The 60,948-nt window shown below is 41.4% G+C and overlaps 1 protein-coding gene across 1 annotated transcript; it reads right to left on the reverse strand.

Annotated features, from left to right (window-relative positions):
* Positions 1 to 42,975: 42,975 nt before the first annotated feature.
* Mrpl39 (mitochondrial ribosomal protein L39) lies at positions 42,976 to 59,915 on the reverse strand. The gene is made up of 10 exons (XM_051191785.1): positions 59,819 to 59,915; positions 59,127 to 59,333; positions 57,408 to 57,547; positions 56,075 to 56,174; positions 55,064 to 55,131; positions 53,644 to 53,756; positions 50,768 to 50,833; positions 49,289 to 49,442; positions 44,064 to 44,111; positions 42,976 to 43,078 (listed from the first exon to the last, which is right to left on the reverse strand). The coding sequence occupies exons 1-10, from the start codon at positions 59,880 to 59,882 to the stop codon at positions 43,013 to 43,015; spliced, it is 1,026 nt and encodes a 341-aa protein (XP_051047742.1). The 5' UTR covers positions 59,883 to 59,915; the 3' UTR covers positions 42,976 to 43,012.
* Between the last annotated feature and the right edge of the window lie 1,033 nt (positions 59,916 to 60,948).

The following is a 60,948-nucleotide window of genomic DNA, read 5'->3' on the forward strand; positions in this document are numbered from 1 at the left end:
TATAGGAGCCAGAGGCATCAAGGACACCAGGAGATCACCGCCCATAGACATCAACTTAAGCAGGGCTCTGACACAACAACCACAGTGCAGGTCTGCACTAAGTCCTCTACATATGTGCTATGGTTACTAACTTGGTGGCTTTGCGGGACTCCTAACAGTGGGAGTGAGAGGTTCTCCAACTCTTTCACCTGCTCTTAGGACCCTTTTCATCTAATTGGGCTGCCTTGCCCAGCCTTAATATAAGGGTTTGTGGCTAGTCTTGTTGTATCTTATTATACCTTGTTCAGTGGATATCCCGGGGAGGGGGGGTGGCAATAGAGGAGGAATGGATCTGGGGAAGAGGGGATGGGGGGCTGGGGAAAATGAAGGAAGTGGAAACTGAGGTCAGGGTGTATTGAAAACAAAGTTTAATTTAGAAATGTAATTTCCCCTATAAACATTATCTCACTTCCAACTGATCAAAATGATACCCATACCACTAATTATGCAGGTGAGCTGCAGACATGAAAGGAATTTCATTTCCAGTTTTCTTTAATGCCACCACACTCAGAGTCAGGGTCCCTGCATCATATCCACAACCTTCATGTTGGCGTGACAAAATAGCAGTGGTAACTAAATCTTGTGGGAGTCAGTTCTCTTCTTCTACCATGTGGGTTCCCAGAACCAAATGCTGGCAGTCAGGTTGGGCAGCAGGCACGCTTACCACCTGAGTCATCCCGCCAGCTCAATCCACAGTGTTTTCAAGTGCTCTTGAGCCATTACTAAAATAAACTGTAGCCTAGAACATAAAGCAAGCCTCAGTTTATATGTAAAATAATATAAACATATGAGCATGATGTTCAATAACAAAAAGCTATCTGGGACTCTCTCCCTCCAAACCTGGAGCTCTCTTTCTATTATTTATAAATAATCCATGGAAAGGATAAAATATGTCATGGGGCGTTTTTAAAGTACTGCAAAACTAAACAAAAATTATACAACTAATGCAGTCCTCAGAAGGACATTTCAACCACTAAATGCTTGCATTTGAAAATAAGAATGGGGGAGGGACCAAATCAGTGCCATTCAAAACTATTGACAAAATACTGGTAAATTGGATACAGAAATATATGAAAATCATTTTCTCATTACCACGTGGACTTCATTCTAGGAAGGCAAGGCTTGTCCAACATGTTAAATCAACCAGTGTAATATACTATTTTAATGGGGATTTTCTCTTTCATGTGTATGTGTGTTTTGCCTGCTTGTATGTCTGTACATCACACGCATGCAGTACCTGAGGAGGCCTTTAATATTCCATGCCTTTAATCCCAGATCCCAAGAAGAAGAGACAGGCAAATCTCAAGTTCCAGGCCAGCCTGGTCTATATAGTGAGTTCCAGGTCAGTTGGGACACACATTAAGGCTGTGTGTGAGAGGGGCCGAGCGGAGGGAGGGTGTTGTTTCGGGGGGTGGGGAGAATCGTTGGTCGCAGGATGGAGAGATGGCTTAGGGGTTAAAAGCATGACTGCTCTTGCAAAGGGCAGTTCATTTGTCAGCACCTACATCTGATGGCCCACAACTGCTTGTAGCTCCAGCTTCAGCTCCTGAGCGAATATGATACCTCTGGTGTCCTCAGACACCTGCACTCATGTGTAGACACACACTACACACACTACACACACACACACACACACACACACACACACACGATCAATTTCTAAGATCTTAAAACCTCAGCAGTTCATTTTCATCATGGGCTATAAAATATTAACATGTGACTTAAAAAGTCAGAGCAATTAAATGATAATATATCTTTAATCTGTTTTGATCAGGAGTCTACACAGGTCTCAGCCAATAGTAGGTAGCTATCACCGCCATGAAAGAGCAGTGAAACCTGTATTGAAATCATTGTAAAATGCTTGTTTCTCCAACCCCAACCTCCATCTATGCACCCTAATGAATTTGCTGCTGATTTTTAAGCCGTGGCATGTACAAATACAGAGGACAGGGAGAGAAGCATGCATTGCTTTCCAGTCCTCAGAGACAACTCACAGTGATGACCAGGTAAGGTTTACGGCATTAGGGTTCATCCTTGCATGGCTGCACTCTGGTTCTCAACCAGATGAGTGAGGGGCGCATGCCACCAGCCTGTGTGGAAGCTAAGGGACACAAGGTCATGCTCAGTAAGGACGTGAACTTAGGCCACAGTTCTGGCATTACCGCTTGATAGCTCTGGCACCTAAGCCTATGACTTGGTGTCATCTCTGCAGTTTGTTCTATGCAAGACAGGTAAAACCCGCTCCTTGGCAGCCATGCTAGGGAGATGCTTAAGTAGGGGTTTCTGTTAGGTGAAATGATGGGAGAACTTAACCTCAGCTCAGCAGGGAAGCTGTCAAGACATGTTTGTTCTCGTGGTTTAATTTTTATTATTACACAAGCTCCTTGAATATTTCCCTTGCATTCTTGTGTCTTATTGCAGGGATGAGCAGAGTGTGGGGGACTACTGAAGCCTGGGCTTGTGGCTGTTCTTAGTAGGATGCTGGGCCCAAGGAAAATCCCTTTGTGTTCTGAGTCACTTTAGGGGAAGAAGTTGCTGTCAGCTGGTGATAAAGGGATTAAGAACGAAATTTGAAAAAGAAAAAAGAAAGAAAAAAACAAACAAAAAGGAAATTCTATTTCTAGTCTTGATGCTAAAGAGATGCTCTAGATATCGTACAAATATCTAAAGTTCATTGCCTGTCACACATGTTCCTTTTGAACTTCAAACCCACTTTCTTCACATTCTACAGCTGCTCTCACACCTCTCTTGTGTGCATTTACCTGAAGCATGGTGGGAGGATCAAACGCTTTTCCTACTTCCCTTCAAAGTTATTGTCCTTTCTCATATTCATCCTTGTATTTTTAATCCAACATTTCAACATTCAAAAGGAATCTTCTGCTAAGGCAGCTCCCAGGAAGACTACAGACAGGACCTTGATAGGCCAGGGAAAGCAGACTTCTTACAGGTAGAGAGAATGAATTCTCTGCTGTTACATTTTGTTCCAGAACTTGAACTGAACATCCAGATTCAAGCAATGCTAAAGGGCTCAATATCTACAACAACTACATTGCATAATATGCACATGTGTAGAACCAAAATTCTAAAGCAAAAAAAAAAAAATTGTACTTAATGTGTGTTTCCCCCCCCCCAGAATCTCTAGCACCTATTACTTCCTGAAAATGACAAGCACGTGAAAATAAGACCTGAGATGCTGCTGTTTGACGTGGGTCCCAAACATGGACCTGAGTATGGTTACAGTGAACTAAGACTTCTAAATTCAGACAGTGGAAAGTAGAAACTGGCAGGAGAAGCTGGCAGCTGCATAAGGGATGAGGATTTATGAGCCCCCAATGACGCTTAGGCAGATACATGGGTGACTGCACAATGTTTCCTTCACAGGTGTGTTACTAAATGGAATTCACATTGGGGAAATGGGGGCTTGAAAGTAGAAGGTAGGCAGCCAGGAAAAAGAAAGATGTCTGTAGGAGTAGGAAGCCAATAAGGTGGGGTAATGGGTGTATTGTATACATTAATAATATTAGGTGAAGGTGTGATGTTGAGTAAAAATATCTTGATATTCCCATTATAAGATTTTGTCATGAAAATGCCTTCCTGTGGGACTCAGGGGATGGCTCAGTAGGTAAAATGCTGGCAGTGCAAGCATAAGGACCTGAGTTTGAATCCCCAGCACCAAAAAAAAAAAAAAAAAAAAAAAAAAAGCCAGGCACTATGGAGACACATCTGTTACCCCATCACTGAGGAGCAAAGGCAAGTTGATTACCCCATGGATTTCTCATCAACCAGTCCAGCTGAAATGGTGAGCTCCAGGTTCAGTTAGAGACCTTGTCTCATAAAAACATGTTGAAGAACTGGTAGAAGACAGACAACATCAATCTTTACACACATATGCACCCACAGGCAAGTACACCTGTGCACACACATGTGCACAAAACAAATGTCTTAGTGTAATAATGAAAGATTGCTTTATGTTGGGCAGAAGAGCCTATCAAATAGGCATTCAACCAAAATTAATTAATTTTTATTTAAATTTAAAGCAATCTTATTCCACATACCAATCCCAGTTCCCTCTCACTTCCATCATCCCATTCCCAACAACCATCTCCCCATCCCAAGCCCCACTCACTCCTCAGGGAGGGTGAGTCCTCCCTCCCATGGGGTATCATCAAAGTCTGTCACATCATTTGAGGCAGGACTGAGATCCTCCCCCCACCCCATATCTAGGCTGAGAGAGTATCCATCCATAGGCAATGAGCTCCAAAAAGAAAGTTCATACACCAAGAATAAATACTAGTTCCACTGCCAGCAACCCCATAGTCTGCCCAAGCCCCCCAAATGCAGCCCACATTCAAGAGGCCTGGTTCTGTCTTATGCACATTCCCCAGTTGTCACTCTGGAGTCTGTGAGCTCCCATTTGCTCAGGTCAGCTGTTGCTGTGGGTTTCCCCAGCATGGTCTTGACCCCTTTGCTCATCACTCCTCCCTCTCTGCAACTGGATTCCAGGAATTCAGCTCAGTGTTTAGCTGTGAATCTCTGCTTCTGCTTCCATCAGCTACAGGTATAGGTTCCATGGTGGCATTTAAGGTAGTCATCAAATCTCATTATAGGGAAAGGACATTTAAGGTAGCCTCTCCACTACTGCTTAGATTCTTAGTTGGGGCAATCCTTGTGGATTCCTGGGAATTTCCCTAGTGCTAGGTTTCTTGTTAATGTAGTACTCCTCAGAAGTTTAAAAAAAAAAAAAAAAAAAGTCATCTTGAAATTCAAAGGCAAATGGATGGAACTAGAAGAAACCAACCTGAATGAAGTAACCCAGACGCAGAAAGACAATCATGGTATGTACTCACTCATAAGTGGATATTAGACATAAAGCAAAGGATAACCAGCCTACAATTCACAACCCCAGAGAAGCTAGGAAACAAGGATGACCCCAGAGAGACATACATAGACCCCCTGAGAAGGGGAAAGGAACAAAATCTCCTGAGTAATTTGGGAGCGGGAAGGGGGGAGGAGGAGGGGAGAAAAAGGAGGGGAGAAAGGGAGGGAGAAGGGAAACATGAGGGATCAGGAAGGTCAAGTTGGGGGAAGAACAGAGAGGGAGAGCAAGGAAAGAGATACCTTGATAGGTATTTTACATTTTTAATTGTACGTCATAAACTTGAACACAACCTTTGGATCCAAGCCCTAAAGGTGTTATTAACTTATTTACCATGATATTACCATTTGGTGATTATTAATACTATTATATTTGAGAGCTTATAAAGAGAAAAGCAGTCATGCAGAACACTCCAAACGCATGCCTCTGTTACTGGTGTGTGTCGGGAGTGGGTGTGTTCACTCATGCGCATACACATGTGTCACTGGGCTTGTGCCACTGCTTTCAGGACTTAGTTCTCTCCTTCTGCCGTGGGCTCTGGGGATGGAACTCGGATTATCAGGCTTGTGCGGCAAGCACTTTTACCTACTGAGCCATCTCTCTGCTTCCCCTAATTCCTGTTTTGATACCTACACTCTTCAACTGCAACTGAAAACCAGGTGCTCTCTGTTCATCCTACCACACCATTCCTCCTGAAATCAACTGCAGCTTTTTAATTAACCAAAGGTCAGGTAATTCACCATATCAGTAAATACTATGAATCATGGACAATGTGATGGGCTGCTGTGAGATTTAAAGATCAGGCTCTATTTAAAAGGCCTGTGTCCTAAATCTTGTATTAGTAACAGACAGCAAAATTACAAAGATAGCTTCTCTCACTCAAAAGTCACATTGTAATGGAGGAACTTGGATGAGGTGGGTAAATCTTTCCGGGCTACCACCATGGCTCATTACTTTGCAAACTCATGCTACTTCAGAGACCCAAGTCCGTTAAACTAAAGGTTCATAAATGTGAAGGCCTAAATATATCTTAAATAATCAGGGGGCAGCCTCTCTTAGAACAAAGCTACTTTCAGTATTTTGTATCGTTAATGGTTTCTAGAATCAGGAAAAGAATCACAAAGAAAAAGAGAGAGCACTTTCCCTCCATTTCTATAGCTAGGAAGGCATTCAAGCTTCAAGTTCAATGCCTTGCTGTTCAGTCTGTATAATGTTACTTGTATGTATATTTTCAGGGCTAGTCATTTTGTGTGCAGACAGCAATTCTCTGATACACTGAGACCAATTATTAGTACATTGGCGAGGATATGATGCTTACTTAGTTTTAGCTGTCAACTTGACACAGTCTACAATCATCTGGGAAGAGTCTTCAAAAGAGATTGTCTAGATCCAGTTGGCCTGTGGGCTTATCTGTGCATTTGCCTGTGGACATATCTTGGTTATATTAATTGATGTGGGAAGACCCAGACTAAAAGTTGTTGGCACCATTTTCCTTGGGAGTGAGTCCTAGAGTATATACAGGATAGATAGATAGATAGATAGATAGATAGATAGATAGATAGATAGATAGAGATAATATGTGGATATATAGTTGGGCACAGTCTGCTATATTTCTTCCTTCCTCCCTGCTCTGGACTGTGGGTGTAATGAGCTGCTTCAAGTTCCTGCCTCCCTGACTTTCCCAAAATGATGGGCTGTGCCCTAAATCATGGACGTACAGGCATGAAGTGTGGCCTCTAAGGATGTGGGACCCACTGGATGTAAATCAATTACATCATTTCTAGAACGGGGCAGGGGAGACTCCTTGATAGAAGTATGAGGACTGAGTTGTTTCCTCTCTGTCTTCCTGTTTCCTGGCTTCCTTGAGGCAATAGGCTCTCTCTGCCAGGAGCTTCCCACCATGATGAATTGCAGAAACGGGGTGGAGCACCAGGGCCTGAGTCCCATGAAACTATATGTCAAAATACTACTTTTCTCTTTTAAGTCGCTTATCTTATTGTTGTCATGGTGATGGAAAGATGCTGAGCCTGTGTGTCAAAATCAGAATATGAACTAGTCCCGGCCTCTTAGGAAAATATATTTGAAACCTTCAGCACCCACTGGAGAGCAAGCAAGCACTACCGAGCCACGGTGATGTCAACTTCTGCCAGTACACCCAAGCCAAGGCAATGTCACCTGTGAGATCAGGGATGGCAGACAGGTAACACGGCTAGCACCTCCTTTTTGTTGTTATTATTTATTATTGTTTCTTTTTAATACACTTTTATTTTTTGAGATTATAGTACAATTAAATCATTTCCCCCTTCCCTTTCCTCCCTTCAAACTCCCTCTTTACTCTTTCAAATTACTGGTCTCTTTTTTCATAATTGTTGTTACATGCCTACATGTATACACACACACACACACACACACACACATATATATATATTCCTAAATATTTAAATATAAGCTGTTCAGTCTGTATAATGTCACCTGTATGTATATTTTCAGGGCTAGTCATTTTGTGTTGCATAGCAAGCTGGTGTGCCCTTCTGTAGGAAATCTATTTCTCCCGCTCTTAGCATTCCTCCGCTGCCTAGAGTTCGTTATGTAGGGCTGTGTCCTCATGAGCCCCCCCCCCCGCAAACCCCCTCCCATCCATATTAGCTTGTCTACTTTTTTTTTTTTTCTTGCTCAGCTCATGTTTAGGCAGTCATGTTGGTGAGACTCTACGACATTCCTAGAAACACATCTCACAGCAAGCTCCCTATTTCTCTGGCTCCCCCATCTTCCCACCCCCATCTTCTGCAATGATCCCTGAGCCTTATGTGGAGGAGTTATACCGTGGATGTATCTATCAGTGGGATCAAGTCTCCGTAACTTTGTATTTTCATTGGTTGTGGGTTTCTGTAATGATCTCTGTCTACTGCAAAGAGTTTTCTTGCTGAGAGTAGAGAACTACACGTATCTGTGAGTGTAAGGACAAATATTTAGAATATAGTCAGGGGTTGCACTGGTTTAATAAAGTGGTGGTTGTAGGACTCCTCCAAGATCCATGACTTTACTAGCCCTGGGTAGTGACGTTGACTAGGTTTCCAGTAACAGGCATTGTTTCCCTCTTGTAGAATAGATCTAAAGTCCAATTAGAGGGCTGTTGGTTACCACCATACACCATGTGTGCCACTACAGCATCCTTACGGCTATTGTGACATCACAGGCTGCCCTTGAAATGGTGGCATTCCCTTCTTAGCTTCCAATCTGCAAGGATTAGAGGTTAGTACCACATATGGCTCCTAGAACTTTCTTTGAGGCAAGTGTTTGTACCTGCCATAACCTTGTCAGATAAGGAATATCATTGCCCCTGTTTTCTAGAAAATAAAACCCAGTTAAATGGAAATTAAATATTTTTTTTTCTCAGAGCACAGCTAGCTAGAAACTAATGTCCCCTGATCCTGCCTTTAATGACTACTTAAGGGCAGATATTCTACTATCAAGAAACTTACAATTCTACTTTATTTTAGGTTGGGGGGGGTGAAAAGAATAAAGAACCTCATTAAGAAAAAAAGGTCGGACTGAAGGAAACGTGAGGGGCTATGTTAATAGGGAAGCTTTTGAAATGGAAAGCATTGAGTGCTGATGGCATCAGACACAAAGCTTTGCCTGTCTTTTAAACTTGATACCAGTCTTGTAATGTGAAGAATGTTCTGGACATTTTGATGGAAGAGTTCTTAAGTTATTTATGCTGAAGGTCAGAACAGACTTGTGGATGGCCAGCTCAAACCCCTGAGAGGAGAGAGGCCAGCATAACTCTCCAGACAAAGTCACCTCCCTGGTAAGAACAAAGGCGTCGCCGATGCAGATGCTGGAGCTGGAGCGGAGGCGTCTAAAGAGCCACACACGGGCAAAGTGATCGACTAGTGTGGGTTTGCCCAGGACTGCTTCAGGTTAGCGTGGCAAGCTCTGTGTTCCAGGAATTCCCTCTCCTGTAGAAACTGACACAGCCACCCTGAAGCTAGAGCTACCTTAACCATGCACACGCAGCCAGTGCTGACATAGAACCCGGCCTCAGAAAAAGTCAGCTCTGTCATTTCCAATATGCTTCTGCCACTCTCGATATGATAAGTGACACTTCATTTTTCTCTGCCTAGAATGTGAGGGTAATGGTCCTTCCTTCCTTCCTCCTTCCTTCCTTCTTTTTCTCTTTCTTTCTTTCTTGCTTGCTTTCTTTTGAGATGCAAATGAAAAATTAAAGGAAGTTCCTGGAAGTTTGTCTGGCTTAAAGCAGTTGTCCAACAAATATAGTAGATGTGTGACTGTATTCCAGGAATTAAAACATCAAATAGTAACTACGTCTAGACAGGGTTGTTGTTTTGTTTTCTGAGGTTTTAAGTGGGGAATGGGGTATATCTATCTATAATTATGTGTATTTCAGTTTGGAAAAAAAAGACAGTTTGTTAAAACCCATGTTGACTCATGCTTGCTAATAAGATAGTACATTTTAAAATTCCACTTATGAGTAAATTCAAATGACCTTTTATAAAGTGAAGAAAAATTCCTATTATGTACAGGAGCATTTTTCTGTCTGGTGTTTTAAGAAAAAGTTAGCATGCACAAAGTGATTGCTTAATCTATCTGATTATCTCAGTTAAAATGACATGGCTCTTAAACTCACAAATTTTTATCTAACAAAACTTATTTATACCAAATGCATCTCAAAGGGTTATTTAGAAGAGGATCAAGATTTAAACCTGTTTGTCAAATGAACAGGCTTTGAAAGGGACACAAAAATACAACCCATTAAATTCTATGATTGGGTGGTTGTGCCTGATTTCTGTGCTGATATGAACTGAGGCATTATTCCTTTCCAATTATTCCTTTCATGACTTCTGTCTTCTACACTGCTTTCTAAATGCAGTGTAGAAGTAAACCCTAGAGTGAATGTGGTTTTCTATATTTCAATTTTAAATTACCTAAGGAAAAGCCATTTCAATTAATTAATGTCCTGTTTTCTTTTTTATTAATTCATTATGTATAAAAGGGTGCATGATGAACGGGGGGGGGGGGGGCAGGCAATGCCACAGCACACATGTGGCAGTCAGAGGACAACCTAATCTCTAATTACTCATCTTCTAGCATAGAAGGCTTTGATACACATGCCTAAAAGTTCACGATTCACAAAAATGGGTACTCTACTGGGGGTCTAGTTTATTTCCTTGGGAAATGTTTTCCTTCCATGAGTACTACAGGGAATATACATCTTCAAACCTTTTAAAGAGACTTTTCTCCTCTATTTTTTAAGAGTTGTTTTTGCATTTGTGCCCATAAATGCTTCAGATTATGGCATAATACAGTTCAGGCTAAAGCAGTAAAGATACTGAGTAGAAACTTTGAATGGATCAGAGAAAGTGTGAAATCCCATGTGTTATTGAAATCAAGGGACTGCCTTGGCTTTTAAAGAAAAGTTCTGAGCACATTGTAAGTGGATAACTCTTTGTAGAAAAAAACTCCCCACCCACATTGTTCTCTGAAGCATGTCTCAAAGTCCAAACCAGCCCTCCCATTCCTTAGCACAGAAAACATGTTGGTTTCTTATTCTCAGTTTACACTGTCTCTAAAGTCAAATATGGCACATTCAATCTTGGGACATTACAGGAAATGTGATCAAGCTTCTTCTCGTTATTGTGACACAGTGTGAAACAAAAATCCCCCTCAGTTCCCTGCTTGTATTCCTGTCTAAATACCAGCAATTTGAGTAGATCTTGCCCCTGTGTTAGTATACAGGGGACACTGGTATTTCTTATATTTCAGTTCAAATTTTAAAGAAATAAAACTAGGTCTGTTTTTTTTTTTTTGAATTAATGCTAAATAAGACATGCACATTGTTTCTACAGATAATATGCAAGGCAAAAGATAGAAACATTGGGGGGGGGGCTGGTGACATAGCTTATTGGGGGCAAGTGCTTGCTATGAAAACCTGATGACCCAACTTTAATCCCTGGCTCACACATCAGAAGAAAGAAATTATTTCTGAAAGTTCTCTGACACACACACTAACATACACATGACACATTCACACTCATACAACAATAAAACAATTTTTCTAAAAATAGAGACTTTTTTCCCCAAAACCGAGAACACATTTAATTTTATTACTTTTATCACTCCCTACTTTTCACTGAAGTTTTTCACATTTTGAAGAACCCTGAAAGTGGATTATTTAGTAAGAGAAAATAAACATTTTGAACACATCTAGCTATTTAATTTTACTCTGCAAGAATTTGAATTTTAACTTAACATAGGAATGAACACCAATAACTTATTACTGAGAAAAGTGCTAAGGAAATGAGTAATAGCTCTCATTAAACAGGATAAACCTAAATTGCTCATATTGCCATCTTAGAAAGCCAGTCTTATCATGGTGCCGTTGGGCCACTTTTTCTTGTTTACTGCACATCCAACACTTCTAATAGAGTTAAATAAAACATTTTACTTATGTTAACAAAATATCTTTTATGCATTTGAGACTCTCTTAGCAGTGATCTTAGCATAAGATTGGTGATTTTTTTGCATAAGATATTTGTGCATTTTTCATGAATGCAAATATAATCTGAAAGGCTGTTCCCTGTTTCTATATGGTTGATGGCCTTCCTTAAGATTATTTTTCTACACTAACTTTCCTGTAGAGGAAAATAGATGTAGCATCTTTGATTCCAAGCCCTTTTTCTCACTTAAAATATGAATAATAATGATCATCTTCTAAATCTCTAACTGCCTATGTTGAAACTCATGGAAAAATAAGATGAAAAACAGTTGGAAAACCAGTGGCTAATATAGTACATAGCATCATGCAGAAGGTGATGTCTTCCCTCACCGCTGAAACATAAAGGGGTCTGTAACAATCATTCACGGACACAAATTCTACATTTTACCCATGTAACCTTCAACATCAGGAAGAAGTCACTGGGTTAGAGACAAAGTGAGCTATGCCTAGAATTGAAAATTACAGTTAATGACAGACTACAGAGAATTGCATATATATAGCAGAAAATGTCACTTGGGGCTCAGCCTCGCTGGTGGGGAGAGGCATCCATGGAAGCAAGGATGAGCAGGATGTCACAGACAAGACATCCATCAGCTCTATATCAGCTCCAAAACAAGAAATCAAAGTCTTACATCACCCAGTAACGAAAAACAAGAAGCAGGTTCCTATGGATCGTGCATGCAGTGTGCAGATGGCCCTTGATGATGGCCTTGTTCCTATTCCTTGGAACTAGCAATGTTCTAGTCCACATCATATCACATGCCAATAGGAATTAGGGTAATAAGGATGAGGGATTGCTGTTTAGCTGAATATCAACTGGAAATGTCACCCACAGTGACACACCTCTTCCAACACTTCCTAATCTCTCACAAACAGTTGGACCAACTGGAGACCAAAAGTTCAAATATGTGAGCCTATTGGGCCAATATCATTCAAATCATTATTCTACCTCAATGCTAAACATTTATGAGTCACACTCTTTATCTCCCGGGTCATTTCTGGCCCCTCTAATCCCTTGGATAGCTCCTGCTCGCTCTTTATCTCAGTGTTCCTTACAGAACCCTTCTTGCCTATTGACTGACTTGAGTTTCCCACAATATTCCCACTCATCTACTTTACAACAACTGTTTGGCGGGTGCCAATTGGAAGGATAGAATCACCCAGCATGACAAAAAGCACCTGGTCCAGCTTTATTCCCAACAATACAAATCCATCCTCAATGGTCTAATTCAACCCAACTTGCTGTACTAGACTGCTGTCACAATTCCATTAAAAGGTCAGGGAAAATGCATTCCTTGCTCATTTGTTTAACTTCTCTGCCTCTAGTAATGTTTATGACATAAAGTACATGTTCCAAGAAAACCTTTGTGACATACATTTAAAAAAAATGGAAAGACAAATATAAACTCTTGAAAGTTTCAGGCAATTCATCCTTGCATTCTAATTTTTTAACTCTGTGTAACAAAAAAAAAAAATGTTTGTAGCTACTCTTTTGCAGTCTCTTCAAAAGCTAATGAAAATTTCTTTCTGACAGAACACTTAAAACAGTTTTCTTTTCCTCATTTGCAGTACTTGAGACATAACTCAGTGCCTTGTACAGCCAGTGCTCTGCTACTGAGCTACATCTTTTAACTGTTTTCAGTATAAGCTACAAACAAATTGAAACATACTCATACTGTACGTGTATGTAAATGCAAGCATGCTGAATTAGGTAGGAAGTGGAGGAGACATGGAGACAGACAAAGAAAGAAACGGAGATATCAGAAATTGATTCACATGATTGGGTAGGGTAGGACAGGTAAGGTGAGGTAGGATAGGATGGGTAAGAGAAGTTAGGATAGGGTAGGATAGGACAGGTAGGGTGGGTAGAGTGGGATGGGATGGGATGGGATGGGATGGGATGGGATGGGATGGGATGGGACGGGACGGGACAGGACAGGACAGGACAGGACAGGACAGGTAGGGTGGGTATGGTAGCACAGGGTAAGGTAGGGTAGGGTAAGGTAGGGTAGGGTAGCACAGGGTAAGGTAGGGTAGGGTAAGGTAGGGTAGGGTAGGGTAGGGTAGTATAGGGTAGGATAGGATAGGTAGGGGGAGGGGAGGGTAGCACAGGGTAAGGTAGGGTAGGGTAGCACAGGGTAAGGTAGGGTAGGGTAAGGTAGGGTAGGGTAGGGTAGGGTAGTATAGGGTAGGATAGGATAGGTAGGGGAGGGGAGGGTAGCACAGGGTAAGGTAGGGTAGGGTAGCACAGGGTAAGGTAGGGTAGGGTAAGGTAGGGTAGGGTAAGGTAGGGTAAGGTAGGGTAGGGTAAGGTAGGGTAGGGTAAGGTAGGGTAGGGTAGGGTAGGGTAAGGTAGGGTAAGGTAGGGTAGTATAGGGTAGGATAGGATAGGTAGGGGAGGGTAGCACAGGGTAAGGTAGGGTAGGGTAAGGTAGGGTAGGGTAAGGTAGGGTAGGGTAGGGTAGGGTAAGGTAGGGTAAGGTAGGGTAAGGTAGGGTAGGGTAGTATAGGGTAGGATAGGATAGGTAGGGGAGGGTAGGGTAGGGTAGGGTAAGGTAGGGTAGGGTAAGGTAGGGTAGGGTAAAGTAGGGTAAGGTAGGGTAGGGTAGGGTAGGGTAGGGTAAGGTAGGGTAGGGTAAGGTAGGGTAGGGTAAAGTAGGGTAAGGTAGGGTAGGGTAGGGTAAGGTAGGGTAGGGTAGGGTAGGGTAAGGTAGGGTAGGGTAGGATAGAATAGGGTAGTATAGGTTAGGCTAGAGTTGTTTCTGTGCTCCCATCCTCTATCTTTTGGTGCTATAAAAATACAGCACCAACAAGGTAAATGGGTTATAAAATACCTTGTACCTAAATCATAGAATAGAGCAGAAGTTAAATATGTCAAAGGTGGACACTGAAGCAAGAATCTGACCACAATCAATCAGAAAAGATCAACTCCCTAAGCAGAACCAGAAAGCCTGGAGCCACAGAGAAAGGAACAATGTAAGAGAGGAAGAGAGAGGGAAAGGGGAAGAAACACCATACCAAACAGGAAAATGTGTCTCAGAGAATAAAAATTCCCCACCTGGGCATCCAGTTATGTAGCAAGCATATTAGTAAAATAAAAAAATAAATAAATAAAAAACTATCGATTCAAAAAAAAAAAACCCAGAGTGAACAAATGACCACAAGAGATTGCAGGTTTAATGAAACCATCTGAAGACCTAAACAGTATTAGGCAAGACCTAATGGGTAGATATTTTAAGGTACAGGAAATATGACAAGTATGACAGCAGAGTAAATTACTGGCATGGAACAAAGACTACGGTGGCCACAAGAAACACATCTCTATTCTTTGACACTAAGAAATTCCTTTACATTCTTCTTTTACTATAGAAATACTGATTTATACCACTTGTGTAACTCCATATTTATTTATTTTAGTTGTGGAATGACCTGACAAAGCTAAATTTTGAGCAACTATCTCAAAATAATCTTTTAGTGAAGTATCAATGTAATAGAAATGAAAATAATAAAATTTGTAGATAACCAGGTAAGAGTGATTCACTACTCTAAATTATTTTTGCTGTGTTGCTTATAATTAATATACATCAATTTCTGGACTTTCTTCTGTTTCTGTATTTTTATTTTCATTTTTACCTTACTAATAAGAAAAAAGTTCTTTTTCAAAAATGTTTATCTGTGTATGTATTCATTTATGCGATAGTTGCGAGCATGCAGTACAAGCAACAGTAACTGTGTGAGGCCAGAGGAATACTTGCAGGAGTCAGCTCTCCTTCAACCACGTGGGGCCCAGAGATTGAACTCAAACAATAAATCTTGGTGGTAATCACCTTTACCTGCTGAGCCATCTTACCAGCTCAAGACACCAACTCAGTTCCTAAATATGTCCCTAACCACTCCCTACAAACACACATGATTCTTCTATGTAAACTTTGGGCTACCCATTCTCACTCACTGCTTTTTCATAAGGGACCTGGGCACATTCAATGGGACTCTTTTTAATTCTTGGTCAGTCATAATTACTGGAACAGGTATATAATGCAGTGTATGCCTCCTTGGCATGTGTTAATTATTTAACAACAGAATACAAGAATGAGTACACAGACACTAGCTTCACATCTTTCTCCATCCCAAGGATAACTTTTTTTATCATTTCCAAACTCTTTAAAATACATTTCTATATCAGCATGCTTAATAAAAATGCTATTTTAATTATTTTAACCTTATAAAGTATTAGCTTTATAGAATCACCTTGTCAAAACTTCCTGGCCCTCAAGTGTTTACAATTTCAATTGAGGCATAGCATAGGATAATTATTGCAAGGAATTATTACAACAACAAATCTTCATACATTTGTTGTCATGATAATCTTCATGTTCAGTGTATGAAGACTGATTTTTGTGAAAGCAGTAATTCCTTGCCAAATAATTTATCCAATACTGGTGAGGTCATCAGTAGGTACTGAAGGCAATGGTTCCCTCTCCCTGATTCTATCAGTAGTGAATAGTCCAGCGGTATGGAACAGGGATTCCCAAGTCCCTTTTCCATCCATGCCTGGGTTTTGACGGGTCCTATACAGGCATCCATAGATGCTACGAGTTGTGTCTACAATGGCTGTGTTTTGCCCAGTAGAAAACATTCCCTAGCCCTTCTCCCTATCTTCTGGTTCTTACGTTCTTCCTGGCCCCTTTTCTCAGTGTTCCCCCAGTCTTAGAAAGGAGAGAATAACTGTCTTATTTAGAGCTAAGTACTCATTCACCACTTATGCTCAACACCTTGGGCAGCCATTGGGTCTGCATCTAGAGACTTCTCTGATCAAGACTGAGAGTGGTATGTCTATGGTATGTCTATGTGTATAAATATAAATATCTAGAAGGCAGTTTGATGCTGTCAATTTTATAAAACAACAGTATTCAGTTCCTCACTAGAGCCTATGGTCTCCCTGGAATGTGGTTTTTTTATTTGTTTGTTTTTGGCTTTTGTTATTGTTTTCCACATTTATAGTTCCAGGCATAGATTCCCTCTCTATAAGTGTGTCTCAAATTTTGCCAAATACCTTCTTTTTAACATTATTTAGTTTTAAAATACTTCATGAATTGTTCTTTTAGCAGAAATTTTAATTCTGATATAAATTGTGTGATTTCATATTGATTGTAACCATTCGTTGCAGTTTTAAATAATTTCTTACTTATTTTTATGATGTTTTAACTATCTTTGTTATAGTCTTAATCAGAAAATTTGTCAGTTTTAAAAGTTCTATTCACAGTTGCTTTGATATTTTATAATAGTTTGGGAAAGAATATGTATCCAATCAACAATATACTCATCAACAAATATTCTTATCACTTAACTTCTATCATGAAGCAGAAATATTAGGAGGAAAAAAGGTATCTATTTCAGTCTCTACATGACTTAAAATATAGTTAAAATATAAACAATTAAACAACATATTATTAAAGGGGAAGTTACTGGAAACATGTGTTAGTTTCTTGTCACTATGACAAATAGTCAGATAATCAACTTAAAAACATAAAAGCTCTGTTTTGCATACCATTTTTGGAAGTTCCAGCCCATGATCAATTGTTTCCTTGGGCTGGGAACAAGGTAGTGCAATATGATAAAAGTATATGGCAGACCATAATAGTTCACTTAATGGTCAGAGATTGGGAGAGAAAAGGTAGAAATACTGTGTCCCACAACTGCCTGCCAGAGCATCCCCCTCCCCATAACCTCATCAGTAAGACACACCTGCCCCACTCCAACTAGCACCAAGCTGAACGTCATGACTTACCCCAGGGATCTTTAGGCAACATCCAAACCTGCTGAAAACAAAAGACATAGTTGTTAGTATTGGGGTTCCGACAGGATACACCCTCAGCTGCAGCTACTAAGAACACCACCTTTGCAAATTCCCTAGTTTCCCTTTTAAAAGGGCCCTGCCTACCTCCCATCCTTCTCTCCTTTTTCTCTCCCTCTCTCTGTCTGTTCCTCTCTCTGTCTCTCTCTGTCTGTGTGTGTGTGTGTGTATGTGTGTGTGTGTGTGTTTGTGTGTGTGTCTTTTCCTCTCCCTCTTTCCACTCTATCCCCCACTTTCCTTTCTCTTCTCTCCTGCTGCTCCTGTCTCCAGAGGCAGGTCTGGCCCCTTCTCCTTCCCCTTTTTATGATACCATTCCCTAATTAAAAAAAAAAAAAAAAAAAAAAAAAAAAAAAAAAAAACTCTTGTTGGACCCTGTCACATGTTTTTCATGTGTCACATGTTTTTCATGTTTTTCTCTGGAATGCCACTTTTCCTAAATTGCAACACCAGTAGGTCACTTCTCTCATCACTGCAAGAGAATATCTGGGAAAGGCAACTTAGGGAAGGAATCGCTCCTTTGTTGACACAGTCTATCACAACAGGAAAGGTACACACGGGAGTAGGAGACAGCTGGTCACATTGCACCCACAGTCGGGAAGCAATAAATGCTAGTATTTAGTCACATTCTTTTTACACAGTCTAGGACCCCAGGCTATGGAATGAACTGTCACATTTAGGGTAGGCATTCCCATCTCAACTAAGCTAATCTAGATTAGCCAAGACAGACATGCCCAGATATTTGTATCCATGATGATTACAAATCCCACTAAGTCAACAATTAAGATTAACCATTACAGATGGTTAGGTTATGTGACCATAGCATAGACAGAGAAAGTTTCATGGAGAAAGTGGCATCGAAGCAGAAACCGGAAGTTGAGTAGGAGTTATAGTCAAAACCATCTCAACAATCCTCTTGACTCCAGAACATGTTGAATCCTTGACACAAGAAACAAGACACAGATGCAGAGACTCACTAGTTTGAACACTCAGAAATACCATAAAAACACTAAACTAAAAGCCATAATATATACACAAAGGACATATAAGAACATATATATATATATATATATATATATATATATATACGTATATATATGTATATATGTATATATGTATATATACATATATATGTGTATATATATGTAATTTTATATACATAATAAAAAATTTTCATTTGCAAGTGGTTATAAAAGGGAGATTCCTTCTGGGTTAGTGAGGTCATGTGACTTCTCTCAGCTCTAGGATGCTATCTGGTGCAGACCTGTGCAGGCCCTATGCCTCAGTCTCTGTGAGTTTGTACATACATCAACCCTGTTGTTTAGAGGATCTTGTAGTCCTTAATCCCCTCTGGCTCTTACACTCTTTGTGTCTTCTTTTCAGTTGAGTTTCCTGAGCCCTGTAGGAAGGCATCCCATATGGGACTAAGTATCTCAGGTCTTGTTCTCTGTATAATGTCTGGCTGTGGGTCTCTGTATTCGTTCCCATCTGCTGCAGGAGGAAGCTTCTCTAATGATGGCTGAGCACGGCACTGATCTATTAGTACAGCAGAATGTCTGTTACTAGGATTTGTTTTATATCTGATTTTTTGTGCTTCTCAAAATAATGGTTCTTGGCTTTGCCCTAAGTCTAGGGCTATCTAGTCTCAGGTTCTGGGTCATCTAAACAGCATTGGGTATGAGTTCCATCTTGTGGAATGGGCCTTAAGTCAAGTCAGATGTTGGTTATTCCCAAAGCTTTGTGCCACCATTGTTCTAGTATTTCTGGCTAGCAGGGCATCATTGTAGATCAAAAGGTTGTGGATGGGTTGGCAATTACATTTCTTTTTGGGGGGAGCATACAGAATACCTTCCTGTACCAAATACACTGGCATATAGGAGTTAAGGCTCTATGACGGCACAAGATCAACTTCTTTAAGTTCATTGAGTTGCCTTATTGTCAATTTATAGAGAACAACCTATAGTCTTGGCAACAGCCTGGGTTATTTGGGAGTTCCCATGGGAATCCTTTGGCAAACAACTCCAGACCCCACTTCCACAATTATCTGTTCTCTTTCCCTTTCCTAGATCTATCTGTTCCCTCATTTCTGTCCCTTAATCTCTACCTATCCTCTGTGGTTATACAGATTGTAGCTTTGTTATCATTGACCTAACAGATAATAGCCTCATTTACCCTATTTGTCTTTCTGTGTCTGGGTTACTTCACTCAGTATAATTTTTTTCTAGTTCTGTCCATTTATTTGCAAATTTCATTATTCCATTTTTTAATGGCTGATTTATATCCCATTGTTTAAATGCACCACATTTTTTTCATTCTATTCATTTCTTTATTGTATTCATTTCATCTGTTGAAGGACATCTGGGTTGTTTCTAGCTTCTGGCTATTATGAATAAAGCAGCAAGTGAACATGGTTAAAGAAGCATTTCTGTGTTAGGATGAAGCACCCTTTGAGTATATGCCCAAGAGTGTTATAGCAGGATCTTGAGGTACATCAATCCCCATCTTTCTGAGAAACCACCACATTGATTTCCATAGTAGCTCTACAAGTTTGCATTCCCACCAATAATAGATGACTGTTCCCCTTGCTCCACACCCTTGCCAGCATGAGCTGTCATTTGTTTTATTGATCTTGGTTATTGTGAAATGTGTAAGATGCAATTTCAAAGTAGTTTTGATTTGCATTTCCCTGATGACTAAGATGTTGAACATTTCTTTAAGCATTTCCCAGCCATTTGAGTTTCCTCTACTAAGAAGTCTTGTATTATAATGGGGTTGTTTTCTTAATGGATAAGGTTTTTGGTTTTGTTTTTTAGTTCTTATATATTTTGGATATTAGCCCTCTATCACATGTGTGGTTAGGGAAAATCTTTTCCCCTTATGTAGACTGCAACTTTGTCTGGATGGTGGCTTCCTTTGCCAAGCAGAATATTTTCAGTTTCATAAGGTCCTATTTATTAATTGTTGCTCTTAGCACCTATACTAACAGTGTTCTGCTCAGAAAGTTCTTTCCTGTGCCAGTGAATGCAAGGTTATTGCCCATTTTCTGTTCCATTAGGCTCAGTGTATTTGGTTTTATGTTGAGGTCTTTGGTCCACTTGGACTTGAGTTTTGTACAGGGTGATAAATATGGATCTAATTGTATGTTTCTATTTGTAGACATCCAGTTTGACCAGTACCATTTGTTGAAGATATTTTCTTTTTTACAGTGTGTGTTTCTGGCTTCTTTATAAAAATTGGATATCCATAGGTATATGGATTTATGTCTGGGTCTTCATTTAATTCCATTCATCAAGTGTCTGCTTTGTGCAGATATGCTGTTTTTATCACTAGAGCTCTGTGGCACATTTTGATACCAGGGATGGCCTTGCATCCAGTAGTTCTTTTATTATTCAGAATTTATTTTAGCTATCCTGGATTTGTGTGTGTGTGTGTGTGTGTGTGTGTGTGTGTGTGTGTGTGTGTGTATACAAAACTGAGAACTGTCCTTTCAACATCTATTAAGAACTGTGTTGGAATTTTGATGAGGGTTTCATTGAAGCACTGACGGTATAGATTGCTTTTGGTAAGATGGCCGTTTTTACTATGTTAATCCTACAAGTCCCTGAACATGGGATATCTTTCTATCTTCTTAAATTTCTTTCTTCAGTATCTTAAAGTTTTATCATACAAGTCTTTAACTTACCTGGCTACAGTTTCCCCCAAGTTATTTTATATTGTTGAGGCTATTGTGAAAGATTTTGTTTCCCTGATTTCTTTCTCTGTCCATTTGTACTTTAAATATAAAAAGGTTACTGATTTTTGTGAGTTTATTTTGTATCCAGCCACTTTGTTGAAAGTGTTTATCAGCCGAAGTTTTCCAATGGAATTTTGAGGTCACTTATGTATACTATCATATCATCTGCAAACCAAGATACTCTGAATTCTTCCTTTTCAATTTGTAACCCTTTGATCTCCTTCAGTTATCTTATTGCTCTAGCTAAGACTTCAAGTATATTGAATATGGATGGAGAGAGTGAAAATCCTTGTTTTGTTTCTGGTTTTAGTGGAATTGCTTTTGAGTTTCTCTCCATTTTAGTAGATGTTGGCTATAGGCTTGCTGTAAACTGCCTTAATTATGTTTTGGTAATATTCCTTGTATCCCTGATCTCTCCGGGGCTTTAATCATAACGGGGTGTTGGACTTTTGTCAAAGGCCTTTTCTGCATCTAATGAGATAATCACATGGTTTTGTCCTTTCGGTTTTTTTATATAGAAGATTACACTTATCAATACATATATATATACATATATACATATACACATATACACATACACATACACACACACACACACACACACACATATATATATATATATATATATCCATCCAGATGAAGTCTACTTGATCATGGTGGATGACCTTTTTGATGCATTTCTTGATTCAGTTTGAAAGCATTTTTGTTAAAATTTTTGCATTACGTTCATAAGGGAAATTGGTCTGTAATTCTCTCTACCTTCTAGTTAATTTGGATAAGGGTTTGCAAATGTTACTGATTTTCTAAAAGAACTAACTCTTTATTTCATTGATTATTTGTATTGTTTTCATTTATTTATATTTTATTCATTTCGCCCTTTGGTTATTTATTGCTATCTAATCCTTTTGGGTGTGACTTCTTCTTCCTCCTCTTCCTCCCTCCCTCTTCCTTTTCCTCTTCCTCTTCTTTTGTTTTTTGTTTTGTTTTTTTTCTAGAGCTTTCAGGGGTGAAGTTACTAGTATGAGATCTTTCCTTTTCTTGTGTAGGCACTTAGTGCTATGAACTTACCTCTTAGAACTGCCTTCATTGTATCTATAAGTTTGGGTATTTTGTATATTCATTTTCATTCAATTCTAGAAAGTCTTTAGTTTCTTAATTCCTACCTTGGCTCATTTTTCATTCATTATTGAGTTGTTGAGTATCTACAAAATTTGTAGCTTTCTGTTGTTTCTGTTATTGTTAATATTCAGCTTTAATCTGTGGTGTTCAGATAGGATGTAGAGTATTGCAGTTTAATAAGGATCAGGATAAACAGATAGGCTGAACAGATGTTTATTCAGTGAGAAATAACTTACAACCTAGACAGATGAACACCAGCAAGTTCTACAGGATGCTCTCCTCTCCATGTCCTCCAGCCAGCAAGAGAGCATTCCCAGGCTCCTCCTCAGACCTAATTCCACAGGTCACTTCTGCCCCTGGCTCCACCCCCCAATGGGCGTGGTCAGTGCCACAGAAGGAGACAAAGTGAATATCCCACTACAGTAGGGTATTATTTCATTTTTCTATCAGTATGGTGTTGGTGTACAGTGTGGATATCACCAAAGACCATTCCAACAAGAAAGAAAAGTCAACTTTCATGTGAGTACAAATGCACCTAGCAGTTCCTTCCCATGACAAGCACAGGAATCTGTCAAAAGGCAATGGGCAATACGTAGTTTAACCTGAACATCTCAATTGGCATTAAGAAAGATTGGTATTAGATAATGTTGCCACTACCCCAGAAAATGTATTCAGGAAATTGAACATTTTAGACACCAACAAGATTCACATTGTAAAAACTATCTGTTGTTGTTGTTGTTTTGCTTTGTTTTGTTTTGTGAGACAGGGAAAAAGCACTCACCCCCCAGGCATCTAATAGGTCTCACAGTTGAGATTAGACTTCCTAGGTCTAGAATTGTGAGAAATAAAATTCTGCCAGTTTAGCTACTTTGCCTCTGGTAGTTTGTGAAAGTAACTGTAACAGAGTAATAACAACTGTAACAGAGTATTAGGAAGAAGAGGTTTGGGGACTGAGTTCCATACAGAGTCTGAAACATTTTCAGCATACACACTGGAAACATGGGGGCTAAAGGTGATTCTAGTGATGTATAAAAAGACTGCATCTTGTTGGTAAAGAAACTGCTGGTAGAAATATGCCTGCTAAAGGCTAATCCAGTGAGGATTCAGACAGAAATAAGAGTTATGCTGTTAAAAACAGGAGAAGAACCCATCCCTGTTAAAGTGCCAAAGAACTTACCTCAAGTGTGCCTGTGGTATAGAGTCTTAAGGAACAAAACCAAAACGAGAAACATAGACCTTGAGAGTGATGGCATTTGCTACTAAACTAAGCAGGATGTTGAAGGAGTGGCTGGATTACAGTAAAGTGGGCACAAGAGTAAAGAAGGAAGTGTCAGCCAAAAGAAACAAGAAGACTTGGAAAACTGCCATCCTGTTGCAAGAATAAGAGGTGTCGCTGGACTGTAACTCAGCAAGGGGCCTGTTCCATTAGATAAGCAAAACATTTTCAGTTGAAATGGACAGAGTAAAGATGGGATTAAGGAAGGCCACCAATTCCTTGGCCCTGATAGAACAACACAGCATTCTATCTATAAACACAGCCCATTCTTTAAGAAGGGGAAAAAAAGGCTTAAAAGGTGATTCCAAGGTTATCAAGACCACTGCCTTGATTTCACAAGGCAGCTGACCTGCCACCAAAGCATTAGGGCAGGGTATGCTCCCAGAGACACTCCAATGCTCTGCCGGCCAGTCGGTCAAGAAGGCAGAGCACTGAACTAAAGAAGACAACTCTCAAGCATTCAACCAACTGAAACATGACTTGCCAGCTTTTGAACACCGGCAACAGGCTAACTCCTCAATCCCTATTTTCTTTTCAGTTTTGAATAAGAATACATGTCCTATCCCACCATTATATTTCAGAAGCAAACAATTTATCTGGTTTCAGGGGTTCACAGCCAGAGAGGAAAATTGCTTCAGAGTGAATCCTTCCTCTAGTCTTTTCTATATGTGTATTCGAAGGTATCCAGACAGGAGTATGCACCGCAAAGTTGATTCTGGAATGAGCTAAAACACTGGACTGTGTTGAGCATGATATACCCCGTAAGAAAAAAAAAGGCATGCAATTCGGGGAGGGAATAAAATGCTGTGGTTTGAACTAGGGTCTCCCTAAATTCCTGTATCAAAGCCCTAATCACAAATGTAAATATATTTCCATATAAGACTTTTAGGATGTAGTTAATGGGCTCATAAGATGGAGTCCTCATCGAATAGAATTAGTGGGACTATCAGAACAGGCAGAGAGATAGACTGAGGAGGTTCTAGTGCATGGTCCACAGGACGCTGGCATTCGGGCAGAAACAGAATCCAGAATAGACATTGCTGGAGCTTAGAGAACTCTCCCCACTATTTCATGGAGGAAGGAAAAAAGAGACAATGGAGAGGGATTTATCACAAGTGACTCATCACTCACCTAGTAAAGCTGAGGACACTGGGCCAGGCCTGTTGAGATAAGAGCGTAACTAGGGTCAGGGTCAGTTACTGAATACCCTGAGTGCTGCGGGGTGGGGGGGGGGAGAGACAGGCAGAGGAATCTGCTCTGACAATGATAGAGCCTAAGGCAAGAACACATTTATCCCTTCCCATGATGCTCATGAAACAAACATTCTGAGGATTTCAGTCTAACCCCCAAAGCGTCACTCTTCCTTTACTGTAGGAAAAATTCATGACACCGTGAACCTGGCTTCCCAAGACTTTAAAAAGATGACGTGGGCCAAAAGGGAAAACTCTGCATCCCCAAAAAGCTGAAACCTGAAATTTACAAAAGAAATTGTCTGCAGAGTCACGTATGTACACAAGAATCTTGAGACCTTGGTTCAACAACTAACACATTGCAACAAATCCTGTCTGTCTCCTTGGTGGAAGTCTGGCTTCACGATTGCTCAAAGAGGGATGAATGGAAAAGAGAAGGTAGAAAGATTAATGGTCTCTAATCTGTGAACTTCAACTACTGCGTGGACAGAGAGCAGGGGTAGGCAGAGAAGACAAGCACTTTGTCCCCTGAAGGGACCCTAGAATGTGAGGGTCACAGACCACTCTACACCAGTAACCCATTTACAAAGGAAATATGGGTGGAAAGCACAAAACTGTAGACTTCAGACTGGGCCATTCAAAATGTTATAAACAGTGAAAGCAAGAAACGCTAAATTATGATAGGAAAATAAACACAATGCTTTGTTTATGACAAATAAAACGAACACCATTAAGTCTGGACATCTTATGAAGGCCACATTTTTAGCTTCAGGCATTAATTATGGTTGCTTCACTGACGGAGTCCAGAGGAAGCCTATTCAGCCTGCTTCATCCTGGGGGACAGGGAGCATCCACAAGTTCACAGAATAATTAATAATATCCATGTTATTGTCCAACCGAGTTAACAGTGAGCTGAAACCCTGGGCTTCATTAAATAAACTGGCCAAGCCTGACACCCGGGTCTGTTTCTTCACGCACTGTCTAAAATGTGTTATAGGCTCTGAGAAATGTCCCTCTCATATCCTTCCAAGGAGCCGAGTTGCAAGTTGAGTTTGGTAATCACCAGGCCTGAGTTTCAGCACTCGGTTAACCTTAAAAGATTGTTTTTTTTTTTTTTTCCACCATTTATTTTTTGAGGGGGAGACAAGAGGCTGGCTTCTAATTGTTCCCTATGATTATCATGAGTTCTGCAGAACTTCATGGACTTTCTAGAATATTTCTAGCAAGAATTCTTCACTGTTTTATGGTTGGCCAGTTGCCATAATCTATAATAGGTTTACCCATCCCATAATAAGGAATATCAATGACCCAACACTTTAATCTTGGAAGCTTCTAGTGGCATTAAGGAGTCATGAGGAAAGGGACGAGCCAAAGCCAAATGAGTGCCAGGCACACTTTTGAGCCACTGTCACTTTGCTAGAGTCACTAGGACCCAGGACCACGAATTGGATGTGACTCACATCACAAGTACATTCCTGTTCTCACAGCTACAAATCCAAGTTCAAAGCCATTGAGGGAGAGTCTGCAAGGCAAGCCTGTCTACTGGGCTTACACACAGCATCTCTTCCTTCTATGCCTTTCTGTACATGCCAAGTTCTCTTCACAAGGATGCTGGATGTACTGGATGCAGAGCACACCCTACTCCAAGGATCTAATTTTAACTAATTATACCACTCAGACCTTATTTCCAAATAGGGTGACATTCTCTTGGAGTACACACTAGGCCTTTAACATGGATGAAGGTTCTGCCCACAACCACATCCATGGGATAAACGTGTCCCGGCAAGTAGGTGGCCATAACTTTCCCCAGCTTCATTTGAAACAGTTATTCTGTATTAGTCAAGATGGGTTCAACAGTCATCCTTCTTAGTCAGCTAGCATTGGCATAACAATATCTATAGACTGGGCAACTGAAATTACAGAATCCTGGTTTGTGGGGGATAGAAAGCCCAAGGGTTGGGGTCCAGCATGTGTGCTTTCTGAAGGAGACTTGCTCCCTGGCATATAAGCAATTACCATGTCACACGAGTGGCATCCTCTTTGTAGAGAAGGAGAAGGAACAGGAAAGAGAGAGAAATAATCCTGCTAACCCTTCCTCCTATAAGGTCACTACCCCACTCTGCTTTGAGATGCACTGTTAGGACCTTATTTACCCTTGTCCAGCTACTTACTGGTCCCCACATTCAAACAGAGTAACTGTTTGATTAGACCAGTCTGTTCATAACCATCCATTATCCTCATTACAGATAAGGATACAGAGACATAGAGAGATTAACTCTCAGTTTCCATATCCAGAACTAGTGTGAAACCAAGTGGATTTGATCCCAGAAGTACATTTCTGTGCCCACTAAGCTGGGATGTCCCATTAGGAACTAAATCAGAGATGAAGGGAGATTGCAGTTGAGGACTCTTCTTTCTCTGAGAGATGGAGGGCTGAGAAATACAAACTCTGCCTCTGTTACACAGACTTATAGGAACTTGTTCCCTGAGGGATGGAAAGGGGGGTCACCTAGCCTAACCCACAGGAGACATGGGAATTTTTAACAGGCCTCACAGGTGTCTCTAACCAGCAGAGTGTGTGTGGCCTGCCTGAATGTGGTCCAGTCTTGCTGGCTGCATACGCAGGACCCTTGTGCATGCTGCCTCCTGGTTCTTCCAAGGTTCCCAGATGCTACAGGGATCTAGAGAGACTAGACTGTAGAGCTAGACTTCCGGGGCTGGAGCTGGATTTTATTCTCAGCTTGTTCAGTGTCCACAAGCTAATTATCAATCTCTTAGTGCCTCGTTTTCTCCTCAGAATGTCCCGAGGACCGAAAGAGCAAACCCCTATGTGGAGTTTTAGGGGAAGGCCTGATTTATGTCAAATGCTTTATAAATATGAGTTATAATTGACATAGTCACTCTTTGAAATGTACAAGGGGGAAATTTTATGCCTTAAAATTAGAGGTTCTTAGAATGCTCACAAGTTCCTTAACCAGCCTGGGCAGTCTGTAAATTAATATAATTTCCAACTCTGCACTCATTCTGGCGGGGGGAGGGGGGTGCAGGGGGGGGGGGTTAGAAACCTAGGTTCTCATGTCAATTACACATCAACTATTCTAACATGTCTTCTGACCTTGGGGTGGAAGGTCTGAGTGTTGGACAGTCGTGCTGGCATGCAGATTGACCCACCTTATCTTTAAATACATGCATGTGATGTTGGCTGTCTCCAGCCTGTTTCTTCTTCCACTGAGTTGGACTAAGTTGAATGGATGCTCCTGACCTTACTTGTGCTCGCTTGCAGTATAACCTTGCTAGGATGAATTTTATTCCTTTCCACTGACCCATCAAGTGGCCTGCTCTATGAAAATGCCTTCTTTGGTAGAGTGAAGGAGAGTGAGAGGGTAAGGAATAAAGTCCAGGGCGGGGAGGGAGTGCGGGTGGAGGCAGGGAAGAAGGTAACCCATTGGTGGGGTAGAAACTAAAGAACATCAAAGTGTGTGCCTTCGGATAATGCAGGTCCTAGCAGGTCTCAGACCGGTTGCACGTTCCCAATCTGGGGTCTGGAAGGGTCACGAGGGAAGAAGGCCCCAAACCAGGACGGGATGCCCTGAAGTCTTAAGCCTGTCCCGATGAGAGCTGGGGAAACAAGCCTTCCACCTGGGTCTGGAGTCGTGCCCTGCCACCCTGCTGCCAAAAGTTAGCAACTTCCCCTCCAGCCGGCTGGGCCACGTCTGGCCGTCATTTGAATGTGTTTCCTATTAGAACAGGGCACCGCGGAGCAGGTCAGGAAAGTACGCGGAGCGTGTCAGAGAAAACACGCAGTGACCCCGAGGAAGGGGCAGGGGAAGCACCCGGTCCTGGCGGCGCTGGACTTTTTTTCGACTTTTCCTTTAAAAAGAAAAAAAAAAAAGTTTTTCGAGCCGTAGGTTCCAAGAACAGGCGGGAGGGGGGCGAGGCGGGGGCTTTTGCAGCCGCCGGTCGGTTATGAGTCACGAGCGGGTTATAAAAGGGTCGCCGGTTCGCAGCGCGGGCTTCCTGTGCGCGGCCGCCGCGGGCGGGCGTCTGGGGACGCCGAGCCGAGCGAGGGCAGCGGAGGCCGGGGACAGCTGCGCAGGTACGGCGGGTCGGACGCGGGGGACCGGCGGGCGGGCGGGCGGGGTTCAGGGCGCCCGTGGCCGGGGACCTGGGCGGACAGAGGTCGCGGTAGACGGCGGAGAAGAAGGGAACCTGATGGAGGGGAGCTGTGCCGTGCCCTTGGGGACAGAGGTGGAGATGGCCCGGGACGGCTTGGCGAGGCCGGCTAGTGTGTCTAGTGGAGGGACGGGGACGGAAGGGATTGGCTTCCGCTAATAAATCACCCATCCGAAAGAAATAAAGTTAGGTTCCTTTCCTATAGTTTTCAGCCCAGTGAAGCCCGGCCAACCCACTGGGCTTCTTCTGTGCCTACTTCTGTTGCGCTGAGGTAAGCGTTTCTTGAGGCACCTTAGTTGTCTTTTCTCTCTCTCTCTCTCTCTCTCTCTCTCTCTCTCTCTCTCTCTCTCTCTCTCTCTCTCTCTCTCTCTCCTCTCTCCTCTCTCCTCTCTCTCTCTCTGAAATCTCCTGTGAGCGTATTTCCCAGGTTTCAAGAATGGAACAGATCTTTTGGATTTTGTACCATCTAAAGCTGAGTTACTAGGGTGATTGATAATACAACCCATTTTGTAAATCCCAGAGCTGACAAAAATAGGGTCCCGGCTGTATTAAAACTGGGACACAGAGGACCTGACAGGTGAAGTTACTTCTCCAACGTCACACAGCAGATCCAGGACAAGCTGTGATTTGAAGAGCCCAGTGGCACCTGAGGATGATCATAATTTACATTTTGTGCCAAGTGGGTAAGGGGAAGTGCACACTATACATGTATTCCTAAGCAAACGTTACTGTGTATTGCTTCAGCTTACATCTTCAGAAGAACCCCCTCTTTTCTCTAACTTTACCATAATGTATATTCTAATTATCAGCACAACCAAACGTGCAATAACCATGGGATACATCTTTCAAAGAAGTGTACGTAGTAAAGTAGCTCATTGCTTGTAAGTGATCAGTAATATATGCTATTTAATTTTCAGAGCAACTCCCTGTGTGCCATCTTCTTGGGTGTTGACAATGACAGGGTTTTGGCAGAGTAGCTAGCATTATCTCGTTTTTGACAATGGGGAGTCGAACTTGAATTTTCTCTAGTAAGCTCACTGGTTGCTTAGAGTCGAGTCTGCAGTTGTGTCAAATGTGGGCTGGGTGGTGTGGCAGCTGGGAGACAGGCAGCATGCAGTCAGGCTGGGTTTCATGCTAGCTTGTTGCCAAGGGACCAAAGCACATTTTAAGTACTTTGGCTGCTAGGGCTGCTCCTCTCAAGGGGGTTATAAGAAATGAGTTTCCTTGCAGAGTAGGTCAGCTGGCCATGGCCACAGGACCTAGCTTCCTGACACCACACAGGTTGAGAGAAAAATATCAACCCTGGGTGACACATCCAAGAGACACAAGGCGTAGCAATGGTCTTTGCCCAAACACTACTGTAGGTTTAGCTTGGACATGTACTAAAATAAACATAATTTATTGATCTTTGCCTCTCATAAAATCCCTAAGTGCCACATTCTCTTTCTGGAATGGCTCTTAGCACATTCTCCGGTGCCAGGGCACAAAGCTTGATGCCAGAGTCCCAGATGATCCCGGTAGGCACGGTACCACCCTCATGGATGGAAAGAGGAAAAAGAGGCTAACAGGATACTGATAAGCTATTTGATGATTCCAGCTTCGGTAACCTTAAACACGCAAACTAATTAGAGTGTACTAAGAATGCTGACATTTTTTTACTCCCCATGTGTCATTGTGATAAACCTGTAACGTCTGCCCTCATATGTCAACGAATGATTCCTTTAAATAATAAGCCCATTTTAAAAGACCCAGATTTTGGCCTCTAGGGTTTTATCATCATTATCTGTGTTACAACCATGATTTAATGGTCAACTTAAGGAAGTCTTTTTCAGGGTAGAGTAATAGTCCTTAAGCCCCATATTTTTGTTCACCTTTTGGATTCTAATGGAAAGCATATAGGCTTTTTTCCAGAGATGAAGCGGAGGGGGGGGAGGAGTTCCACACACATTCTGCACTTCACACCAGCAAGTCAGAGGCTTCTGTAGTCCTCCCTCAGCCATGACCCTCGTGGGTGGTTCATTTACATGGTCCCTATTTTAAACTTGATGAAGAGTGGCTTGTGGGTTCTTCACTGTGACTAAGTACCTCTGTCTTGACTTTTGTTTCCTGAGCCCTGAGCTATTGCTTAGCTGAAGGTAATGATTTTAATAGCTTTATTATTTGGGCATTAGCCCTCATTGGGCCTAAGACCCGCCAGTGTCCTTAGAGCCACCAATGTGCACCAGTCCTGTGCCGCACAGATAAGCAGCTGGGACTGAGCTGTAGCTAACATCTCTTAAGCCGGAGATCATCAGACTCTAATGTATGTAGCTCCTAAGACACAGCTGGACTTAGTACATTCATTCACATCCTTTGTGTCCAAAGAAAGGTTCTAGTGGGCACTACTGGAAGCCATTATCGAATGCATCTTTGCCCTTTCCTGGGTCTTAAGGCTCTAAGCCAGCAAATGTTTCTGATAGTGGGAAGAATGAGAAACATGAAATATTTTGTTTTAAATTATAAATCTTCCAAAAACCCTCTTTTTAATCCCTTCTTATTCTCAATATACTGGCTACAACTTCTGTGTATACATATACATGTATATGAGAATACATGTGTAAGAAAAATACATTACAGATGAGAAGCATAACATATGCACACATAAAATCCCTTCTCACTGAGACTCTTAAGGAGAGAAATGCTTTTAATTTGATAACTGCTCTATAATTCCTACCTACAATGAAACCCTTAAGGCCTGCTCAGCAGTGTCTTTGAACTTAGAGTATCCAGCACCTCTAACAAAACCACCTCAAAGGAGCATTACCTTCAAATTAGCCCATGTCATAACCATCAGTATCCTTACAACCCCAAGACTCTGTGCCATGTGAAAGACCACCCGATTCCTAAAATTACCACCCTTGAGCACAATGGCACATTCACCAGAAAATGAAACTTGGTGTCCTTACAGACCTGTAGCTTAGCATAGATTGTAACTATTTATGCTAGCCCTGGCAAATAGGGAACTGTGTAGACAGACAAGTAAGACACTGTGTGAAGAATATCAAATTTAATGAAACTTGGAAGCTGACATTTGGATTGGACTTCTGCCATTTCAGATATTCTATATAAAGTTTTGTTTGCTGGGTTTCTTAACCCAGAGACACAATCCTTTTTTTTTTTTTTTTTTTTTTTTTTTTATTGGATGGGCCAAACGTGGGTAAGAGCGTGTGAACTGCTATGAGAGGCTGTCCAGGAGCATATCACAACAGTGTCCTTCCTCCCCTACTGTTCAACATTAAGTGAACCAAAGCAGCTGCCCATGCTCATGCTCCTGTGTACACATGGCTAGTGTTCCTTCCATTGTTGTAAGGAGTAAACCAGTCAGTCAGAGCGGTGCTTGGTACCCAGGCAGTCAAGAATTCTTGCTGCTATCGAGAATGCTTGCTGTTGTTATGTATAACTGGGTGAGCTCAACAAACCACCTTGGAAAGCAAGATGTAAATGCAGTTTGAGGCTGTAAGGGATATAGGCACAGAGAGATCTCTTAAAAATTCTTGACTTGGTGAAAATAATTACTAAGTGTTAAAGTTTTTAAGAATTGGAAAATTCATTCATCTCATCTCCTTAACCAAAAGAAAAACTAATAAAACATAGAGGAAAAAAAGAAACAAAACTTTTTTCTGGGGCAACATTTTTAACTTTTAGCAAGTACTTTATAACTTCAGAGATCAAGAAAAAAATTTTAATTTGTCTTATATAGGATTTATGTCACCTACAGCTGGAACAAGAATTCAGCTATCCAGTGGTAAATATATTTGCATTTGTACATTTAAAATGGCAGGGTTAAAGGTCTCCAAGTGGTAGAATGCTTGACCACAAAGCATGAACCAAGGGTTCTATCCCCAGCTCCAGCTCCATATAAAATGAAGCTGGGGCAATGTTAGCATGAGATTGATTCTCAGACAGTTGATGTCAGCTCAATTGATGATGTCACAGTGGCTGATAACCTTTGAGCCCTGACTGGAAGCTTGACACTAGTGTCACTTAAACTGCACAATGAGTTTTTCAGTAAGCTCTGCCAGTGTCTGATTTTTAAAGAAAAGGCTAAGGCTTAGAGAAGTTAATGAGCTTGCCAAATGCCAAAGATCTGGCATCATGGATGAAACTCAAATTCCTAACAGGATGATGAACACGCCTAGACCTTCCAGGTAGACATTTCGTTACACTACCTATCTCCCTACATCTGTATATCTTTATCTATGTGCAGACATGGCATCTTACCCCTAAATGCTTTCACACAGGTCCCCTAAGGATAACATAATTCTATACAACAAAACCTCATGATGATGGCATCCATGTGTGGTTTTCAAAGTACAGATGAAACTTAGTTTTTACTCACCAGTTCAGATGATGACATCTATTGGTATTCTCCAGCCTTACTCTATAATGACTACTCTCTGGTCTGGGATCTCAGTAGAGAATCCTCTAAATGGGTTCATCTCTCATCTGGAATGCCAACAAATGTATTAATATATTTCCACACCACAAGCTTCTACCTCACTAATTCAAGAATGTGTCTATTATTCCAACCCCACTGAAATGTTCCAGTGTCAATCTAAGCCCACTGTTCAGGGAGAAATGCCTTTAAAGAATGCCTGGTGTTTATTCTGGATTGAGCGCTCTGTCCCAAGCACCGAGACCCAGTTCCTGCCCTCATACATAAAGCAGGTTAATAGTGGACATGAGACACCAAGTCTCGTGCAATGTGACCAGTGCTCTGATAGAGGGTCAAGACAGAATGGACCACCTGGGGAAAGGCAGGATCAAGAAGCAAGTAGAGCCTGTCATCTAAGAAGGTCCTACTTGAGACCATGCAAAAAGGCAAGGTGAGAAAGTCCACTCATAAGTATGTGGGGTGTATATGCTTACTGCCTAAGTGAGGGGTGTCTCATAGTGACACCTTGGAGAGAAAAAACTATGATCCTCATTTGGTTTGTTAAAACATTGGCAAAATGCTATACTGTATATACACTAAAGGGTATGGACTTTGTCTTGTAGTTCAGAGTCACCTACCTTTATCTCACACAACTAATTTTCAGCAAGACAAAAGCAAGTCCTTCTATTGTAGAAGTTAAACATAATTCCTATTACCTAAATTCTTGCATACTTAGAGCCACTATAGTGTATGTGAAGAGAAAATAATATGAACTGTTGCTTATCGAGGTGTTTTAAACGTGTGGCTATACCTAACAGGTAACACATGAATTTCGGTGGGGAATGTTACTAAAATTGTTGACAATTAATATGTGAACCCAAGCAGCAGAGGAAGTTCATGAAATTATGGCCCTTAAAGAGTGACAATATATTATAGAATTAGTAACTTCCATGCATCTCTTTCCCAAGATGGAGAAAAAGAGAAGGTTCTCAAAGGAAAGTATAAGTGAAAAGAAACGTTACTGGAGTTATGACATTACAAAGTTTGCCCAGGACATGGCAAGCCTTTGTATAAATACGAAATAAGGAATAAAGCCACAGCTCACATCTCACCAATGAGCTCTCCCCTTCTTGTCTCATGTTTTTGTTTTTTTTGTTTTTGTTTTGTTTTGTTTTTTAATGTGTGTATTTCATAATATTTTCACAGAGTGTTGGGCTTTCACTAAGCCAGTGAGGTCACTGAAGTAAGGAACTTGGTCCCTCCCTGTGATGCACATCAGTGCGGAGAAAGCTGGACTCAGGCTAGCTCCACTCAACATTAGCTATTTACTCCACTCCCAAACTCTGGGGGAAAAAAAATCCTGGTTTTTTTTTTTTTCCATATCCTTATCTGATAAGTGAAGATATTAATCACAGCCCATAGTAAAACTATTAGGAAGCTTACTTCAGTTCCACGGGTCATTTTATAAAGATATTCTTGTTGTAAAATGTGAAGGACAGAATCTTCTAAGGCTAATATTTTTTCTCTTTTCTGTATTTATAATTAAATGTTCTCTCAGTTTTATATTTCCATAGTGATCCCAATGTAGCACATGGGCATTTTTTTGAACCTGTTCAAAAGTATGCCATATTTTTGCTTGCATATCAATCTTATTGGAAATTCTCAAAATACATAAAGATATATATATATATATACACACACACATACATACATATATGCTATTTAATATCCTTGCAGCTAATTTTAGTAAGGAACTCTTAATTGAGAAATGTTAGATAATTTCAATAAAGACCTCTTAATTAGAAATAAGAGTAGAGAAGGAATTAAGGGTTTTATGAAAGAAAATATTATGATATAAAGAATTAATAATTCCCCACAGCAATGGCTTATGGAGGGATTTCTCTTAACTGTAAAATAAAATAAAAAAAAAAAAAATGCAGTGTAACCTTACTTAATCTACCCTGAGTTCAGAATACAGTTTATTACCATAAAGCAATCATTTCACCTTTTTACCTTTAGAAGATGCAACTGTACTCTGGAAGCTGTGAGAAGCAGCTTGTACCACGCATGCCTTTCTAACGATGAAACTCATGGACTCAAGAGGAAGTAGAACACTATTCCATTCCCAGATAGCAGAGGATACGTACCCTTAAAATCAGTTACTGAGATACAATAGAGACTAATAACATTCTAGAGAGAACAAGCAACAGACTTCACACGAACACACTTTAAACAGCAGAAACTGAAATATTTCTTGAGACAAAAAATATTGGTGGTGTTCATATGAAGCATTATTGAAGTGTTCTAATGGTGTTTAAAATACATAGAGTTGAAATACAGAGAACAACCAAAGCTTGGAAATACCACTCAAAAGTTTGATTTGTAATTCTTTTATCTTGAATGTAAAACTATGTGAGATATACACTAACTTTTCTGCAAGGCATTCTTTATTCCGACTAAAACCTACCTGCCACTATGTGGGCCCTCTCTCCTTGGCCTGTGCTTGGCACCATGATGAGCTAACTAGCCCAGTGTGTGCAAGCTGACTGAGGACCTAAACCCTACCCACCCCTCCTTCCTCGCTGCACTTGAGGAACTTGTTGCTGAAGCCTTTCCAGCCCCCTACCTAGCTCTCCCACACTTGGAGACTCAGAGTGTGGAAACCAGGCCCTAGGGCAGATGAAGAACTTTTGGAGGTGCAAGTACTTAGGGCATCATGTTCACTCATCTTCCACTTTCATCTTAGGTCAAAAGGCAACCATGAAACTAGTTAACTGTGACTAGCCCAGAGCGTTCCTGGGCCTTAATAGTTTTTAAAACATCTGCATTAACCTTTACTTCTGACTTCCCTGGTCTAAGCCAGAACCATAGCTTCAGAATACTCAGGTTCAGGATACATTCTGAATGGGAAGCCACATGCTCCACAGATGCAATTATATGCAACTGATTTTAGTAAGTAGATCCATATGGAATTCAAGTCTAAATGCTACCTTCATCGTTATGTTTTTAAAGGTAATAAAAAGGTAATAAAAATAAATGAATAAAAGCATGAGAAATTAGATGAAGACATATGAACTAAATCATTTTAATTTTCAAAAGCATGACTTTGTTTCCACCTAGTGACTTTAGAACTAAAGTTTGTGTTGCTCTATCAATACACAACCATGGCTTTCCACAGAAGTGGATGTACATGCACTTCAGAACATCGAAGTCACTTCCTAAATATTTGTAAACGTCACAGTGGATAGCTAGGGCTGTCCCACAGTGACTTTGGTAAGAAATACAATGGCTTCCTATAAATAAAATTTAACATGCAGTTTCTTTGGTAGTTTTAAATGGTTGGTACTGAGAATAAACAGCAAAAAGAAAAAAAAGAATACATACATACACACATACATGCATGCATACATACATATATATTAAACCAGGGTTCCCTGGAACTCCCAGACATCTGCCTGCCTGTGTCTCCCGAGTGCTGAGATTAAGGGTGTGTACCACCATACCTGGCATAGAACTCATGATTTTTGTATAAAATAAGAGCCTCACAAGATAAAAGGGGCTGTTTGAGAAGAACAGGGGGGATGGATGCAGAGCATTTACAAAAGGGTTGGAACTCAATCAGAAACTTAAAACTAGTTACAATAGCAAATTTTGTATATAGTTTTACCACAAGGCAATTATTGAAAATAAAAAAGACCATGCCTACAAACATGTTCTCTGAATAGATTACCTGAAAACATCGTCTCTGGCAAATCAATAAAGTAAGACTAGAAAGATTGTGAAATCCTATGGTCCCCTCATACCTCAAAAAATGGTCATGCAGAAAAGCCTAATTAAAATTTCCTGGAGTGTTCCTTAGGTTTAGATCATACTGTAGAGAAAGAGTACTATGCTATTCAGGGAATGTGTTGACTGAACTCCATGGTTCTAGAGTTCTTATCATTGGTCTAGATTTCTACCCAAGGTCAAAAGAGTTGTTTTCAGTAACAGGGAGCAGCAATTCCACGTGTTATGTTTTATTTGTTGAGGCAGGTGCTCGTGTAGCCCAAGCTGACTCAAAGTGTAAAGTAGTTGACATCAGTCTTGAACTAATGGTCCTCTTGAGTCCATCTCTCAAGTCCTGGGATCACAGGCCTGTACCAGAGTCCAATCTATATGGTACTTGGAGATGGAACCCCGGGTTTCATTGTATTTGTTTTACGGATAAAATATGCCAGATGTGGTGGTGTACAGCTATAATCCCAGAATTTAGGAGACTAAAGTGTAAGGTCATGAGTTCAAGGACAGCCTGGGTTATATAGGGCAGCCCTAGCTACCTATATTAAATATCATTTATTCAGATGGTAGCTCTAAAGAATAAGGCTTACAAATACCAAAGCTAGTCATGTAATAGAAGTGTGTGTGTATTCTCTCTAGTGGGTCAAATACTATTGCCTGAAGTAGAACAACAATAGAATGTTAATATATTTAATAGCCTTTACTGTGCCCAATGCACTATGAAGGGAAAAGTATTATATTATTACAATCTTATTTTGGCTGAAAGTCTGTAAAATAAAATCCTGGAGCTGGGCGTTGGTGGCACACGCCTTTAATCCCAGCATTTGGGAGGCAGAGGCAGGTGGATCTCTGTGAGTTCGAGGTCAGCCTGGTCTACTGAGTGAGTCCCAGGACAGGCTCCAAGGCTACAGAAAATACTTGCCTCAAAAAAACAAAAAGAAATTAAGAATAAATCCTGGATTGAAACTGTGTAATGCAAAGGTTTTCATCATGAAACCAACTCATCTGAGAAAACAGCAAAGTTTAAAAAAATACTATCAGTAAGTATGATATATTTCCTTGGTTTGGAAATTTCCAAGCCACGATATTCTGCCCTGTCAAAATTTATTCACTGGGGAATTTTTCACTTGATGCATTTCTTTTGAACTTAATCACATTTTTACATCTAGCTGGTTTCATTATTAAATAAAAGAGAAGGTGGTTCCCCTGCGGTCCTGAAGGGAACCACAGCCTTGAATGATGGTCTAACTTCTAGGTTCGCCTACAGTTAACACTGAAACCAGAAACTTGTGGGAGAAATGTCACTTTATCTGAGAGAGTCCAATGCAACTCTAACAGGAAACAGCAAATTCATCTTTTTCTGTTTCTACTCCACTCTTTGCTGGAGACAAGTCCCTTGAGTCTGTGCTCTTTAGGTCACATTTCCTTTCCATAGATCAAACTGAAGCCACTGGCCTGTGCTTTACCCAAAGGAATCCCTAAAGAGCAACAGGAACATTTTCAGATACAGTTTTAGGGCAGACCTGTATATCGTCTAATTCATACTACCTGAAAAATAATGAGAAAACCTCAACCACTCATTATGGAATGAAAATGGGCTTGGCTCATTGAGTCTTAAGTTTCATAAGTCATAAAGCGCTATTCTGAATATCTGGGTTGTCCTCTTGGATTGTCCAGGGACCCATAGGATACTAATAGAAGAGCGTAACACTACACTGGAATTGAAGCTATGCCCTCTGAACTTCAGCATTTGGAACTGTGACACTGGTTTTGTTTTAAAGATGACACGTGTACAAAAAATTCTCACCTACAAAACAGAGTTGAAAGTGTAATTTTAAAATTAGCCGTCTCATTGCAAATCTCTCCAGAAATTGTGTGTAAGCATTTAGCCAGCTCTCTCCTTTCGAAGCTGCACAGATTCAGTCACTCGGTCTTCAGAAGCGTGTGTGCACACACAAACATTTTTTTTCTCTTTGCAGGCGGTGCAGACCAGGAAGGGGAAGCCTGTGGTTGAAGTCACATGTGCCTCATCCTCTAGATGCTTCGGGCTCACTGGAGGCTGTATGCTGTTAATGCTAATCGTGATAGGGGTTTTTGCATCTGACTGACTCCTACATGTTAGCATTAACAGGATACCATGCCTGTTGCTGGCATATTCACATGGAACAAACGGCTGCTGTAGGAGGGCTGACACACCATGAGTCACTCTGCTGGATGAGCGCAGACTTCAGACCATCATTTCTTAATGTGCCAATCATAGGCTGGTTACTAGGATGTTCCACTGTGTTAAGATAACTGTCATTTACAAGATTTATCATCAGTATCCCAAACATCTCAGCTTCAAGCCCACATGCTTATTTTTATCTTTAATGGAAAATGAAACTTGTGTCATTTTTAATTCAAAATTATGCTCATTATCACTTTGGGTGATTCAACCAGAATACAGGCTGAGTATACTATGTATACTATATGTAAAGCACATTTCTATAGGATCTCTGTAGTTAAAATGTAGGGCTGCCATTCTCCATTGTTGTCAAGGATTATCAAGAAATACCTCTTAATAAGACTTGGAATTGGATTCCCCCCCCCCATGTTACCATTTCTTGTTTAGTCAGCTTTGATTTAAAATTCATAAGTCTTAAATTGTGCTTTATTATAAGGGATAATTGAGACAACAATGAATGATTTTTAAAATGAAGTATTAAATGATGTAAGTAGTAGCCAGGCAGTGGTGGTGCACGCCTTCAACCCCAGCACTCGGTAGGCAGGGGCAGGTGCATCTCTTGAGTTTGAGGCCAGCCTGGTCAACAGAGCAAGTTCCAGGCCAGACAGGGCTATACAGAAAAACCCCATCTTGAAAATGCAAGAAAATAAGATAAAGTATTAAAAACCGACATGATAAATGATTCCTGAGAACTACTTCACAAGGCATAAAAATTTTATTTAGAAAATTCTCATTTGAAATGAAACCCCAAGTATAGGTTCAAATTCAACAGCTGAGCCACAGAGCGAAGCTGTGTCTCTGTCTCCTCCTTCAATGAATGGAATGAAGCTTTACAGGGTGGTGTGGGGCTTCCTGGAGACCCAGACTATTGTAAGATGATAAAGTACCGCATGAATGCTGTCTTAAAGTTAATTCAAAACTCTCCCTGCTGCTTTGTTATAGTTAATCATTTGATTTACAGAAAGCTAATGTTTGAATTCCTATGCCATTTTTCACTTGTAAACTATGTATAGACAGTTGTATTATTATAATTAATGTCTACCTGTTCTGATAGTTTTCCTGAACATTTTGTCAAGCACCTTTTTCACTACAAATAAATTTCATGATTCTTAAGTTGGCTTAGAATACGTGTGTGTGTGTGTGTGTGTGAGAGAGAGAGAGAGAGAGAGAGAGAGAGAGAGAGAGAGAGAGAGAGAGAGAGAGAGGAGATGATCCTTTTTCTTTTGCAGAGCACAGAGGGTAATTTCAGAAGATATTTACACAAAAAGAAAATAAAGAAAAAAGTAATAAGGACAGTAAGGGAATGCTCCTGCCTGCTAGGACACAGTATTCCCATGGAAGGGCACCCCTCCCCCATGGCCCCACTGCATTCTGCTCAGTATGCTGCTAAGACAAAACCCTGCTCTTAAACCCTGGCTGACCCTGTGGCTCCAATGCTCTGTGGCGTTGAATCACACTCAAGGGGTTTCTTTGGACTGTTACTTCTGCCCGCCACTGTCTAGCTTCAGGAGTCCTTGCTTTGAGCCTCAACTCCTCAGAATCCTTTTTGCTGCTACAGCCACAAAGTCCCAGCATTCTAGTAACAGACTGGGTTTCCTGCAATACCTTCCTGCAGTTCTAATCAAAAGCTCTGAACATCACAAGGTACTTTAATGCCTTCTTTGAAGAGCTCTGGGCTCTACTGCATGCCTAGGCAAAACTACTTGATCCAAGCCTCAGTTTCCCCACCAGTGTGTGTACCTCTCGTCTATTTTTAAGGATGGTAGGCATAGATGAAATACCACAGAATACAGTGCAACATTGCTAAATAAACATAAAATGGTCATTTACATTTCCACCATCTAAATCAAGAGACCTACCAGAGCAGGCATCCCCAACACTCTAGTTCTCCAACCATAATCCCACTGTAACAGTGCACACAACCCAGATATGGTTGGGTCTTCTCTGATGCCCAACTCTCCTAGGCTTCTACTTGTTGACCTCTTTGTCATAGATGGGATTGTTCCAGTCATTCCAAAAATTCTTGGCGCATGAGTAAGACTGGGTGTATCTGGAGTGGAAGGTAAGCAATGAGGAAGTATGAGTGTGCTAGCGTGGCCGAGACTGATTTCAGAGGCAGTTTTCTGGGGCTGTGGAAGGAACAGCAACCCAGTTTTGTACCTGGAACCCTGAAGAGAATGAAGCACTAAATTGCGTAAGACATCAGAGAATTCGCTGGGCGCTGACCCACGCTCGCAGACATTTGCTGAGTAGAAGCTAATCTTTCCCTACTCATTACCAACAAGTACACAAACAACTAGCAGAAGAGGTGGGGGCAGGGAGTTGAGAGACTGAAGCAAATACAGCATGCTAGAGATTTTCTGAAAAAGGCCAGTACCTCAAAGCACAGGGAAACTGGAAGAGAAAGGGGAACTTGAAGAAAAATACATGCAGGCAAAATATGCATACACATAAAATTAAAATACGTCTACGTTTCTTTAAGCAGACCCACTAAGTAGCAAGAAAAGTAACTGCTTGAGACTGACACAACTATAGAAAAGTTATAATTCTATAACAGCAAAAGCAAGGTCCCAGATGTGTCCAGAATGTGCTGGGACCTGGGGGTGTAGAACTTCAGTTCCAAAATCAAACAAGAACAGACTATCAGTCTTATTAACGCTGTCACTTGCTAGATGCCAACTGTCCTATTTCTGAGAGCTGATAGGAAACTGTTTTAGAATTCTGTATCTAGCCAAACAGCTGCTCAAAGGTAGAAATCCACTTCACCCTCCCTTAGTGATCTTCCTGCAGAAAGGATGGAAAGATTAGGAAAATGAGAGTTATGCAAGAAACATAGACTAGGGGAGGGGTAATAGATATTACACGGGGAAATAAAGTCTCCAGATGAAGCCTGGGAACCAGTTCCAGAAGTGTTCAGGCTAGAATAGGAAACTCATTTTGTTTTGGCAAAGGCTTCCAAAAGAACAATAATCTGCTCAAAGGAGTGAGGAGCAGGTATTTTCAAGCACTGTTCTCAAAACCTGAGTGCAAGTTATGGAAGGAGATGTAGAGTTAATTTCTTTTCTAGCTCTAATACTGTCAAGGGCTTTTCACACTTGGTGATGGTTAAGTGCATACAAATAATTCAATAGTTAAAGTTCAAAACATCTGATGTGACACTCCGTGGCCTCCATTCCGAATGGCTATTCTAACTGCCTGGAAGTTAGCTGAGTTTGTTTTATTTGTAACATTTTTATAAAGTTTACTAAAAAGTATACATATACATACACACACACACACACATAAACCTTTGGAGGCCAGCATCTGGTAGCATCTAACAGCAGCCCCCACTACCAGACTGGCTTCCTATGCAGGCATTCAGGCATTCATTCAGATGAGAGGCAGCACAAAGTAGAACAGACCAAGTGAAATCACCGGCATTCAGACTATATCCTCGTTATGAGATGGAAGCACTGTCCTAACAAGCTGTGAGAATTAAATATAAGGCTCGCACCCTAATTCCAACACTGCATACATGTTCCAGGCCAGGTTTAACTACATGCTGAGACCCTGCCTCAAACAAAACAGAAAAGCTTTCTGTGGGGGACTTGGCACACCGGCACTGAGTAACTACACAGCTAACAGTGTCTTTCATCCAGGAAGGCATTCATTATTTTGGAGAAGGATGTTTACTACACCACTGTTTAAAAAAGCAAAAAATGGCAACACATGGAGTGTATTTTTGCATGTGTTTATAAATGGAGGTTGTGGGGCATAGACCCACGGTGCAGAAGCAAACACACATTATAGTAAAAGCTTTTATTTTATTTACTATACATACTTAAAGTTTAGAAGGCTCCTGGGTAGATACAGTGTCCTCTGTCTGTCTAATCTGGTCTTCAGTCACCTGTAAAGAAACCAACGCCTTAGTCCGTTACAGCTTCCAGTTCACCCTTCACCCACAGTTCAGCCCACTTTCCCTCAGTGACTTTTAGGAAAAGTTAAACAAGAAAAAGACTTAATCAGAGGCATGTTATATGTAGGCTTCCCAAATTCCTCACCTTATTCTTTCTGTCTATGAACAAAAGCATGACTCTGAGAAAAATCACCAGAAGGGAAACACGGGGTATTCTCACTCAGTGTATCTTGTTTGGAACAGACTGTGTTACAGACCTAGTGTGAATAGATACCAGCACATCCCATGGTCCTATTCCATGGACAGAATCGTCATGAAGAAATAAGCAACTTGAAGATAAATTGGTCATATGCTTAGTATGTCTGCGGGTTAGCCTTGCGTCACTGTTCACAGAGTGACGAGTAAGGCGGAAGAGCTGAGGCAATGCTCGCAGGGCAGCTCTGGCAACATGAGCGGAAGAGGGAAGTGCTGCGGTCAAGAGATGTGACATTCTTACATCTCAAAAGCCTTAGTTTTCCAAATGCTCATTAAGCTTACAAAATTTAAAAAAGGCCTCAATTAGGACTAGCACAGCCACTAAGAACAATTACCATCATTTCTCTCCAAATCCCAATCCTCAGAGAGCCCAACAAGGGGCGGCTCCTCCCGCTGAGATGCTCAAGACCAAGCCTCAGGGTATTTAAGCCCGAGACCCTAGGCCCGCCATGTGTTCCCCCACCCCCCACCACCACTGCCGCCGCCTGGGAGTTGTTTTGCTCAGATTAAACCTGGTCCTATTAATTTGGCCTGATCTGATTTATTACACAGGTAGAGAGACTTAATATCAGGGTATAAAAACCTCTAAGAGGGAGTTCTATTTTTTTGTTGTTGTTTTTTGGGTTTCCTGGTGTTTTGGTTTGGTTTTGGTTGGTTTGGGTTGTTGCTTAATTTCTAAGAGTTTTCTTCATTGAAGGGAATTTGCACAGAGAAAACTTACCACTTTCCTCGATCTTTCCAATAGCTTGTCCCATATTGTAAAATGTGCCTAAAAAGAAAATATTTGCTATGAATGGCATACAGAAGGAAGCTGGAGTTTCTATATTTATTTTTATGTGTATGTTTCACACCACATGTATGCCTGGTGCCTGTGGAGGTCAGAAAGGGCCGTCAAATCCCTGGAACTAGAATGAAGAGTTGTTGTGAGCCATCATATGGGTACTGTGGGTTGAACACAGGTCCTCTGTGAGAACAAGTGCTCTTAACCACTGAGCCATCTCTCCAGCACCCTTCCCGCAAAAAAAAAAAAAAAAAAAAAGTTTCGTAAAAGTTCAAGTCTTTACATACCTTTTAAAACCACATCCATGTGTGCATCTGTATGTAGGCATATCGTGTGGAAGGTGCCCAAGAAGGCTAGAAACCTCAGATGCCCTGGAGTTGGAGTTACAAGTAATCAGAGCCTCCCTATGTGGGTGCTATCAAACAAACTCCGGCCCTCTTCAAGAGCAGTATGTACTACTAACTGCTGAATCATCTCTCCAATCCCTTTATGTAGCTTTTTAAACCATGTAAGAAGATATGCAGAACTACAGTGTGATTATAATAGAAGGCTTCTGTAACAACCCCTACCCTCACCTCACCCCCAACCCATCAAAAAGTAACAGCCTAGACAGGAAGCTATTAAAGAGAACTCTGTAAAAAAATGTGATAAGGCAACCAGCTAAAAGAAAAAGTAGAGAGGAAGATTCCTGATAATACTCTGTTATAATTATAGACAGGAACCTAGCATAATCATCATCAGAGAGGCTTCATCCAGCAACTGATGCAAACAGATGCAGAGACCCTCAGCCAAACATTAACAGCCCAGGGGATCCAGCAGAAGAGAGGGAGGAGTGTAGGAGTCAGAGGGGTCAGGGACATCACAAGAAGACCCACAGAATCAACTGACCTGGTCTCAGAGGAGCCCATAGAGACTGAACTGACAATCGGGGAGTCTGAATGGGTCTGACCTAGGAGGCCCTCTGCATATATGTGGCAGTTATGTATCTTTGTCCTCCTATGGAACTGTCACTGACTTGTTGGCCTGTTTGGGGCCCTTTCCTCTTACTGGACTGCCTTGCCCAGCCTTAATAAGAGGGGAGGTGCCTAATCGTATAGCAAGTTGAAATGCCATGTCTGCTTGATATCCCTGAAGGCCTGTCCTTTTCTGAAGAGAAACAGAAGAGCGGATGAGTGGATGGGGGCGGGGGAGGCACTGGGAGGAGACAGGAAACTGTGATCAGATGTAACATACGAGAGAATGATAAAGTCAACAAATTTTAAAAGAAAAAGTCTGTGGTAAGGACATTAAGGTGTAGCTCTCCATAACTGATGGATTCTAGAGGGGGTGCAGGTGGGGTGCAGGGGGAGGGGTGCAGGGGTGCAGGTGGGGATGCAGCTGGGGTGCAAGTGTGTGGGTGCCCATAAAGATGGCTGTACTCCATCTTGGCACAAGGACAGAGTTCAAAGCTGTCATCAAAGGTGTGGCTACAGGATATCTTAGTCTAAATAACAAGAGACATGAGTCTGAGGTGTGGCTACTCCTGACCTCAAGGCTAGGGAACAAGAGATTGGAGCTAGGAACCCTTAGCATAAGTGAAGAAGAAAAGTCTGTTTGTTCTGTATGCATGATACCATGTTCCTTTTTGGATAAGGTATCTAAGAGTGGTGAAAAATAAACTGGTGGCTTTTCAGTATTGACTGATCTGCCCTCCTGACCTTCATTCTGTCTCTCTGTCTTTTTTGTCTATAGCTAGCCTTTCCCTCATCCACACTCCCCCACTCAGGTACGGACTTGGGTCCGCTCAGCTGGCTCCGATTGCAGCTCCACAAAGACAGCTCCCGACACAGGTGGGGTGCAGGGGGAAGGGTGCGGAGGAAGGGTGGGGGGTGCAGGTGAGGATGCAGGTGGGAAAGGACTCAGTTTTCTTTACCGGGCTGATTACTGGGAGTTTGACTATGCACCAGTGAGTAAATGGGCAATACAAATTGAACTTTTTTTTTCTTTCTTCGTTTATTTCTTCTCTTTTTCATTTGGAGGGAAGGTCACAAGGTGAGGGTGGACCTGGGAAGACTGGGAAGTGAGTGAAATTCCCAAATAATAAAAGTATTATGTTGGGAATAAATAAATAGACAAGCGCGAACAGGGGAAGGAACTGCGCAGAACTGTCCCCTGTCCTGTGCCATCCTCTGTGTCCTGCGCATCATGCCCATCACACTTATCACTGAAAGATTGCTAATTGGAAAGACTACAGTTCTTCCCCTAACCAGCCTACTTTCCCCTGCTGGAGCTCATCGTCTAGATCATACCACAAGCAATCACAGGGGAAGTCACTAGGAGCCACCTGCACTGCCGTGACACTAAAATGGCAGACCCATGCTTCAGAAAATTATTCCACCAAACTGATGGTGATCGTGAGGTACAGAGGTGGCCTGTGACTACTTCACACACACACACACACACAGGAGCTCAGGAAGTCTGTGATAAAAGGCAAATTATTCATTATCTACGTGCAAATCCTCCTATAGACAGCATGGTATGCTAAAGAGGAAAACTTAGCCCTCCTGAGGCAGAAGGGACAACTGATACATAGGTTTTAACGTGTAATCCCAGCTTTAGGAAGCAAAGGCAGGAGGGTCAGATCAAGGTCACCTTTCAAGGTCAGCCTGGACTATAGGAGACCCTGTCTCAAAAAAAAAAAAAAAAAGGAAACAAACAGTGGCTCGGAGGTTAAAAGGCACTGGCCATTCTAAAGGAGCCAGGTTCAATTCCTAGCAGCTACACACTAGCACACCAGCCATAACTCTAGTTCCATTGGATCTGATGCCATCTATGGCCTCCACTGACCCCGTAATGCCCTGCTGACATACATAAAGACAAAACACTCATCATACACACCAAAATAATAATCTTTTTAAGTGAACAGCCAGGCAGTGGGAGGCAGAGGTAGGCAGATCCCTGAGTACAAGGCCTGACCTACAGAGCAGAGTTCCAGAGCGGCCACGGCTACACAGAGAAACCCTGTCTTGAAAAAAGTGGGGGAAAAAAAAAAAAAAAACCAAGTAAACAAACAGAGGGTTCTGACCACAAACCAGAGGCTACACCGTGGAGGGTAAGGATGAAGGAGGTCGTAGTAAGGTGCTGTGCAGCAGATGGGTTAGAGTCAGGCTGGGCTATGAGTCGGGAGTCGGAAGGATCTGCTGCTGAGTGGGAAGGAAGAACGCCTCAGGGACCACCTCAAACAGGCTGAAATGGGCACTAGGGCAAGAGGCACATGTTCAGAGAAATCCAACAGCAAACATGGGTGTCATCACACGTGGGAGAGTGTTCCTGACTCTTCCTATTGCCCATCCCTCTCAATACCACAGTCTCCACTGCTGCAGCAATAAACAGGCTGTGCAGTCAATGCCTCCTCCCATGTTACATCCCACGTTACAATCTACCAAAACTGTTTCAATTCTTCTGCCCTTCAGTTCAACTTTAAGCTATGTGTGCAAAAAAAAAAAAAAAAAAAAAAAAAAAAAAAAACATTTGTATAAATGGAAAAGATACTCCATATTAATTTATCAGAAAACTGAACATACTAAACAATTCTTTCCAAACTACTACAGAAATTTGAGAAATTCCTGTTATGATCCCGAGAAGATTACACTTAAGTTAAATGAAATGCAAAGGAATTACAGTAGTTAAATTTTTATATGAACACACACACACACACACACACACACACACACACAAGACGTTTATAAAGCAGAATTCCATGTGGCTCTCCCAACGTCCTCAGAGGAAGTTGTTACTCCTCCACCCTACGCGCCCACCCCCTCCCCACGTAAACCGCCCTTCCCATCATTCCCCTCTTCTCCTTCCTACCATGCGTTTGCAATCCCTCTTCCTTTAAAAGTTTTCTCCCTTCCCACCACTGTCCCCCTCTCCTAGCTGAGCGACTGACACCTGAAGGGAGTACTCTCTAAGGGCACCGGTAAATCCACCACTCTAAAGGACGGCCTCAGACCCATGAGTGGAGTACTCTCTAATGGCAAGTCCCCCGGTAAATCCACCACTCTAAAGGACGGCCTCAGACCCATGAGTGGAGTACTCTCTAATGGCAAGTCCCCCGGTAAATCCACCACTCTAAAGGACGGCCTCAGACCCATGAGTACATGGGCAGCACAAAGTGGACAGGTGGGGGAAAAAGATGACACAGAAGTTGGCAAGGAGTAGAGAATAACTAAGAGAAGTTAAGGGAGGGGGGAGTAAATATGACCAGATACATTACATACGTGAAACGCTCAATAACTAAAATTAATCAATAAGACCCCATTGGCCAGGCATCGCGGCACATGCCTCTACTCCCAGTGCACTGGAGGAAGAAGTGGGTGGATATCTGTGCCATCGAGGTCAACCTCATCTACACACTGAGGGCTAGGACATCCAGGGGTATGTAGAGAGACTCTGCCTCAAACAAACAAACATACTGAAAAGATAATAAAAACGCAATTCTGACAAAGAACGATAGGACGGAAGAAATTATTCTACCCTATTCAGTGCCCTATTTATAGCCGCAGTCATTAACCCTGTGAGTATGGTAGAGAGACGGCTGCTTGAGGTCAATGGAACAGAGCTGAAACCCCAGAAGCAGCCTCACCCAGCATATTTTTCCTATAGCCATGTCCATGCCCTGACTGTGACGCTGTATGTGTTTTCTACGACATTACCACTAAAGAAGCCAGGCACAGGAGCATGACGCCTATTATTTCATATAACTACAATAACCACAAAATCCAATGTTTAAAAAGAAGAGTGAAAGAAAAGGCATTATTAGCAAACAGTGGAGGCGATGTGGGAAACAACAGTCCCCTTGATTCACAAACGGATCCGAACGGTAGGCGACATACAAGGCCCAGGGTATTCTGGAGGCCTCACTCACTAACAAGCACCCAATGCCCTTCAGTTCGTCATCATTTTTCTCTCCAAGGCTACTTTGGAAAATTAAAAATACCATCTCAATTTGATTCCTTGAAGGAGCCTTTACTCCTGAACAACTCTGTTTTACATTTTGAAGGCGCTTACAAACTTAGTGGGACACAAGGAAAATGAAAATGCTTGTCCTTTCAATTTCTATAAAATCAAGACTAGAATCAGCCCATCCCCAAAGAGAGGCTGTGTGGAGCTCCCGCCTTACTTACTCTCAAGTGGGTGGGTAAAGACAGGCCCTGAAATCTCCGTATGAGGTTTGACTGAGTGGGGTGAAGATTGTGAACCGCTGACACCTCATACTGAAAACAAATACTTGTTCTTGGGATAAGAGGGCCTTCACTCACATCAATGAAGTCACCAATTCTGTTTTGATATAAAAATAAAAAGCAAAGAGAACATTAATATCAAGTTACAATAGCCTAAAAAAAAAAAATCTACTTCTCCTTTTTGCTAGATCTTGATGCAAAAATAATCTGCCCAATCCATCTGCAACAACCCCTGACATACCATGCCAAGAGAATAAACGGGAAATTGAATGAGGAATCTTTTTCCTAATTAGAATTCATATAAATACAAAGGATTTAAAAGAGTCATGAACACACCATGTTATTAAGCACATCCAAATTGACTAAGACTGACAACCTACAACCTCACAGTAACCCACAGTAGCCAACTCTATAATTCCTTATGCAGGGAAGAGTAAATGCAGAAAAAGTACTGTTTCTAGAAGAAAAGACACCTAGGACTATGGAGCTGGAGAAAAGGCTCAGAGTTATAAGAGGACTTGATGTGCAAGCATAAAGACCTGAGTTCGATGCCCAGCGCCCACGTAAAAGGCAAGCATAGCTATGCATGCCTGTAAACCCCGTTTGTTACATGAGGGGCAAAGTCAGATGAATCCCGGGACTTCACTAGCTCGCCAGTGTAGCTGAAGCCACAAGCCTGTTGCTCAGTGAGAGCCACTTCTGAAGGGCTAAGGGAGAGAGAGCCACAGAAGACACTCCATGTCCTCCTCTGAAAGAGTATGACCCATGAGCTCCTGCTCCCTTCTCCCCCGACTCGCCCTCACCACGGGAAATTGCTCCCCATGGGAAACCATCACATAAGCAGTGGATTTTCCTCATCTTTGCACCAGAGAGTACATTCCAATTTAGTTTACATGAATCGTGAATAACAAATTAGCATTCGTGGTTCTAAACCCAAAACTACAGTGTCCAATTCCTATCTGGACAGAGTAAGGTAGTAACAACACTATCCAGAACACAGCATCACTACAGTGTCCAATTCCTATCTGGACAGAATAAGGTAGTAACAACACTATCCAGAACACAGCATCACTACAGTGTTCAATTCCTATCTGGACAGAGTAAGGTAGTAACGACACTATCCAGAACACAGCATCACTACAGTGTTCAATTCCTATCTGGACAGAGTAAGGTAGTAACAACACTATCCAGAACACAGCATCACTACAGTGTCCAATTCCTATCTGGACAGAGTAAGAAGGTAGTAACAACAACACTATCCAGAACACAGCATCACTACAGTGTCCAATTCCTATCTGGACAGAGTAAGAAGGTAGTAACAACAGTATCCAGAACACAGCATTTACTTTAGCCAGCAGCCTTCACTAGGGGAACACAGACAGGCTTACTGTAGCATAACCAAAAAAATGTTAAGACTCTTACCTGTGTAGCTTGACTATTCTCTCGGGATTCTGAGAGGCCTTCTCTTCTACGAAGTCCACTTTATACCTGAAAAGCAGCACCAAAAATAATTAATTAATTAAAAATTTTTTTAAAAAAATCAAACTCTAAATATACAAACACACCTAAAATGCCCTGTTCTCACTTCAGCTGGAGCCTCCTGCTCCTCACTTCAGGCTTCAACCCCACAGCTCCACCAAACGCCGCTTACCAGACCGCTGCCCATGAGTGCACACGTGTGGTCCTGCGCTTTGTTCATCTCCCCTTGACAGGGCATTCTCTCCACCGGCCTTGGTGACATGGCAGCCGCCTGCTAACCTGGCTCTTTAGCCACCCTCCACTTCCCTCCCTTTTAAGGACAGTCTCCCTATCCTAGACCCCCATCTTCACTTAAGCATCTGCCTTGAAGCAGCTTCTTGACTTCAAGGCTTAGCTGCGGCTCATGCAGTTAGAGCTCCCACACCCCTGCCCCCAATCCACGTCTCTCCTCAGTGCTGGGGATCCAAAACTCCCTGACATCAGCCAGGATACTCCACAGACATCTTAAGCCACAACAAAAATGTCTCCTTCTTCTGTAATTTAAACCTGGTTTCCATGAATTTTCTGTCTTAATACGGTAATATGGTGAAAAACCAAGAGATTTCCTTGATTCTTCTAACACCACACCCTGTATCCAACACACCACCAAGTCTTAACAGTTCTAGTGCCTGAAGTCTATGAGTTTCCCTAGCTCTGTCAGTATAACTAATTGCAACAGAGCTCAAAGGCCACATAAACATTTACTAAGAACTTGACCCTGTATCCTCAAGTGCCAAGCAGACATCAAGGAGGCATGAGCATGGGGTCATGAATTGTGGGTGCAGTGGGGAGCACTGATTTACACCTGTCATCTTTCTCCCACCAGACACCCAATGCAGATGGAGAGGCCGATCCCCTCGACTATGTGTTAACCCTACTGTATGTGATGCTCTTGTGTCTGTGAGGCAAAGCCAATAATGAATGGCCCCTTCATTTCTCTCAGAAGGAGAAAGGCCCAGTCACTAAATGACCTTCCACAATCCTCCTAAACTTATCCAAAGGTATTCCCTTCCTCCCATCACACAAGGATAAGATACCAATGTCCCAGAAGCCCCTACAGACTCTGACAGTTGAGTGGAGAAAAGAAAAATTTCATCAAACACAGGATGGAAGCTTAAAAGTACACTATGAGTGACACAGCTAGGTAGGGGGCACTTAAGATGCAGGAAGTGGCAGAGAAATTTGCCCTAAATGTAAATGCACACTGGACTCTGAGCATTTGGGATCGAAAAGAATATAAAATATTGAGCAGCATTGATACTGATCATATGTTAAATTAACATTTTAGTATTACAGATTTTCTTTTAATGTTTTTTATGTAGCCACTGGAAAATTTCATAAAATTAGATAAATAACTTAATCATATTTCTGTTAGAAGCCATGTGCCTAGAATTTTGTCACGAAGGAAACTGATAGGCTCTGATGACCCGGAAATTGTCTTACAGCAGCAATGCTACAGGATGGTTTGACCTATGATACTAGCTACTAGCTATACTTTAGTTCAGTTAAATAATACAGTAGTGCAAAGTGCACTAGGAAATACTAAAAACACTTCACAGCCAATCCCTTGGGAAACACTGTCTTCTACCCTTTGGGAGGCCTTCTTTTGCAACTAGGCTAACTGTGGATTTTTCACTTCAGACTTAATTAATGTCTCTGGAAGATACCATGAGGTATACTGCTTTGCAAGATGCCAAGCTAGAGAATAAATTGAGGAGCTTCTTAATACAGTTACAACTAAATATTTCTATAAGGGTCTGTGAGTCCATTGCTACACCCTCAGGAAAGTCTAATCCATGCCCTTTGTGAATTCCAAGTATACATTGTGGCTTTAGGCTACAACGCTTTTGGTCTCCACAGACAGCACTTTCCAGTTACCTTCTAGTACATGAACACTTGAGTTCGGTTTGCTCTTAGAAACACAAGTTGAGGGGAAACTACAGATTTTAAGGGGGAAAAAGACTCGAGAAGCCAACTACAGATTTTAAGGGGAAAGAGACTTGAGAAGCCAACTACAGATTTTAAGGGGAAAGAGACTTGAGAAAGCCAAGCAGGAATTGAAATGTTGGCAAGTCCATCAGGTGGCTATTTCACAGTAAGAAAAGTATGACCTAAATGCAGAAAGAGGGTCCAAACTGCTTGCAGTTTTGGTCTTAACCTTTTCTCAGGGAGTGGAGGAACAAGAGGGAAAGGCTGACACTTGCACAAAATGACACAGTTGTTTAACACCGCTCGTCAGTTCAGAGTGGGGAAAAGGTAAACATACTATCTTGAAAAACCGAGAAGGGCTGGCCTAAAAATGGAAACTAAAACACAGTGAGAAAATTATTAAGGGAAAAGGGACCCCTTTCCTCAGGGAATCAGCGATGGGAGGAACACAAACAACACAGAGAGAGAAATGAAAAAAAAGAAAAAAATTTAGGGCGAAAAATTAAAACGATGCCTTATGTAAATCAAAGATAAAAACTCTCGCTGAGCATGGAAGTGTAAGAGATCCCACGAGAGGCACAGGACCCCAGACATTCCAAACACTAAGACAGAAAAATGAGAACTTCAAAGTCTGCCTGAACAACTTAGTGAGTCTTTGTCTCACAATCAAAAGTAAAAAGAGGGCTCAAAATATAGCTCAATCGCAAACTACTTGCCTAGCATGCACAAGGTTCAACCAACAGTAGCAGGGAAAAAAAAAAATGTGTAAGTAAAATAAAACGGCAAAATTACTTAAAAGCTGAATTTTCACCATTATATACTATTCTTAGAAGAATGACGCCAACACTTACTTGTTATGTTGAAATATTTCTAATGCCACTTTTGCATCAACTTCCAGAGTTTCAAAGGGAAGGTCCCTGTAAATTAAAGTGCGGGCATCTTTTGTAAAAGAACGCAGGTTCTCCTGAAAAATAGACAGGACTAACCGTTAGTAGCTAGTCCCCACAGTGTTTCTCCACGAATCAGAAAGACAAGTACACACTTAGTGCTGCAGATCTAAGTTTAAAAGATGGAAAAACTAACTTGTTAGAACATTTCTCCTTCCAGTATTTGAGTTTGTAGACTACAAACATTCTTCCAACTTCACAAAGTCAAAAACTTGTAAGCTATTATACTAGTTAGTAAAAACTGTTAAAGACAACTCTTCAGAGAAACTTAATATTTCACCCAAAACATACAAATGTTTACTAAAATTAAAACACAAGTGGGAACACTAATAAGCATTGAGACATAAAAGACCATACACTATATACACATGACTAAAACTATGGTCAAAAGTACACGAGAAAAATATTGTTTTATCCCTTAGTTTCACTGGTCATGTAGTATCAACATATCCCAGACCAATCAGGACCACCATTATTTATGGTGCAGAAAATACACGATCAGCTGAGGTTTTGTTGTGTATATATCATTGTGATTTTGGGTGAGTTTTTCATGTCTGATTCTTCAGTTAAGCTCCTCCTTTAAAAAAGCTTTTTTTTTTTTTTTTTTTTGTATGTCAGTGTGCAAGTGCCCACAGAAGCATGGTGGCGCACACCTTTAATCCCAGCACTCAGGAGCAGAAGCAGGCACATCTCTGTGAGTCTGAGGTCAGCCTAATCTACAAAGTTAGTTCCAGGCCAGCCAGGGCTGTAATATAAGACTCTGTCTCACGCAAAACCAAAGAAAAGCATCGACAACAAAAGAGAGAAAGTCAAACAAGACATAAAAGTACAATATGTTTGACGTCACTATTGTGAATATCCTAATCCAAACACTTATCACAAATAAGCTGAAAAATCACCAACAGATGGATGTGTTTACAATATGGAGTGAGAGAGAAAAGAGGAATGGGTGCCTGACAGACACACAGATAAGAAAGACTCTTAGAGGTTCTCTTACGTATCATCAATGTGCAGCACCAGTCTACAGTGAGATGCCCACCCCACCCACACCCTGGTCACACTGGGGGAGGTTAGGTCTGGGGTCCCTGGCCCCCGCTCATTCTCTTGCTTCCTGGTCAGGGTATGGAGAGCATCCAGGTGGCATCCGTGGAGTGGAAACCCGCGGCGGTCATCTGTTTCATGCTCCCCTAATAAACCTCACTCAACCTACATTGAGTCCAGTGAATCTTGATTCCCACACATTACCACTCAGCAGTGATAACAGCACCATTTAATCAGAGCATAACACACACTCAAAAATTAATGCTCCAAAGAGTACACTTACTTTTGTTGGCGTCCATTCATCCAGTCTCTTATCCAAAACTACATCATAGCAGAAGGCGCCAGCAATTACTTGTAAATCCAACCGCAAGAAAAAAAGAAACAGCAAGACAAATCTGTTAGGGTAAGGAGTTTCTAATATGCAATCACTCATTAGTTAAGTCACAGAAGAAAAGTTACCAATCATCCCTGACTCTGTAAATTATAAAACTATTTTCACTACCCTAGCTGCTTGCTAGGGCAATAATAAAATTTCCCCTACCAAAATCAGTTCATCTTCTGTCAATCCAAAAAGCATGAGTTTTTCCTAAACATTCACAGTTCTTCAGGAATATTAAGGGTCTCAAATGAATGCTAGATACAAAAACTACACAAGACCAAGACACTTAAGTATATGAATGATAAACGCAGAGGAAATGCCCAATTTCTTTATCTCATAGAAATCTACATACTTTTATTTTTTGTTCTCAAAGTCGTTATCTGAGCTCCTTTCACATATTTTGACACATACTTTTTTTTTAATTTCACACACTGCTGCTATACATAAGGACAAGAAACTCTGTGTTAACAAGGTTAAAGACGCCTACCCTTGGGCCTTGTCAATGTGGTGCCCCCCACTGATCATGTCTCTGAAGACTGGAACCACCCTTAAGTGCACATCTTCCTAGCAGCCTCCCCATCTGCTCACTCCTTCACCCTCCCACAAATTCAATTTAGAAATTGTCTTAAATTGGAAAGGGAAAAAAAAAAAAAAAAAAAAAGGAACACTATAACAGTGTAACAGTGTAATTCCATAACATGTGTATTCAAGAGTAACTAATTTTACTGTGTTAATTACTGACTTCAGATTACTTCACATTTCATCCCACCAGAGTAATTTTATTAACCTACAACACATGAAGCACACGCATAGTCTTATACTAAATAAAATCGGAAATAAACTTTGTACATAATCAAAATTAAATACCAAACTATCCACAGATCTTAAAAGTATAAATATTAATGTATGTATTACCAGGAACTTCAGGTGCTCTAACCAAGCTGACCACATAATCATCTTTGAATGCCCTTTCTACTACACAGCCCATCATCATGGCACAAGAACGCCAATAAGCCTAAAGAAAGAAACATACACATAAATATAACACATGAAGATTCACTAAAGTTTCTACAATATTCAAACTTAAATCAACTCTTGGTTTAGCACCTATTTTTCCATTAACGGCCTGTTGATCCAGAGCAATTAATGCCATTAATACAATCAAAATTGATTGCACTTTTACCAAAATACCTAGGTTCACATCCTCCAGACTTTACCACTTTGTAACTAGTAGCCTTAGTTAAGGTGTGGAATCTCTCCTTATCATTTATTCATGAAAGATGGGAAGAAAAGCACCTGCTGTCTAGAGTTTATGAGATCAGATGAACACCTGTAAACTACTTAAACTACTAGAGCCTTCATCAGTTTCTTTTTGAAGTACATCATTTCAACAGACGTTTACTGACCATTTCCTGAACAAAGGTCTAGATCCAAAAAAGGAGTTATCTCTGCATTAACAGAAGCAGGAGTCTAATGCATCCAGCAATAAGATGAAAATACTGTATTGGAGACACTAGCCAAGGGTTGCTAGATTCTAAAGGATTCTGACACACAGAAGCCTAGGTTCCACAGAGCAGATGGCATTTTAGCTTAACCATAAAACAAGCAGAATTTTAAAGGGTAAAGAAAGTGATCTGTGTTAAAGGAATAGCAAAAGCACGGAGAATAATAAAGCATAAATCATTAGCCACCAAGTACTCTCATGTGGCCAGAGCAAGGAAAAGGGGCAGGGGGTCCAGTAGGAGATAAGACTAAAACAGCAGGCTGGAGGCACATCATGTAAGCCCCAGAATGCTATGTTAACTTCACCATGTAGGTAAGTTCTTTGGGGATAAATTATATGACCCCATAAAGTCACTAATAAAATGTAATAGAACTGTCAAGGGTGATTTTTAAAAAATAAGGGGGTTGTGGGTGGAACAGAGTCAAAAAGTTACTAAAATCCTCCACAGAAAATGGTCTGATTTCAGATCAAATTCAAGTTCTATCAGAAGGAGTGGAGGTTTATATAGAGGGTTACCAAAGGTTATGAGCGTAAATGACATGCCCTATAGTTTTCTCAGTCCAAAATACAGACAAGTTGATAGCACCAGTATTTTGAGCTACAAAAATACCTAAGCTGACCAGTAAAACACTATCTAGTAGGATACCACATATGATTGTGGCCATACTTTTAGATTTTTATACTTCATAGAACACAGGTTTGATTTAAAAGGAGAAGAGAAAACTGGAGGAGGGTGGAAAGTACCTTATTCACTTCTCTTGGGTCAGGGTCTTTGAAAGTAAGAAATTTAATCTCACAGGACTTGGTCAAAGGCTTATACATGTCCCACGGCTGTCCGTCCACAAGAGCCAGAATGGACTTCCTGCAGTACCACTCACTTAAATCTAGGAAGCAAAATTGATGATCTAAATCTAACAAAATCCAAACCGAAAGGTTACATGTTTAAGTGCTATGTTCTGGAACAAAATAATGGAAAGCAAAATTCTACCAATTACTTTTGCAGAAATATTATATACTATACATAGGATGAATTTTAAAAAGAACATCAACATCAACACACAAAGGTACTATTGACAATTACCCAGATCTTTAACAAAATTTATTAAACCTAAGTGTAGTCTTATGTTAATTTGCCAAATAATAAAATAATCTTCAAAGAGCGATAATTAAATTTTCAAAGAGAAACAACATGAATACATGGATTGATTCACATACAAACCAGAAAAGTACATATATGTGTGTATACATATATACAATACACACATACCCCCCACAAACACACACACATATACTCTCACATTAATCTGCTTAAATTATCCTTGAGTCTTATTCCCAAACCACCTCTTTCTTCCACTATTGCATTACACAGACATTTCAAGTTAAATAATGTAGTTACCATTGTAAAATTATAAATGAGAATTCACATGTAAACCAATCACCCCTAATCTATTTCATTACCATACCCTAAGAAATTCTAATCCTGATTGCACATTTCACACATACTCACAAAAAAAAATGATCAAACTACTGAGTCTAACATATATGCTAGTACATAAGTTCCATTACAAAGGGCTTAGAGGTCAAGACAAGGGTGGCTCAGAAACTTCACCTCTGCAGACGGTATCTACGGAGTTCCATTATGGCCTTAGATTTGTCTTACTCTCCTCTGAAATCTCCCATTGTCTACCACACAGCCCAGGCTAAGAAATACATGAAAATCAACTGAGTAATCATCATCAGTGCTTTTTAAGTGTCAAAAGTACAGTAAGATTGAATACACATGCCAGTTTCTGCTGGCAACAAACCCTGCCAGTCACGAAAATGGGATCATTACTGAGTCTTCTAAAAGTTTAAACAACACAGCCAATCATTCTTAGCTACTGTTTGGGAGACATCTAAATTTAAATACCAGATATATCTATCAAAGCCCTATCCAAATGTCTTTAGCCTCTTCATTTCCACACCAAATCATGTATAAGCCCGAGAATCTAACAATATACACGAAACAATTAACTTTAGCATTCACTATACTTAACATTTCCATTCATACATACATTTAGTACCTATACTAAACAAAACCACACCACCAGGGACAGGTAGTAAGCAGATGAAAGTTATATTCGGTTAGGAAAAAAACTAAAAGGGAAAAGGTAAGAACAAACAAAAACTCGAAATACTTTAACGAGACCAGCAGGATAAATACTTTCTTTACACGGAAAGAGACAGTCTCACCGGCATCAAGCAACCTAAGCGTAGCCATATTCAGGCAAAGTCGGAGACAACCCGTACGCCATAGAAACGCTGCAATATCCATAGTGCCCACAAAGTAAAAGGGGCTGTAAACGACAATAAAGCACCGAATAAATTCTATAGCTTCACAAAGCTATCGGCATTTCCCCTTCTGCAGTGTTCTACGTAGCTCGCGTGAAATGGTCAGAACTGTACACTGATTCTGCTACTTACGCATGGCGCAACTGTAGGGAGTTGAAATGTTTTTATTCATCACGAAGACAGTGCCGGGATCAGTTTTCCCGACATGCTTAACTTCGATCTTTTCTGTTCGGGGAGTTAACGATAACTGCCTACTTTTCTCTTTGTTAAAAAGATCATTCCGCATTTCTGTCAGTTCGGTGGGTGACAGCTGGGCAGCTGGCGATGTCGCTATACATCCTACGAAGAAATCAAACACCGAATAAACGAATAGCTCACTGTGGGCCTGTAACGAGTTAGAGAAAGCAAGGGAATTTTGCAGGTCATAGCATTAATAATGTAGCTAGCATTAGGCCCCGCACCTCTGGTTTTCGCTCTCATGATCGCCAAACTCCTCGGTGGCATCCCAAAACCAAGCGGGCGGAAAGGACACCAGGCGCGGTGGGAAGGAAGCAATGTGGTGGTTGGAAAGGGTCTGGGAGGAGACAGGAGAGCGGAAAGTCCATGCCCAAACTACCACTATCAGGCGAGAGAAATGCAGAGCTGCAAAGCAAAGGACTTGGCCAGGCAGGCACGAACTCACTCCCTACGGGAGGTGGGGACAAGTTGGCAGGAGACCGGGGGGTCTTTCCTAAAAGCCCGCGCCCCTTCCCTTTCCCCCGACTTCTGCACCCCAGATGGTCTTCCCAGGCTGGAAATGCAAAATAAAAAAGATAAAAACTCACTCCAGCGGGCCCCGCCGCCCGGCCCGGGCCGCCACAGCAGCAGCCTTCCCACCACAGTAGCCATCGCCTCCAAGAAGCCCAGGGAGCCTCTGCGCCCGGGTCCCTGTCTTCCCTCTTCCCCCCGGAAACCAGGAACACAAAGCCATGGTTCCGTAGGACCGCTCGGTTCCGGACCGGGCGCTGAGGCAGCGGGGCGCCACGAGAGGGCGGGCTCGCGCTTCCCTGCGGAGTAATCAAGCCTTGGTCAAAGAACCTGGAGTGTTCTTCAAGGTGCAGGGACGACCCAGTGCAAGGAGGCTTCCTTGCAAAGCAGCAGATTTGTCTCCTGTGCAGAATAAAGACTTTTGCAAGGGTCAGTTTTTAAGGTCGGCTGCAGTGGGTCTGCTCCTGGCTCGCTGTTTAATCCACCACGTTTCTGTGGTCTTGGAAACACACCATGTTGAGTCCCAGAACTCTTTGCTAATGACCTAGGCAAGTTGGCATGGAGTCTTTAACGAGAGCAGAGTCAGCCGAATTTGAGTCTCGTCCGTGGATGGATCCCAGAAGTGCAAACCTAACTGCACGGTTGGCGCTCAGCAAATATTTGTTACGGCTGCGCGCACAAACCACTGCAGCATCTAACGCCTTCGTGGTGCAGGCTGTCACTGCTGGAGCAGCATTCTATACTTATGCAAAGCTGAACCAGTAGAGTTTTATACATTTAGCCTGGGACTTCCGCATGACCTCTTCTTTTTTAAAACTTGCGGTGGAGTACAAGGCCACCAGGTGGAAGTGTCCCCTGGGACACGAATACTATGACCTTATGCCACAACAAGTGTGTTGTCTCCTTGGACCAAATAATACAGATCTACATCTATGTAGGGAAGGTGTTAAGACCTGTCCTCAACTTTAAGGTAAAAAATTGTAAGTTCGGATTCAAGCATAATACCCTAATTAGGCCAGGATAGTGATGCACCCCTGCCATCCCTCCTCAAGGAGGCTTAGGCAGGAGGACCTGGGCTGGAGAAGCCGGAGCTATCTGGCAGACATTTTCTCATCAGCGACAAAAATTCTAATTCAAACCTGGAAGTGTATGAATGAGTGTGTGTGTGTGCGTGCGTGTACTTTGGTTCCCCGAGGAAGCTTTCAGT

Source organism: Phodopus roborovskii, unplaced genomic scaffold (genome assembly GCF_943737965.1).
Source record: "Phodopus roborovskii unplaced genomic scaffold, PHOROB, whole genome shotgun sequence".
Classification (NCBI taxonomy): domain Eukaryota; kingdom Metazoa; phylum Chordata; class Mammalia; order Rodentia; family Cricetidae; genus Phodopus; species Phodopus roborovskii.

Coding starts and splice junctions, on each gene's coding strand:
- Mrpl39 (XM_051191785.1), bottom strand. CDS start 59,882: ATGGCTACTGTGGTGGGAAGGCTGCTGCTGTGGCGGCCCGGGCCGGGC. Junction 44,112..49,288: donor CTTTACCCACCCACTTGAGA/GTAAGTAAGGCG, acceptor TTTTCTTTTTAG/GCACATTTTACAATATGGGA. Junction 43,079..44,063: donor TGGAAAGATCGAGGAAAGTG/GTAAGTTTTCTC, acceptor GTTTCTTTACAG/GTGACTGAAGACCAGATTAG.